A 72089-nucleotide genomic window follows, 5' to 3' on the forward strand; every position below is an offset into this window, starting at 1 on the left:
CCTTACACTAATAATCTGCCCCCAACACATCCCTCCTGTTTCTGTGGATGCCCCATAGCTCTTCAGGTTATGCAGATTCAAAATTTTATAACTCTCAAGTCTGCTCCATTCATTCTTCTTCCTTGCTCTTCTGGTGTCTCCTGTACCCTCTCCAATTCTTGGTTCCAGTGATTTACCAAGGCAGCTCCCTTTCTGATAGCTTTTGCGCCTATCGCTTCTGTTCTAAGCAATCAACCTCTTGGTTCTGTCAAATATGCCCTCATGATGCTCCTCCTCGCCATTCCTAGCAACTATGACTTGGCTAAGGCACTTAGCATCTTTTATTTGGATGCTGGCACAGCTTTGTATCCATATTTATCCCATTACAATTTATCCTACATGAGTTGCCATAGCAGTTTTCTTAAGTCACAACTTCTATCACTCCTCCTGTTCCAAAACTTTCTCCAGCAAAGAAGGTACTACCTTTCACTCTGGTTTTTGAGATCTCTGCAATCCTGCCAAACCTACCTTTCCAATCCTGTCTCCCTTTACTTTTCCTGTGCTCTGGCTACTAGATGATCCAGTGTCTCTCTCTCACACACACCCATCTTCCTTTCCTTTCCACATGTTTTTCTTCATCTAGAATGCCCTTTCTCCCTTATCACTTGTCAATGCATCTTCAAGATTCATTCCAATTTCTCCATTCTTTCCTGTTATAAGCCCTCATAGTACTTTATACCCATCACAAGACAACATATTCCACCTTTGATAGACAAATGGACAAGTACCTATGAACTTCATCTTACTGACCTTGGCTTCCTCTATAGAGCCTTTGTGCTTAGCATATAGAAGCATTTAATGACTGTTCATTGAACTGGATAGGTCTCCCTGCTTCCATTTCTTCTCCTTGCCATAAATTCATTTAAATTATCATCTGAAAATCATGGCACTTTTTTTTTTTTTTATACAACATTAAAGGTTGCAAAGCTCTTTCACATGTATTACTTCAACTGATTTTTTTTTATGAACAACCCTTCAAAGGCAGGCAGGATAGATATTAGCCTCACTTCGTAGTTAAGAAAACAGGCTCACTGAGGGGAAATAAGTAGTCCAAAGCTACAAGCAAGTAAGGAATGTAGCCAGTAATTGAACCCAGGGAAGTATCCTGATTTATGGTAGATGACCAAAGAAGAAATCCAGCAAAGTTGAAGCCCTCCCAAGTATCCCTTATTCCAACTCTATTGAGCATAATGAAGGTATTCTAAGCCATCCAGGAGCACCTCGTAAAGGGATACCAGTGAGGGAACTGGACAGGTGGGCACTGTGTGATTACATGATCATTTCAAATTTGTGTCTATTTTTCTTCCTCTTATGCCCTAGAGGCAGATATCATTATATGAACACCAGAAACCTTGGACTCCTCCTTCCCCTCCAAATTAAGCCACCATTCCAGGCCTCCTTTCAGTTTGAGCACTTAGTACATTCTTGCTACTCAGAGCTCATCAGGGAAACTCTTCTGGGGCTGTGCCTAGAACCACTCATGTGATGTCCTGGGACCTGGGCCTAATTTTCCACCTTCTATCACATTTGGAATTGATCCCTCATTTACCCACTCATTCATTCACTCAACTATCTGTCCATTCATCCATCCATCTATCCATCCATCTGTCTGTCCATCCATCTATTGATTCATTATCCAACAGACTTTCCTTCAGTACCAGATCCATACACTACCATGTATTCCACTTCCCTAGGACTATTTCTGGCTCCTCAGTTCCAAAGAATCCAAGGGAATATGAAGGCTTTAGGAAATAATGAAGGTTGAAGGTATTTTTGGATAAAAAGAGTCATTTCCAAACCGACCTCATATAGGACTCAGAGGGGGTGGTAATCTCCAATTTCCTATTCCCCAGAGGTACACCCTTCTTTTGTTGTTCAGTGCCACTGAAAGGAAACGTAGAGCTCACCTTCTAAGCCCCAAGATATTAGTGATGGTTGTGCTGCACAGGTTCTTTACAGACTTCCCTTACTAGAGCTCAGCTTGGATGCTCTGACCAGAGGTTGCCAAGGTTTAAAAGTAAGAGTTTGAGGTGAGCGGATGTGGCAGGAGGCATCCTTAGGTTTTGATTATACTTGGGCTTCTTAGATATTAAATTTGGAGGAATAAGGGAACTCAAGAACATAAATGTACATTTGGTCTCAGAAATGTTAGGAATATATGTCCCCATGCTCCCTCTTCCACCCTTACTTTCTGTGCCTTGAATGGATCCTGGCTAAGCTGCAGGGAGACATCTGAGATCCCTATTATCATGAAGCAATGGGGCCAGGACTTCCTAGCCATCCTTTCTCCATTCCTGGCAGGCTGAGTGAAATAAAGAGCCTGTTTGTTTATCTCAGAACCCCATAGAGCACCTTGCCGGGGGAGGGCAGACTGGTGGATGAGGAAGACTGTGTGGCACATAAAGACAAATAAGTTGCTCCTTGGGATCAAATTACATGAAGGCCTTTGCAAATAGTTCTTCCTTTTCACTTGGCAAATACAATCCCTGATATCAGTTACCTTTTTTATCTTTTAGGTGGCAAAATAGTTCCCTCCTCAAATTCTCCCTTTCCTCTTTTATTCTATTACTCTAAACTCCATGTGTATTCTTCTAGAAGTTTTGAAATGCCAGACATTTGAATCAATACCCTCATTTTGCTATTTTTCAATATGAATGAGTCAAATTGAGTGCTACAATATGCAATAAAGAATTCATTTATTTGTTCTCCCTCCCCCAAGTTTAGTAAAATAACTCAGATCCTGATTTTCTTTAACTTGCAAAAAAAAAAAAAATGTTATTTCCCAGAGTTGAGAGACCGTCAGAGATCTGATGCCAGCTTCAGTACAGATCCAGGTCATATGTGCTTCTGCCTAGAGTCAGCTGCTTGCCATAAGGCTGGCTCAGTGTGTGGTTATATCAACACGTACAGTTTGAATTTTCCCCTACTATATGGAAGTTTAATTGGAACAGAAGAATGAATGAGAATTGCTATAAACAATTAGAAAGTGATAGTAAATTCTCCCGGAGAAACCTTGATGTAGGGGATCATGTTATTGACTGTGGCCGATTGTAGCTCTTTCAGCAATTCAGTGATATACCTCAGAAACATGTGGTATTTTTGAATGGACAGGTCAATCAATCTTTTGGACTCAGTAATGAATTTTTCATAGTAATCAGAAAGTTGGTCTGAAAAATCCTGTAGTTTATATCTGAACTGCTGGTGGTAATCAGAAATGATTTCCTTCATTGCAATGGCCCAGCTTTTAATTATTTCCTGAGCATTGGTAGAAAGCTCTGCAATCTTCTTCCCTTTTCCATCTTCATCAGTAAGGATGCTAAGGTATTCCTGGATATCTTTCTGCACAAACTGCTCAATTTGACTTGAGACCTCGGAAACCAACATAGTAGTACTGACAGTGTAATTGGAGTGCAAGTCCTTAAGGACGTCCACTAGGTTCTTGAGCAAGCTGATGATCTTTTCTTCAAGTTCATAAAACCTTGCTGTCCAGCTGACCACATTTGGATCAACATATTCTTTGTGAAGATCCTTTATGATTTGATGGTACTGCTGTAACTGTTGAGAAGATTTCTGAAGTTGGTTTTCAACAAGTTCACTAAACTTGCCAATGTTAAGGTACAGGTATTGAAAAACATATGGAATATATTTGTTGAAGATTCTGTTGATCTTGTATTGAATATGATCAATGAAATAAGTAAATTTTACCTCCTTTAAGTATTGAATATCTTCTTCTAGCTCTTGGAAAGTTCTTTGTAAGTAGCTCCGAAGATCACTTAGCATTTCTGTAGTCTTGAGAGACTGAAGGGTGTTAAATATATCCTGTAGCTTTTGTGATAAAGGTATCAACAGTCTCCCAAACTCCGAGATTAGATCTATTAGTTTAAAGGTCTGTGAACCAAAAGGAATTTTAATCTCTAGGTCCTTGATTAATTCAGATTTCTCCATCAGGTCTTGGAAATAGGAAAACATTATTTCTAACCCACTATGGATTTTTGAATATACCTGGGACAGCACCTGCCCTACTTCCCTCATGACCACAGTGTAGACTTCATCTTTAGTGTATGTCCCGACTTTTCCTGGGAGCTGGAATCTGGTTAACTTCAGGAAATCAATCAACGAGTCAATCTGATGACTGACTATGACTTTGTATTCCCGAGTAACTCCTATTAATCTGTCAAACATCTCATTCTGGTGTCCCTGGAAATCAGCTTGGTCTCCCTTAGCCAATAACAGTTCCTGGTACAGATCCTGGGCCTTGTCCTTCCATTGCTGGTAGGTTTTAGTGGTGCTTCTGGCTACCTTCTGGAGCCCTATGTCTGCCTCATCAATCTGCCTCATGGCGCCTTGATAGGCCCACTCAGCGCTGTTCTGCAGACTTCTTCTCAGTTTTAAAGAAGCATCTCTCAGATCGAGTCCTGTGTGCTCCTGGTGGTACTTGTTAGCATAGTCATAAAGAGCCCTCGTGGCCTTGGGCACATTGTTTTTGAGAGAGCTTAGTAGTTCAGATGCTGCCTCCTCTTCCCAGCTGACTTTGATCTGACGTTTCTCACCAGATTCCTGGTACCTCCACTCAGTTTTGAATATGTTGAGTTTTTTATCTAGAGAAGACTAAAACAAGAACAACAAAAAAAACCAACAAAAAAAACCATGTTTTCAATTATCCTGATTACATAATATACTACACTAAAACTTCATTAACAGTTAAAAGTAAAGATCAGAGGATCTTTCATATTCTGAAGGGGATTTATCTTGCATATGTCAGTTCATGTGTTTGTCTTATGGTTAAACAAGTTCACTGTTGTTAATTCCTCTTTATCATATGTCCCAGGAAGTATAAAATTATGCATGGCATTTACACAGTAACACTTAACATTAAGGCCTTCTAAGGACTGAAGATTAGGAAAGGGAGAGGGAGATGGGGAGGGGAGGGGGAGGAGAAAGTGGAGAAAGAGACAGGAGAAGACTACTTCAGAGAAAAGAGAAGTAGCAAAAAGGAAAAAGTCCAGAGTCCATCTAGCAGAGACCTAGAATCCCAGTATCAGGAGCCATTCATTCTCTAAACCTGTGACAAACTTTAGCAGTAGAACTTGATTGCTTCTTCCTCTCTACTAATGGCATCTTTGATTTGGCCCTGGCAGAGCTTATAAAGTACATGAGAGAAATCTGTCATATCTCAGCTAACGCTTCTATTGTGGGGAAAAATTTTGAAGCCTCAGATACTCTGGAAACCCTTATCTGAAAAATGTACTCGGCAGAGTTTGCTCATGATTTAGGTGATGAGGCATAACCCTCATCATTCTAAATTTGCCATAAGGTAATAGAATAATAGTGGAAATAGGATGTCATGTGTGCCTGTAATAATTAAAATCAATAAAATCATTGTAGTACATTCTGGAGAGTAGTTTCTCAGAGAAAAAGTTCAAACTGCTCATTTCTTGGTTTCCTCTACTTTGGGAAAGCCTTGAGAGAATACTTTGCATTGAATTGAATAGATTTTCTCAAATTCTCTACCCGTTTTTGGGGTATGTAACCCATTATATGGGACTCACCTGAGGGCGATAGTACAGGTTCCATTTTAAGGTACTGTTATTGTCTTCCAAGTCCAAGGCTACAGTGCCTATGGCTGGGGAGGCCACAGAGGAGGAGAGGCTATTCTTACTTAGTTGGTGGTGCAAATGGACATCAGTGAATGTTGCGCTGGTGATGTCAAGGTGAATCTCTTTTTTCCAGTCCCTGAAAGCAGAAAAGCAGATGAGCCATCATGAAGGGTATGGAGATGGAAAAAAAAATCACAATGATTTGAAAAGAGATGAGATTTCCATAAAAGTTCCATACTGAAGTCCTTGATATTTGCTATCTTCTTTATATTCTGCACTGATGTCATGGTGTGCAAATGTTCCCTTCATCCTACAGGCTAACATGCCATCTTCAATTTTGTGTGTTCCCACAACTGTAGAGGAGAAATGTTATATTTCATTAGATTAATAACTGCAGGACATAAATATTTTCATTGTGAAAACCAGGAGAATTCTATCTTAACTACATGCTTTACATGTTTGAAACATGCTGTCCATGTTTAACAAAAATAGTTAGAAGGAGACATTATTAGTCCTAAGATCATCACAAAAAAATATATATATATACTTTCTTTGAATCTATTCCTCTTGAATGTTGTAGGTTTTCTACAGGGTGGTTTTTACACGTGGGGTATATATCCTTCTCTTTCTCTTTTTAAAATTTTGCTATGGAGAGTAATTTTACTTCCAGTCTTACAAAAATATGCAATTATTTATTCACAACTCTCATTGCAAATATAGAGCATATAGGAGTCAGGACATTTTCTTACCATTTAGATCATATTCCAGGAATTGAATGGTTGAATTGCACATGGAATTCAGGAATGTTTCAACGTATTCCACTTTGTTTTTCAAACCAGCACTCCAAGTAGCATTATACAGGGGAGAGGCCACCCCAAAATGTGCAGTCAGTCCTCCAAAGGATGGAATAAAAATTCCAGCAGGTACAGAGAACTTAAGGGAAGGAATCTCAATAGTCTGCTCAGGTATGGTAATGGCTGGCAACTCAAAGTCTGCAATCTTGCTGGCCACCTCATTTAGATACCCAATAGCACCGCCAGCTGAAATACTTTTTGGAAGGGTGAATTGGAACACAGTTAACTGAGATGCAGGCACAGTTATCTCAAAAAAGGGTACCGAGGAGTCTTCTGGTTCAGAATATTTTGTTAACACATCAACTTTGGGGAATTTCACTTTGGGTAGTGTTGGTATATTGAGGGCAAATGGCAAAGTGCTTAGCTTCTTGTAGATTTTTATTTCACTGAAATCAAATGTGTAGGATGGAACCTGAAGATCTGTAAATGGGATTTGGAATGTAGGTATGACAAAACTTGAATTTAGATCACTTAGTTTCAGTCTGGGAATGATGAATTTATCAGCCAATTCTTGCACAGGGACAGAGAAATGATAGCCATTGGGGTTTTTGGTGTACACAAGGGCAGTTGAAGCATGAAGATACTGTTTCCTATCAATGCTGGTGGTGACATCCAGCTTTAGGAGGTCCCATAAGCTCTTGTCATAAACTGGAAGGACAATATCTTTGAGGAACCATAGGGACAGTTTTAAGGAACTTGCAATGTCAAGGCGTGCCTCTTCTTGGTCATTGGAAAGCTGTATGTTGTTCTGGAAGAACTCAGAATGAACCTGGACCTCACTTTTCCAGCTGACCTTCTGGTTCTCAGTGTTAGCATTCAGGGACAACTCTTGGCCAAGGTAATTGATTTCAAGGAGGGAACTGGGCTGACTTGCATGGACCTGAACAAGGGCTGACATTTTCCATGGGGAGAGTTCCAGAGTGGCTTTGCTTGTATGCTCTCCAGATGATAAAAAGAAGCCCTCTAGCTGTAAATTGTTTTTTGTGTTGTGTTCCCAGATGGTATAGATGCGTTGCAGAGTGGCTTCTCCAGCAAAATTTTCTCTTACTTCAAGGTTCCAGATGCCATCAACTTTGGAAGCCCCTTGCAGCTTCACTGAAGACCGAGTACTCTTGGAATTCAAGTAAGTGCTGGCCTCACTGGCAATAGTTCCTGAATATTCCCTTGAAAGTACTGAACCCTTGATATCCCCTTTGGTAGATGACTCAATGGAAAAGTAAGAGGTGAGGCTCTCTAAGTTGAGTTTGTGGTTGACTGTCCCTGTGGCAGTAGAGTACAGTTCAGGGGAATTGAGATCGTATGTTAATTCAATGGATGAAGAGACAGTAGGCTTCGACTTGGTATTTCCATTAAGTTCTTGCTTGAAATTCATTCTCAAAATGGGAATTTGGACTTTTGCAGATGTTGTCACTGATGCCTCCATGTTTTTCCTGGTCAAACTAATAGTACTGTCATGATTGCCTTCCACGAATTTGTTAGTCAGAGACAAAGCTGTGGCTAGCTTCAAGCCTCTTTTCCTCGTCAAACTTGAGGTGCCCTCTAATTTGAACTGCAGTGCATCAGTAACAGAAGAAGAGGAAGTTAGGAAATGAGCAACAATATCTGACTGGTTATACAGTCCAACATTGGTATTCAGTGTGATGATGCCTGATTTAAAAGAAAAGTCATAGGTAACATTGCCCATGGCTGGAATGAAAATATCATTTGGGGTACTCAATACCTGGAAATCTTTTGCATAAAAAGGAATTGGGATGATATGCTTGTCTTTGTTTTTCTTATACTGGGCCTTTACACTTAAATCAAATGATTGCTTTGTTGTCTTCAAGAAATCCTTCAAGCCTGTTTTCTCCCACAAGGAGAAATCTTTCACCTGGGGAGTTGTGAGCATTGTGTAAGGTACAGTCATTTCAGGAATTGTCAAAGGAATGTTGAGGAAATCCAGGTTGGCTTCTCCATTTATTCCTACGTGGGCCTCAGTGCTGTTCTCATTGTTTCCAGCAGAGATACTCTGACGGTACTTATACTGATTGAACCTGGCACTTGCTTGCCAACTTGCTTGCTGGGCACTAGGACTCAAAAACAATGCATAGTTATTCAGGAAGTCTACCTTCCCTATCAATTTTAATGGAAAACTAACTTTCAAGTTCCCTTCATTGTTCGTGGATACAGTAATCTCAAATGGCTGTGCTGTAAAGAAAAGAGAATTTTTTAAAGTTCCAATAACTTTTCCATTTAAATGAGCATCATGGTTGCCATTTATCTCTGCCTTCCTTTCTCCAAGCAGTGCTGTGCCTTTAGCGGCTAGAACACTGCGCCCCACATGTTGGGATTCAACCTGTGACTGGATTTCAAATTTAGAAAAGTCGAGGAAGCCAGATTCATAAACGAAGTTTTGGCTTAATCTTAGGTGTTTGCTGTTGATCTTATTAGACAATCCAAAGGAAGCAATGGGTCCTTCTATAGTAAAGCTAGCTTGTGATTCATGTGCTCCTTCATCTGAGAATGTGTGGCAGGCCCATTTCCATGACCCTATTCCAGAAGAATTCCATGCTATGTGTCCAGCTTCCAACAGGGTCTTGATTTCATTACGCAGCTCAGCCTGGCTGGAAAAGTCCAGTTTGGGGATGTTCAATTTGTGGAAGTACTTTGTGTTGCTGTCCAAGGTAAGCTGATTGTTTATCCTGACGAGCACACCATGACTAAGCTCCAGTGTATTTTTTTCTGTGTGTAAACCTGCCACTGTGTTTGATTTTCCCTCAATAGTATTTCCAAAAAACAGCACTTCACTCTCGTGCTCTGTTTTCAGGTACTTGCTGGAGAGCCTCATGGATTGCTTCATAACCAGTGGATTAATCTCAGGGCCTGAAAGCTGCACGTTGGCTTGAAAATCAAAATTGAGAACTTCTAATTTGGACTCTCCTTTGGCGGTGACAGAAGCTGCGATCTCTGCCCTGTTCCCTGAAGTAGTTACATTCTGAATGTCAGTATTTGCATCTAATGTGAAAAGGGGAGACTGGATTTTCAAAATGCTATGAAGCTTGCCAAAAGTAGGGACTTCAACTGTGGGTGACATGCGGGGAAGCTGGAATTCTGGTATGTGAAGGTCAGGAACTTGATAATCTTTAAAATCGAGATTTGGGAGTATGAATTCTGGAATTTTGATTTCTGGCAAATGGAAGTCTGGCAGAGTGATGCTAGCAAGAATGGTGTCTACCTCCATCAGGTTCCTCAGGTCCACTTCCAGAACTGGCCACTGCAGCTCACTGTGCAGCATTTGGTCAATGGTTCTGATGATCTTTGCTTTTATTTCTACCAAGTCAATTGTAAAGGAAGGCACGTGGAAGGTATTAAGGACAGTAAATTCTGGTGTGGCAAACTTGGATGGCATCTCTATTTCTTTCAACCTTTTGAAATTGATCTGAACTGACGGAACCTTCAGATCTGTCAGGGGGACTATGAAGTCCGGAGTCTGAAATGTAGCTTCCTGAAGAGCACGGAGACTGACTTCAAAGGCAGGCATGGTTCCGAAGGTGGTCTGGATTTCAGGAACAGTGAACCCTTGTTCTACCAAGGCTTTCAGGTTCTCAGCCCAGTCTTGGATAGAATGCTGTTCTGCAAAGTCAGTGAGGTTCTTAGCGGTGAGACTCCACCAGTCAGAAATGTAAGTGACAAGTGTGCTGTAAACCTGGCTGACCAGGGACAGGTACCGTTGAACTTCCCACTGAATGTCCATTTGATACACCCGGTCTCGTATATCTTCTAGGGTCTCTTGGAATTTTTCTCTCATGTAGATTAAAGATGTTGAATTTAAAGTCTCCTGCAACCAATCGAAGAATAGGTTTATTTGGGTGCCCTTTAGGTGTTCCAGATGGATTGAGACCGTGCCCTTGATGTCCTCTACAAACAGTGTCAGTGCTTTAGCTTTCTGTGAAAGTTCCAGGGCCTGGATTTCACCATTGAGTCTCTGGGTCACCTCACGGATTTTGTTATTGGTTTCATCTACAAACTGGTGGTAATCAAATGACCTTAATCTCTCTACCAACATGTCAAGGAATCTGTTTACTTGTTCAATGATTTTTTTAAAAGACAATGCTTTAAGTTGCTTGACAGCATTATCAATAAATGTAACCAATTTCTCAAAGTGATCTTTTATCTTAACTTGTTGTAGGACATTGCTTAGCTTTTGAACAGTCTCCTTCAACTTATATTGGTGGGCCAACTGTACTGATTTATCCATTAAACCCTGGATGTGTTGGTCTATTTCATACATCTTAATTAACTGATGGGACATGGCTCCAAACGCACTGATTTTCTCAGCTACTTCAAAATCTTCCATAAGATTTATAATATAGTATTTGACATGCTCAATTGTAATTCTCAACCAATGTAAAAGAACTCTGACATCAGTAGCCTCGACCTGTTGTTTTAACTGTTCAGCAAGGTGCTGGATGTCTATATTCTGAATCTGTGTCTTGAGCTGTTGCAATTTCTCTTGTATCTGGATTTTGATTTTATACTTAGTGTCCACATTTTGAATCCAAAATGCAGTACTACTTCCAATTCTGTTAAAATCAGTCTTTTCAATAAACAAATACACATCATGGATTGTTTTTACTAAATTTACATGGATATGATAATGTTCATCAAGAATTTTCAGTTTTTCAATGATTTGATCAATAATCTTAGCAATAGCTATTTTAAAATCATGTAAATCATAATTATCATTAATATACTGATCAAATTGTATCACATATGTTTTTAGTTGAGACAGTTTATCATTAAGGGTGATTTTGGTATTGTCCAATGCGATTTGTAGATCATTTTCTGTAATTCTATAATTCTCTGTGAGAGCAGTTAGTTTCTCCTTGGCACTCAAAACTTGTCTCTCCCAGTTGAGTGCATTCAGATAACCATCGACTTGCTGTGGGAGCTTGTCCAAGGCTGTTCTGTATTTCTTCACAAACTGATCAACATTGATGAGTTTCAGTTCTCTCTGTATGGTTTCCAGTGCTGTTATAATCACCATTCGTTTCTCCTCAAAATATTCTGGCAGGATTTCAAAGAATGGGAGGTTGATGGTGTGGACATTTTGATTCTTATCATATTTTACAGAAGCAACAACACTGAATTCTTGGGGCTGGCCAATAGCATCCCTCATCCCTAAAGTGTCAATTATGTTGGTGTGTTCACTGAGTAAAAATGGCACTTGAATCGAGAAGTCTAGCATGGTGAGGTCAGCCAGGGCTTGTCCTCTAAGCTCCACACCAACTTTGTCTTTATTATTGTAAGCATCGAAGTCCTGGCTGTATTCATTTCTGTTCAGCTGGGTCTTGAGTTTCCAGGTGCCTGTCTGTTCAGCCGGAGTAAGCAGGACACTGACTTTGTGATCAAGAGCAGTACCGATACTGCTCTTCAATGGGAGATGGTGGCTTGTGGATCCCTTGTAATCATGAGAGAAGGTAAGGGCCAGAGGTTCTGCTTTCAACAGGAATTTGCTATACAGCTGCCCAGTATGCTCTCCCCAGAGACTCAGTTTCCCATTGCCATTTGTATGTGCATCGATGGTCATTGTAAATGGGGCCATGGCAGAGTGAACAACGTTGCTGAAATGGAGTGAGTCCGAGTTGTAGTTTGTAATGATGTCGATGGCTGAAGCCAGCCCGGCGATGTTTGTGTTAAGCCGATGGCTGAACTCTGTATCCTGCACTTTAGCTACGGTGTCTGCTTTATAACTTGCTGATAAGTCAGCGTAAGAAATGGTGTAGATGTGTTTTATTTCGTTGTTTTGGTAGACTCCTTTTATGTTCCCACCCACATTCAGCTTCAGGGGTTCTAGCCGTAATTTCCCACTGTTGGTCAGATCCAGAGCATTGAATTTCAGGTCATTGTTTATAGTAGTTACAAGAGAATAGGGTTGTAGCTGTACATTAACATTTTGTTTATAAAACTTGTCAGAGCTGTAAATGTTGTCAAGTTTTGAAGAGAAGTCCAGTGATAACCCTGCAATATTCAGGTTGTTCGTGTAGTCAAGCTTCATCTCAGCATAAGATCCCATCATGTCATTTGAAAGCTTCAGGCCCTCCCGACTGATTTTGAAGTTGAAAACGTTTTTGCTGTCGACGCCCAAAATCATGGCCTGATAAGCACTTCCCAATGATACTTCTGTGAGGGCAGCTTTTCCATCCAGACTGAATTTTGCATTGTGTTCCCTGAAGCGGCCATTCGCTGTTAATCTCAGAGATGCCCCCGAGAGGCCCAGCGCTGCATTCAGCTCATTCTCTAGCACCAGAGGGCTATACTTCAAGTTGGTAGTTGCACTGGTAGACATTCCATCTTGGCCAATCCTTAGTGTTGCTTTGTGAGCACCACTATTAATTTTGTCAGTGCCCAAAATATCAGCATTTAATTCAAGGCCATGGGAATTTAGTGACCCAGAAAGCAGGCTGAAGAATCTCAATGACTTGTAATCAGCCTGATACTCAGAACGCAGCAATGCATTTTGCTTAGAGAAGGTCATATCCACTTTGTTAGAAGTGGCAAAATCCTCATGCTTCCCATTGGTGTCCGATTTCAGGGTCAGCTCATAGTTCTCATATCTCAGGAAAGCAGTATTTTTAATGATGCCATCTTGCAGATCCGACGTGGAGGTTAAGGAGACAGTTCCATCCTCATATCTTCCTGTTATGTGGTTGGTGCCCTGGAGGTAGGAGGAGTTAAACCTCAGGTTGGACTCTCCACTTAACTGGCCAGTGGTAGAATCCCTCTGGTAAGACAGGCCATATGTGCCCTTAGCATAGAATGAAGAGACTCTAAACTGCCCGTCAATCTTGGCTTCCTTGACATACAAATGATGTTTCTTTTTTGAGTCCAAATGTGCTGAAGCAGATATCTGAGGTCCCCAGGCACTAGAAACGTCAAATGTTAGCAAACTTTTCGAGGCTGGATTATTTCTAATTTTTTCCACATGACTGAATTTCATATTTGAGTCCAGTAATTTGTGGCGTAGATACCCATCACATGATAATGTGAACATATTCCTGTGGTCATAGGTTGTTTCTCCAGATCCTGACATAAAAATTAAAACACATCAGTTAAATTAAATAAATTCCCAGAGCAATTTCTATGTTGGAAGTCTTTCAGTAATAAAGTATCCCCCCACCCCCCGCAAATAAATAAAGTCCCCCTGATCTGGGTTAGTTGTGCAAGAGGAACTTCCTCCATCCATGACACAAGTGTAAAATCTGACAGCAAAAGGCTTCCCTGACCACCACAGAGTTTGTTGGGTTCCCTTATCAAGTGCTTCTCTGTGCCTTATACTTTTCCATTATACCCTATCATAGCGCCTCCTATGCCGAATTTTCATTACCAGTTTAGCTGTCTGCTTTCTCTGTTGTTGCCCATGTAGAATGCTTGGTACATATTATACATTTAATAAATATTTCTATTAGTTGAATGAATGAATGAATGAATGAATGAATAGGCTTCTAAATAGCAAGGAAAATATCTGTAAGAAAGCCTGAGTCTTTTCCTTCCCAGAGGAGGCTATCCCATCAGAGCCTGCAATGAATCAGCCCTGTGTACCCTCTGCCCGACCACGGCTCACCTTGCACACTGTAGGACAGCAAGTCAACCACAGAGTCAGCCTTCATGTGGTACCGAGCCTGAAGCCTTAAGTGGTTGGTGCTGGTGTTGCCGCCAGTGTAGGAGGCGGACCAGTTGTACAAATTGCTGTAGATATTTGTAGAGAGGTCTAGAACACCCAAGAGAGGCACTCGCAGTTGATACAACTTGGGAATGGTAAAGGTGGGGATTTGGAATTCCCACGGCGGCAAGTGGAATCTTATGGACTTGAAGTTGAGGTCTGGTGTCCGAATAGTCTCTAACATCATTAGATCTTTGGAGGATTTTCCACCAAAAGGCAAAGGAATATCAATTTTCACAATGTTCTTGTTCAATGTGTATTTGACCCGGCCATCACTAAAATGAAGAGCAAAGACAACGTCCCCACAGTCAGAAATCAAGAACCCAAAGTTCCCTGCTCTCTGACCTTCCAAGCAGTGGCGCACGTACCCCATTCCCAAACCCACACTATGCTTTTCCTCATGCTGCTCCCTGTGTCCAGAATCGTGCTTTTCACCTTCATCCATCAAACACTCAAATCCATTCAAAACCCTTCCAAGAGCCAGTCCCTTGTGTCCATCTCAAAGAACACACTGCAATTCTGCTCACATAATTAGCTGCTTCACTCGTCAGTGCCTACATGCTCTTCCTGGGAGGAAGGATGACCCCTTACCTGGTTTTTATATTCTCACTGCACCTAGTGCAGCATTTTACACACATGTGACACTTGATACTTCCTATTTGCTAAACTGAAATGAGACAACTGGGTATGTGAAAAGAGTGTGGTGTGGGGAGCAGTAATCTTAGGCTGTAGTTTTAGCTTCCACTGAGTGGTGATGCTCTGTGTCTATGCCTCTCTGAGTCTCAGTGATGTTATCTGTATAGTGAGGATAATGGTACCCTTTCTGCTGATCTCACAGAGCTGGCCTCGGATACCTAAAAGCCCTTTGTAATCTTTTCAATACTATGCACATATAGCGGACTATTACGATAGTTCACTTATGATGGAGGAAAACTAGATGGCTTTCAAATTCAGGTTGCAGTGCACAAAACCTCTTTGTGTGAATGTACCAGAATCCTCCAATTACTTTCTTAGGTTCTTTCTGACTCGATTGGTGTTCACGTTCAGACCCCATGTCCAATAATGCAAAAATGCCATTGTGTTTCTGTGAGAGTTATCAATCTCCTTAAGATGCTTCAATTATTTCTCTTAAAAAGGTAAATTTAAAAAGAGTCTAAATTATGCTAAGTAAAACTTGCCATTTACTTTTTATGGTTCAAGAAATTTTTCTGTGTTCTTTTGTGTGTGTGTGTGTGTGTGTGTGTGTGTTTTACCTTTTCAAGAAGAGGTTTTGTGGGATGTGGAAGTCTGGCAATCCTATTTTCTGGAGGTACAATTCTTTTAGGCCACTGAGGTTATCTTGCAAATTCTGGGCAAAAGGAAGACTCTTAGATGCCTTCTGAAGCCAGGTATTTGTTGCCTACAAAATAAAAGAAGCTTTTAGAGCAATGGGTATGGAGGGGCCTCAAAGTACAATTAACATCAGGTGATAATCTATATTTGACAGATCAATCATTAAGTAGAATGATGCACTGAAAGTTAAAAAGAAATCACAGAAAATTATGAATTTTGGGTGCTAGTCATTGATCTCTTCCTGTGTTTTATAAAAAGAATATATAACATAGTCAAACTCCTAGCCAGGGTCTTGAAGCTTCCTTTGATATTATAGGCACAGTAAACTTTTCTGCTTAGTAGTATTTATACGGTATTTATCACATAGGGCCTTGTGTAACTGGGTAACTAACCATGCACGAATATTTATTTGCTCCCCAAGAATTCCCTGAGGTAGGAAGCGTACCTTATCCATCTTTGGATACTCTCCTTCACCTAACTCAGGGTTGAGTATGTAATTAGTCCTTATAACCATGTATTTATTGACTGACTGATTTATACTTACAACTATTAATTTGGAACCCATGTGTCGGAAAGTCATGTCTGTTTGAGGAACTCTGTGATCCAAGAGACTATTGGCATACGTATGCAAGCTTTTAGGATAATCAGAGAAGTCCACGGGGAAATTAGAAGCCGCTTTTTTGGTATCCACGTTGGTGCCTGTGTTCCATTCAAATTCAATCTTCTCTTCATCTGAAAGTGCACATGTGAAATAGTCATCCATAGTACCAGGTCAGCCCTTAACCCATGGCTCTCAACAACACACTCATGTCCACAGTGCCTTTGGAAGCACTCATGGGGAGAGGAGGTACATACCATAAAGCCATACCAGCTTCTTGGAAACTGTTGAGCCATAAGCCGTAGCGGATGAGTCCATTAGGAGGAGTAGTTTTGTGGGAAACCACTGGGTAAGGATTTCACTTCTGACTTCTGCTTGCAGACGGGGTATGGAAATAACACCTTTGATTTTGCCTTCTTCCCTTCTGTCATAGCTATTGAAAAGAAAATCATTTGACCTCCATGACTATCCATCCCAAGGAGATATGTAGGATTAAACAGAAGCGTCATTGGTGGCGACAAAAATGAGGTACACGAACGGTTCCGAAAATGAGCTCATTAACTTCTGAAGCCGACTTTGGCACAAATTCAGGACTTTCCAGGGTGATATGGGAGAAACAAATGATTTTCAAAAACTGTTTGAATCCCTCTGTACCATTTACTAGCTCTACTGCTTTGGCCAAGTTATTTAACCCCTCTGAGCTACCATTTTCTTATCTACAAAACAGGGAAACTCGTATCTATGTTGCAGTTTATTATGAAAACTGAGATAATTCCTTTAGAGCACCCAGCACAGTACCTGATGAATAGTAAGTATCCAGTGAATGGTAGGAAGATCCAACTGGACATGTGCAGAGGGTCAGAATATTGAGGGCTCTATCTGCCTCTTGGACCACAGACTGGGGATGCCCCTAGTTTGCTCAGTTTTTTCCCCCAATTTTTAAAAAAGATTTATTTATTTAAGAGAGAGAGAGAGCATAAGCAGGGGGAGTGGCAGGCAGAGGTAGAGGGAGAAGCAGGCTCTCCGCTGAGCAGGGAGCCTGATATGGGGCTCAATCCCAGGACCCTGGGATCATGATCTGAGCCAAAGGCAGATGCTTAACTGACTGAGCCACCCAGGCGCCCTGGTTTGGTCAGTTTTGGGCCTGCAGTTCAGGTCAGATCACCCCAAGCCTTCCATACCTTATGTGGCCAGTGAGAGTGACCTCAGTGATTTTCTTGTTCTGAATGTCCACAGTGAGCTTGTAAGACTTTTTTTCCATAGTAGATTCATCACTAACTCTGAGGATTGTCCCAAGGTCAACGTCAAAATCTGGAATTTGGATTTCACTGGACAAAGCCCTACGCTGATGGTTATATTTGAACATCATAGTAGCTTCAGTGTGCTTCGCACCTGAAAAGGTGTGTACAAGAGAATCAAGGAACAGAAGCTATGTTTAGGAAGGAAGGAGAGGAAAAGGCAGAGAAATCCTCAGCATTCAATGGCTCAAATGAGCACACAGTTTAGGATTTTACCTTAAATTTCTAACTTACACATTTGTTCACTCTGCAAATATTTATTGATTGCCTGTCGTGTGTTTGGCACTGCTCTTGGCACTAGGGAGTCCTTGCCCTCGTGGAGCTTACATTCTAGTGGGGGGGGTATACAGACAATAAACAAGCACGTCAGATGATACTAGATTTCATGAAGAAAAGTAAAACTGAAGAAGACAAGAAAGAGAGGGATACAGAGGTGCTATTTCCTGTGTGGTGGTCAGAGTTCTCTCTGATAAGGCAATGTATGGGCAGAGACCCGAATGAAGAGAGGGTCTGAGCCATGCCATGTTCTGGGGGGAGAGCATTCCAGACACTGGGACCTGGAATGCAAAGGTCTGACATGGGAAACACTTGGCGTAGTCAGGGAACAACAAAGGCTCGAAGTTCTTCTGTGCCAGGCAGACATGACATCTCTACGTGACTCTCTACCTGGGACACGCTTCCTGGTTCCTAGCCCTGGCTTCCCCTCTTCCAGACTTCTCTTTCCTTTGTCACGAGATTCCTAGGCTTTCTCCAATTCACAGGTGTGCCCATTTTACACCTTTGGAAAGTTGTTATGTGACCTTTTTTTCAGCACGTACCCCCTTTCCTGTGGGTTTTGTTTTTCTCATTTAATTTTGTGACATACTATTCCTACATTAAAAGATCTTCCAAAGTGAATGTCTAAGTTTGCCCCATCCCCTAAAACCTGCTTCTCCACCAGCCTTTTTGTATCTGGGTAAATGGCAACTCCACTCTTCAGTTGCTCAGGCCAAAAAACTTAGGGCCATCCTGATTCCATTTTCTCTCTTACATTCAATACCCACCTTATCAGCAAATCCTGAGAAGCCTAAACTTCAAAATATGTCCAGAATCCAACTACTTCTTAGATCTCTTTTGCCACTGCTCTAATCCAAAGCGCCCATATCTCTGGTCTGGATCACTGTAATAGCCCATATACTAGTTTCTTTGAGCTGAAGACTTTAGGGGGACAGGGACAGATCATGAAAACTCTCCAGTGACTTCCTAGTTCACTCACAGTAAAAGCCAATGTCCTTGCCACGGCCTACAAGCCCATCCTTCCCCTACTTCCCCCTATCTCTGTGACCTCATCTTCTACCATATTCCTCCCTGATCTCTCCTCTTCAGTCATATTAGCTTCCTTCCTTTTCTTCCAACCTGGCGGCCATATACCTGCCTCAGGGCCTTTGCACCTATGAGCCCCTCAGCCTGTAACACTCTTTCCATGTGGCTTATGCCCTTGTCTCCTTCAAGTCCCTTTTTAATGTTCTTTTACCAGTGACATTTTCCCTTATCATGTCAAATGGCACTGTCTTCCTCCACCCTTTCTCCTTTATGCTCTATTTTTCTCCCCAGCACCAATCTGGCATTCTGAATATTTACTTGTTTGGCTGTTGGCTGTAAACAGTATGTGGGCAGAGTTTATCACCACTGTTTATTGTTCTAGCCTCAGTTCTTAGAAGTGGCCTGGCACCTTTCAGGCATTCAATAAATTTGTTAAATACATTAAATTAATCAGGCCTCCTTGTGAGTCCTGGACCTGAGACTGAGGCAGAGATGGAGGAGCCCTTTCTAGATACTTGCCTTCTGTCTGAGTTACAAAGGTTAGTATGTCCACCAGGTCTCCGGCCTCTCGCTGCAGTTCGTGGGTTATACTGGCAGAATACTGGTCTACTTCTCCCGTGGGCTTCAGTTCCAGTTCAAATCTAAAGATATCACAGTGTAATGTGGTGCACAATGTTAGAGCTTTCAGTGACAATGTTAACCACCCCCAAAACAACCCAGCCTCCATGGCAACCAAAATATGGTCCTTATTTTAATATCGTCTCTTGTCCCTAACTGATCCCTTTCAGTCCCTCCAAGAGCCCAAGGCCAGGGGAGACCCCAAGGTGTTTGGACAAACTGAGTGGGAGTTGGCTGATTGTATCAGCAAAGCTGAGAAGAAAGAGTGGAAGCGGAGAGAGTTGAGGACAAAGAGCCCCCAAGCATGGCTGACGCTTCGAACACATCAGGGGGCTCCAGGAAAAGTCCAGCTAATGTGTCTGGAGGCTCAGAAACCTGGACACTGAATTAGGAGCAAATTGGAATCTGTGCTGTGATTCCACTCTCTAATGCATACGGGAGAAAAGAGGGACACCATCTATAAAGAGATGCTTTCAAAGGAATATTTCTCATGGGCAATGGCTTTAGCTCCCTGGAGGGAGTGTGCTAGAATCACCTTGGTTGTTTATTTTTTGAGCTAAGACCTCCTTTAGGAGTCATGATTTACCTTCCCCCCCCCCCCCCCCCCTATGGAGAAACTCAGTCCTACTCAAAGTTTAGGTAGGAATGTAAGTACCCTTCAGGTGCGCTGGACAGAGGTAATTTTAAGTAATCAAAGGATGGTGCAAACGCCTAAGGCTGGTGGCACAGGCCTCTTAGAACACACAGCAGATTTCCCTTTGCCCTGCCAAGTGGCCATAATGTAGAAGATGAGCAGATGCGGGGTGGGACACTGAGCAACTCTCACCTGGTGTCCCTGGTCAGCGGATAGTAGGAGGCAGATTCTGGGGAGGTGGTGGTGGAGTAAGCGCCCGATGTACAGTAGTCCAGGCCAGTAAAGAGAGGCTTGCAAGCCGACCAGGACTGCCTGTTCTCGTTGAGAGGTGGAGCCACTTCGGTCTTGGTGGTGGAGAGGAAATGCAATGTGTTACTGGTGAAGAAAGAAAAAAACCTGAGTTACCTTCAAGTTACCAGTTGACTTGAACATCACTGATGGTTGCATGTCGCAGTGCCAACATTTGCCCCCTTAACCTGCTCTCTATCTCCCCTCTGTCCACACCCACCTCAGATTATCTGATTTACTCAGAAACAGCGAACAGTACAAACATCAACAAGGCTAACAAACACCGTGACTCTTCTGTTTCAGACATTGCACTGAGTTGTTTACTTTTGTTCGCTGTGATCCCCACAACAGCAGGCATTAGGAGGCTCCTTGTTTTACAGGGGAAACAGAGATTCAGATGTTAAATAAAGATCACTGGGCCCTGAACTCTGGTGTGCCCCTTCCCCCCCGTGAAGGGAAGCCTAGGGGTAACTCTGACTTTACTGGCTTCTTTCCACTTCTTTCCCACATTGAATAAGTCCAAGTCACCTCTCCCCTTGCACGCCTCCCCTATCTCACACCTCCCCCATCACACAGCTCCCCCATCACACAGCTCCCCCATCGCACACCTCCCCCATCGCACACCTCCCCCATCGCACACCTCCCCATCACACACCTCCCCATCACACACCTCCCCCATCACACACCTCCCCATCGTAAGCCTCTCCCTTTGCATGCCTCTCCCATTACACGCCTCTCCCACTGCACGCCTCCCCCATCACACACCCCTCCCATCGCATGCCTCTCCCATCATGCATACCTCTCCATTGCACACCTCTCCCATTGCATGTGTGCATATGTGCACACATGCACTCACACACATACATTTTCTTTCCCTGCTTGCCCCTCTTGTCTCCCTCACAATCAAGAAACTTGGCGGCCTCATGGTCTCCACTCTTTCAACAAGCTTCTCATGAACTTCTCATGAACTGTGATCTGATGCCACACCATCATGCTTCTGGGACTGCTGCCATCAGCATCTCCAATCACCTTCTTGCTCCTAACTCCAAAGGACCTTCTTAGGTGTTATCTTCCTTGATCTCCCAGAAGCATTAGGGAGAGCTGCTCACTTATGGCCAGATTAAGACTTTAGAGTCCCTAACCTCTGAAAGGATTTTAGAATCCTCCTCCCAAGTATGTACTTAAAAAAATTAGTAAGTGCAACAAAGTTTAGCAATGTCCTGATTTCATCCAAGGATGCCTTTTTTTTTTTTTTTGAAATATCATGTTCTTTTCTCTGTATTATTTCCTCGTTTTAGGGGTGCCCTAAAAGCTAGCTTTGCTGGTGGGCTGGAACCCTAAGTGCCAGTTTTAGCTGCCTATGGAGCAATCCACCCTGGTGGCCTCTCTTGGGCTTCTGTGAGTCTTTACAGCCTGGGCTCTTCTTCCACCTCTCGGACCACTCCTCCTCACTCTTTGCTGCTTCTCCTCTTCCGCGTCACACATTCACATTTTCCCCATTTCTGTCCTAGTTCATCACGTCTTACCCTACACCAATTGCTGCTTGACTTCAACAACCTTTATCTGCAGATGATGCCCAAACCCGTATTTGTAGCTCCAGCCTGTTTATTGAGCTCAGACCCATTGATCCCGCTGCCAGCTATTCGAACGGGTGGTCTCACAGGACTTCAAATGTGGTATATCCCAAACTGAGTTTGTCAGCTTCCTCCAAACCAGCCACTTTCCCTGTTTCAGTGAGAGACACCCCCACTGCTCTTCCTCTTCTTCCTTGCCTCGCATCTGGTCAATTACCAAGTGCTCATGTTTCCACCCCCTAAGAATTTCTGGAGTAGGCTCGCTCCTCCCCGCACCCTCCCTGGCCCTCGCCTGTTTCAGGCTGTGAGCATCTCTCACCCACAGGTGGGTGTGACAGACTCCAACCAGTCATCCTGTCTCCAGTCATGCTCCTTGTCCATCCGTGCCCCACTCTGGAGTCAGAGCATGTCCTCTAAAACACCAGGCTTGCTTTATTTATGCTCCCACTTCAAACTCCTCTGCTTTCAGAAGAGTCCAACATCCTTCAGATGGTTCAGAAGGCCAGCCTCTGTCACCTCCCTCCATGACCCCTGTGCACTTCACCACACTGAGTTTTGACTTTCTTGCAGCTCCTGAACTATTCTTTTTCCTTCAAGCCATTCTCTTCTCTTAGCCTGGGAACACTCATTCCTTTCTCCTTGGTCTGCATAACTCTGACAGCCTTCAGGTATCAGCTCAACCATCACTTTCTTCAGAAAACTTTCCCCGAGTGCCACAGGCTACATTTTACAGAACTTCATGTCCTCCAGTGTTTCCTCTCAGCCTGCACTTGATACTTAATGGCTTGCTTCATTGTACGTCCTTCCTGTGAACTAAGTGCTAGAAGGTCAGGTGTATCTCATTCCGCGTGCTTCATATATATTAGGCACTTAAATACTATTTTTACTCTTTTTGAATCAACAAATTAATGTGTCCAAGATACAGAAACTAAGGTAAATCAATGTTTAAGGATATCATTGAAAATGGAGCTCTCATATATGCTGCATCCCATAATCTTAAGATTAGGACCTTCATGCTCTATCCACTGAGCTAGCTACCACAGATTAGTATGTCCTCTGGTATTTTTCCTGTGGAAAATATGTTCATTTCCCAAGGACGATTTCTCTGGAGTTCGTGTTTCTTCATTCTCAAAACAAACAAACAACAACAAAAAATAACCTAATAACAAGTGATTAATCAGTAAGTCCTAAATATCAATTTGGTAAAACCTGGACAGTCGAGGAAATTGTAATTGTTTGGTGAGTCTAAGCTAGGTTAAAAGTAGGTAATTCACTACCTTCTCTCCCCCCACACCCCCTGGTTCATAGGGCCCTGAATTATCTCAGGCAGTCAAGTCCTACGGATCCAGTTTCAACTCTCCCTCTAACACTGGTAGTCAGATCTGGCAGATGGAATTACCTGCCACTGAGCAGCTTGACTGGCCTTTTTGGAGAAGGAATGATGAACTTCAGCTGCTTAGTTTTCAAGGCAGCTTGCATCTCCAGGCCTGTCTCATGGAAGAAGTTGGTGTTCATTTGGATCCCAGTCCTTGAAAAGTCTGGGATGATGATGCCCATGTTTGTCACAAACTCCACGGACACAGAGGGCTTTGTCACCAGCTCTGCCTGCAACTGTAAGTCAGAAAATGACCTGTTCAGCTTCATTAAATATCTCAGTCCCTGTGCAGTCAGATCAACTGCCCTTCCCCATCCCTGGGCAAACATCTCTGGATCACTCACACCTCAGGAAACATTACTGTGATTCCTTTGGAGAAAGAAAAGCCACGTTCTCAGTTCCCCAGAGCCAGACTACACTGATACCCAACACTGGGAAGTGCCCGAGTTAACTGCTTAAAGTTAACATAACAGGATGGAAAGAGGACAGGAATCCTCATTTATTGAGAATAGCTGTCTCCTTACTGCTCAGAGCTAGCAAGGTGGAGCCTCCTAGTGGAATCCTAAAGTTTTTCATAAAAATGAATAAGGCAATGACAACGATGATATACTTCATCTTGAACGACACACATTTAAAAATTGTACAAGAAACCAATCGTGGAGGAAATGAACAACCTAAGGAATGAAAAAGTGAAGAGGGTCTTACATTGGCTATTGCAAGCTTCATTCCGGCCTTGAATCCAGGAGTGATGACTCCAGTGGAGGAGACTTGCAGTTGGAACCCAAGTCCAGTGGGGAGTTCAAAGGCGTTGTCCATGAAGATGTAGTGAAGAAACAAGTCATTCATTGAGCCTTTCCTGATGGCCTCTCCAATCTGTAGATCCAACAGGGGCAGTAACTACAAGTAAGCCTCATTAGAGTGGGATTTGTGAAATGCAACCTCCCACATGTCAGACAGTAACTGTTCTTCTTTAACCAGAAAGAAACAGACTAGTATATTTTGATTAGCTGACTATTGATAAAATGCATGATTATTGGTTTCAACAGATTGGAATATAAGAAATTGCCCTAGACAGATACCATGTCATTTTGATCTAGTGGTTCAGTCACTTAAGAATACTGCTGTGCCTCAGAGCTTTATGAGCTTTAAGTAGCCTTGGATGGCATAGATTAATTCTGGTTATTTGGAGTCTAAATGGAAATGAGGGTCTACTTAAGTATAATCTATTATGATAAAACCACTTTTTTAAAAGATTGATTTATTTATTTTAGAGCGGGGGGAGGGGTAGAGGGATAGGGACAAGCAGACTCCCTGCTGAGTGCAGAGCCTGACTCAGGGCTTGATCCCAGGACCCTGAGATCATGACCTGGGCTGAAACCAAGAGTCAGTTGCTTACGTGACTGAGCCACCCCGGCACCCCAAAACCATTTTTTTAAAACTAAAGAGCTATTGAGATGATGGACATATTAGTATGCATCGTTTTTTTTTTTAAATAAAATTTTTAGAAAATAACTTGAAATCTGGTTTCTTAAAGCCAACATTATTATTTATCAAATATTGGGGAACAATATTTGGATATTTTCTCCCTTATTAATAAATTAATAATGATGGAAACTATAACTCGTATTTAGATAGTGGATTACAGTTTGTCAAATGCATCCTTTCATAATCATTGTAGCATAAATATAGGGAGATACACTTAATATTGTTTTCCAGATGAACAAATGGATGCCCTTGAAAGATACACCTAATATTACCAAAGGCCTAATTTCTAAATGTTACCAATTCCTTGCAACCCAAGAATCTTCCTCCTGAAATTCAAGGCAAACCTGCTTCTTTGAAGGAAGTACAAGTACTTTCTCTGGTTTGCGGGACAGGATCTTAAGGAGTCTGGGGGATCTAAAAAGGGCATGGGCTAATCTCACTGCCCGTGATGGTGCCTGGCCCACTTACCATCTGGGGGATACCGGGAAGAGTGCGAACACCATTCAGCAGCAGCCTTCCCAGGGCCTGGAGGTCTTGGAGCCTGACAAGGCCAAGCTCCTCTCCCAGGATGCGGAGGTAGGCTCTGGCTTCTGGGAATTCTCTGGATTTCAAATCTTTGATCAGCTTCTCAACATTGAGCATAATTCCATTGACCATGTCCTGGGATTTTAACGACAAAATGTCTAATGAGGGGTCAGCATTGTCAAATGCCTTCAGGTTCCTGATGTGGGGCCCACATGCTGCAGCCACGATGGGCTAAATATAAGCACACAGGTGGGGATATAGGGAAGCCACTGAAATCACTCCTGCCTTTTACAGAAAGATAGATAGCTCCTCCAAATTGAGATGGAAAGAGAAACTGAGGTCTTATCAGGGATAGTGGGTGCTTCCATGCTGTTCTTAACTTGAATGTAGGCATAGTAAGAGGGACCTCTGTTCTCCAGGATGCCAGGATTCCTAGGCTCACCAAGAGCAGAAGATTGTCTGTCCCTCACGTCTCCCCTGATTACCCCTTTCTCCTTTGATGAGGGATGAATACTAGGGGTTTCTTGAGAAAATGTAGCTGCTATATAAATTGGCCAAAAGCTTGAAAAACACCCTATCCTAGACAAGTTCTTTTTAGAGATTAGAAGAACTCCATAGACTGATGCTTAAACATGTGAAAGAGTGATTGACAGACCCAAACAGAGCAAAGACCCTCAGCCTCAGGTGGAGGTGAGTAAATTAGAAGGTGGAGGTGGGGCCATCTGTGAGCATCTAGGAGTAAATTATTGCCCTGCTTTTCAAACTGAAATGCACATACAGGTCATCTAGGGAATGTCATTAAGATATAGATTCTGATGCAGTATATCCCAGTGGGGCCTCAGAATCTGCATTTCTAACAAACTCTGATGTGAGCCAATGACTGAATCACACTTGGAGTAGCAAAAAATTAAAGAACAAGAAGCTCCAGATTATACAATCTATTTTCTACTCCTTAAGTGGGGGCTTATGCTAGCTTCAAAGTAGATTTTGCTCCCACTATATGAGTAAGAGCCAAAGAAAGCAGTTAATAATGAAAATATGAATTTAAAAATTAAAATAATGTCTGCTTATTGAACAATCAGTACCAGTCATGCACTCTGATTAGCATTTTACATACTTTATTTCATTTAGTCTTTAAATAACCCAGTGAGTTATGGACTATTAGCACTCTGGGGATGTAGAAACAGAGTATCAAGCAGCTTTCCCAGGTGTGCACATTTTGAAGACAGTAAGGTCAGAATTCAAACCCATGCCCCAGAGTCTACACTGTTAATCATTATGGGAGAATGCCTCTAATAAGTCTGGCTCCTGGGCACACTGAATCTCCAGGAGGCTTATAACTGCAGATGACCCTAGTCTTTACCCCCACAGGACTGGTAAATAATAGACATAATTATCATTTCAGCTAGACAGCTCCTTGACTTCTAGGCTTGGAGAAAAATATTTTTGCACTGAGATCCAAAGCTTTTCTTAATAAAGACATACCTGCTCACGTTTATCATCTTTGGTGTAGCCGAAGTGGTCCACCAAGATCTTGGAGACATGATCAGGAGCTTGGTCATCAACCCAGTACAAAGCCTTGTTGACACTGTCTGGGAAAAATCCTTGCTTTCCAAAGAGAGCTTCCAATGTTGGCTCAAAACCCTTCCCTTCCAAACCAATCTGAGAAAGAAAATCAGGCAAGAAAATGCCATCAGGTTGCTTTGTTGTATGTCAGCCTCCAATTCCTCTCTTTATGTCCATTTAATTAAATAAGTATTTAATGAATACTATGGGGTAGGAGCTGAGCTCAGCCACCACAGGAGTTGTTTTATTTAAATCTTACTGGAATCTTGAAAGGCAGAACTTATTACTTGTCCTTTTCCAGAAGACGCTAAGGTCAGAGAGGATAAACAATTAAACAAGAGATTCAGATTGGGAATGAATTTGGGGTTTGAACCAAATCAGTCTGATCGCATAGCCCATGTGTTTTGTTGGATTTGGTTCTAAGGGCTTCCCTGAGACATCTACATTTCCCTTAATACTACAGAGTCATGCTTCAGGTGACCTTTAGCTAGAAGGCAGGAGGGCAAGGGAGGAGGGAAAGAAGAAGCCCTCAAACTGATGGTAGGAATGAGCTGCCTGATTGTAGCTCCTCCCCAGGCTGGCTCATGACTCCCTTGACTTTCTATTTATGGTGTTGTACAGAACAGGAGAGAGGACGGAAGCCTCTTCTTAGTCTCACACATACCTCAAAGAGGTCCGCTGGAGCAAATCCAAAGACACTGAGGGTTGTTTTCAGCATGCTTTCTTTAGGAAGGTAATTATTTGGATCAAATATAAGATCTCCCTCGATTTTGACTGAAACAGGGTCAAGTGATGGAAGGGAAACAGATTTGGAAAATTGATAGTTCCGGGAAAATTTTGAGAAGTCCATGATGGTTGGGAGTTGAGATCCTTTCAGAGCTTCTTCCACTAACTTTTTCAAGCTAGATGGAAAGAATGAGTGTAGTTTTAGCTTACACATCATGTTAAGAATCCATTGTCTCTCTCACCCCAAGGAAATATGGATTGCTGAATGCTACCAAACTATCTGGATTTCATTTGCCCAAGAGCTTGGCTCAGGTCTGCTTCTGCTGCATTTTTGCGTGCATGTTGCCCAGAAGAAAGAACACTCCATAAAGGGCAGGCAGTGGCCTTTAGGAATGGGTGGGGGTGGGGTGGGATGGTGGATTACTCTTTGCCCTTTGTGGCAGATGGGGGAAAATTACTCTTACTTACTTTTTGATATACAATTCTTCTGAGTTTAAGATGTTGGCGATGTGGGAAGCCACAAAGTTCTTTACTTGTTCATTCTGTTCCCGTGGAAGAAGCTGGATGATTTCATTAATATCTGACTGGGAAGGGTCCCTCATCAGCATGAGATAGGCAGCCAGTCGCTTATCCCCTGAAGAGGCATCATTGAGGAAAACCTGAAGAAGAACTTCCCTGACCTGTAGCCAAAAAAAGAGACTGTTACCACTATCATTTGGTCAGAACACAGAACATGCCTGGCAAACACTGGTGTGGTCTGCTGGTGGTTTACTACATGCAAGTCAAATTTCTTTCTGATAATTTTTCAAATGCTGGTATGGTATCTTCTCACTAGCGTCCCTCAGAACAACCAGCTCAAGGAAGGGTCTCAGAAGACTCCTATTAAATGCATGTTACATTCAACTGCATTAACATACTCAAGTTGTGACTTGAGGAAGATCTGCTACTATAAGTGAAAATAAACTTGTTTTAACATAAATTATTTCAATGTGGGAATGAAGGTGGGAAGGGATAGTGAGAGTTTGGGGTGAATAAATAAGGCATTTTCCAAAGCTCTGGAGTCATTTGCACCCAAGACAGGGCCAGGGGGAAATCAAGCATGTTTTCCTGAGATGAGAGTGATGGTTGATCTGGTAGGGGGACAGCATGTAGCTAAAATCTCATATTCGAGGCTAGAGTGGCAGCACGGTCTAATATTTCTTTCTTCTCCACATACTGCTAGGCAGTCAACAGGCTTGTTGAAATGGCAATTAGAAAGCAGTAGAATGATGAGATTTAGAATCTCATTCCAAGTCCTTGTTAATCTGAATAAAGTTTTTACATTCAGACTTCCTCTGTGAACTTCACCTCATCTTTAAGTTCCATTTTCCGCAGTGCCTGGATGGCAGCCTTCTGAATCAGCAGCGATGGCTCTGTACTTTTGATACATTTCAGGATCGAAGACGTAAGTTTTGGGGTTACTGTCTCCATGGTTCTTCCAATATTTCCAATGACCTGCATTGAAAAGAAACAAGGGCAAATCAAGTGCAGAAGGAAAAGTAGGGGGTGTCCAGGAAAATGCTTCTGAAACAATGCATATCATACAAAAGACTGAAAGTACCCTCAGAATCAAGTAGGTGTGATCTTTGTTCCCAGTGCAGTCATCGCGAATCTGTTCCAACAGGTAATCAGCAATATCCAGCAGGTCCTGGGTCACCACAGGGTTTGCCTTATGATAGCTACAGAGTAAGAGTTAGGACTTAGCAAGCATAGCTAAGTTTACTTTAAAATACAAACTTGTGTGTGAAGATTTCTTATTGCAAGTCTTTGCTCTCAAAATGTCTAGTGGAAAAAACAAGAGTATGCAAGAGAGTCTGAAAGTGGAGGGTGGGGTATAATCTTAGTACAGAGATGTGGGGGCTTCCTCAGCTCCTAGGAGGAGAACCAGTGTGAAACTCACTTGTTGACCACGTGACTCAGAGCATATAAAGTGGCCCAGCTCTGCTGCTCCTTTGCTGTGCTGAAGATCTCCTGCAGCCTCTCGGCTGAGGGCTCTGGCATCAGGGCCACCAGGTAAGTCACAGCATCTATCAGGAGGGGGTTGGCCTTCTCACTTCTCAGCCACTGGAGGATGTGAGTGTAACACTGGGGCTGTCCACACTGAATCAAGGCTTGTAAGGTGATGGGGCTGAGAAGGAAAGAGCAGAGAAGGTTACACAGATAGCCTTCAGGCAGCTCCAATATCCTTGGCCCATTATGCTCCCTCTGACAGGAGTGCCCTGATTTCTTTTCTATTCACTCTCCAAATCCAACCATCTTCCAAAATCCAACTCAGATCCCAGGAAGCCTTCCCTACAAGCACTGTCCACTGGAGAAGCACCACGGAGGAAAGTCTGAAGAAGGACCCCAGATTAATCACCAAAAGAGGACTGTTAATCACAGTCCTTCCTTCAGAACATAGACTGTGCCAGGAAAACATTGGCATGGCCTAATTTTGGTCCTTAGTCCCTCCTCTGACCTTCCCAGCACTTAGAGCCAATGCCTCGAAGTATAGAGAAATCAGAGTATCACTTTGTTTGCCTAGTTCTCTCTCCACTAGCCCAGGCTTCCAGAGGACACAGACTTCTTTTTCTCTAAACTTTTCCAAGGTACTCATAATAGAATGAGGAATTAGAAGATACCCATCAAAATGTGGGAAATATTTCTCTTCCATTTTGACACACAAATACATATCTGCCTTGAACAGAGCGTGTCTGTGTGTGTGTGTGTGTGTGTGTGTGTGTGTGTGTGGCCCATGGAACTCTAAGCACGCTAGTTGATATTTCTCTATCCAGCAAACATTAACTGATTGACTAGTGGAATAACTGGATTGATATTTCAATGGCCTCTGAGATTTTCTGCTTGGCCATGGTTTGAAAGTTCAGCCACTTATCATAGGTCATACAAAAGATATAGCTGCAACCATTAAAGAAATACCTGGACACCTCGGTCAGCTTTGGCAAGAGGGATGTGAATGCCTCATTGTTAAGACTTCTCAGCTCAGTAACCAGTTTATTGAAGAGGTTAGCTCTCTGGGCATTCTTCTCAGAGACATGCAATGTTTGCAGCTCCTGGATAGTCTTCACAATGGCCTCAGCCTGCTTTGGAGGTAATGTGGATTTGGTGCTCTCAAAGGCAAGACCCACCTCCTCGGCACCTGGAAGGGTGAAAGTGTCAAAGGGATTCTTGCTTACCTCCACATTTCAACCACCTCTTGGTCTACTGAAAACTGGAAATTAGGGAGGTATCCGCAAAAAAGAAAAGAAAACTATCCTATACTCAATGCCTGTTATGTATCTGGCTCTGTGCTAGGTGTTTGACTTCAGTGTTTTTACTGACTCATCACAGTATCCTTATGGGTTTGCTATTACTCCTCAATCTAAAGACAGGGGAACTGAGACCCAGAGATGAGCAGCTCACCTTGCCTAAGACCTCTGTGAGTGTAAGAGGCAGAGCTGAAATTGAATCCAGGCTTGTCTGAATTTGATATCAGATAACCTCTTTGCTGGAAGGAACTGGAGGTAGCGCTGCCACTGACATGGCTGCGGCTGAGGCAAGACCCATCGATGCTCACCTGTCATTTTTTCCAATGGGATCTATAAGCAGCTTATGGCGGGGGGAGACCCTTCTGTGTCTCCTCCATCACCCTGAACAGGACGAGGGTTAATGTGGGAAATGTGGGGGAATAATGGGGGAAATGTGGTACAATGGAAAGAGTCCTGACTTAAATTAGACCCAAGGTCTGACCTTGCACTACTTCCAATATCCAGAGACCATCGATACATCACAAGCCTCTCTAGTATCATTTCCCCCTCTGTAGAATGGGTATAAAAGCACACATGGCTACCACCTGACATCAGAGGTTGCTGAGAACAGTGAGGGAATGCATACGGCAGATTTTTTTTTTTTTATAAACGTCTTTTTTTTTTTTTTAGATTTTATTTATTTATTTATTTGACACACAGAGACAGCTAGAGAGGGAATACAAGCAGGGGGAGCGAGAGAGGGAGAAGCAGGCTCCTGGCTGAGCAGGGAGCCTGATGCGGGGCTCAATCCCAGGACCCTGGGATCATGACCTGAGCCGAAGGCAGACGCTTAATGACTGAGCCACCCAGGCACCCCATGGCAGATTTAAATATAAGACAAATGCAGGGTTAGGGTTGGACTAGAGATCGTTAAGGTTTTATCCTGCTCTAAAGACTGATTCCTGACCCCAAAGGCCCTCTCCCACTTGCCCCACCTAGTCCAGGTCCCAGGCCTATTATAGGGTGTATAAGGTTGTCAGATCTACCAAAGGTAGACTTAGGAGGCCAATTTCCCATTTACAAAAACCCAGGTAGCTTGGGGATACTTCTCCTTTTCCTTTATCCCACTGGCACTTGACATTTTGAAAGGGACATGCTTTCTCACTGGAGCAGCCCATAGCCAGAATGTCAAAGCCCACTTGACTCATCAATCAGCAGACATTTCTTAGCCATGGTACATGGTGTGTCTTGGGCAGATTTCCCAGCCCTGGCAACTATGTGCATATAAAACCTTACCTTCATCAAAGAAGCGGCTGTTGATCTTAGGTGTGTCTTCAAGTTTCAAAGTCTGTGTAACTTGTGTCATCATCCCATACTTATTCCTGGTAATGAAGGAAGCACATCATGTCATGGATGGCCAGTTCCCTAGAGTGTACTATTCTTTTCATGTTGAATGTTTCCCTCTCTACTTCTACCCAAATCCTGCCTACCTTTCAAACCATTAAATCCAGCCTCCTTGAACTCCTTCCCTGCCAGTGAATAGCCTCCACCTCCTCCTGGTCATGCTAGCTGTCCTTGTATCAGAGGGACATCTGTACTTTATACCTTTCACCAATCTGGAGTGTCCAGAGGGTAGGGACTAACACTGTGCCTTGAAATTCCTGTGTTATCTCCCTCAGCACAATGCCAAGAATAGAGCAATTAATCAGTAAACACTAGTTGATGGATCAGGTTTCAAAATAGATTGGGTATACAAGTCTCTGGTCCCAATCCCAAATCTTCCATAAAGCCTTTTTAACCAGGGCAGCCTGCAATGATCCCTGGGTTTCCTGATCCATAACCCTTAAAGTCTGGGTCTCAGATATCTTTGGTTGGTCTCAAATTGTTTTGTATACCTAAGATTTTCCTGCTAAATTGTCTGTTAGCTTGAAGTGGAGACAGGGATGGGCTCTGCTTTGTACCTCCTCATAGCCTCCTCCAGGCACAGCCTTGCCTAGAACAGGGCATTGAGAAGCATTCATCTCACATCAACTCCATAAACGATCAATCAGGGTGCAGAAGGTGACCTACTTGGAGGAGAAAGGCAGGAACAGGTGTTGCTCCTTGCAGATGGCTTCTGACACATGCTTCTTCTTTGGGTCCAGAGTGTACAGGCAGGACTGATTACTGCTAATCAGAGCTGACAAGGGGCGGAGCTGTAAATGAGATTGGAAAAAAACATTTTGATCAGTTCCTGGGACTTGAACCTGATTCTTCTGCCATGGGCATTTACCTTCAAGGAAGATGGGAGATGGGAGTTCTGCACCACTAGATAAACTCAGTTAAAGAAGGTAACTTGGTACTTGACATTTAAACAAAGGGATACAATCACTCAGCATACCCAAAGCTGAGTCAACCTGTAGACTCTTCTTATTCCACCCCACTGGACCTCTCATCTTGCACAAAGTGAATATAACCTGGCATTGTACATATACCCACCCCCTACACATTAACACTTCACATTGCTTCTTAAGTTTTCTTTACCTAGAAGCCTGTCCTTATGTCTCTCTTCCACTCTCACATTCTTTGTATCTTTCAGGTTCATGGTCCACATCCTCCATAAATCTTTGAGGCTAGATTGATGGATGCTCACCCACCATTCCGTCTAATCAGATCTACCACCAGCTTTGTCAAATGAACTACATGAGTAGTGCTTTCTCCTAGGTCAGGCCTAGGATTACTTGTCTGCACTGCTCAGTTTATAACTTTATCAAGTATGCCATTTATTGTCCTTTACTGACATGTGTAGGAACCTTGTTCCTGGGTTAGACTGTAGGTACAAAAGAAGGTCCATGGTTCATCTGCCACTGCCCCTGACCCTCAGTGCTCCCCAGAGTAGGGCTAAGCTCACAACAAGTGCTCAGAAAAGAGACATAAGCCAGTGCCTTGGCCTCTTCTGATTATGACCCTGTGGCTGTCAGACATCATATTTTCAGCCTCAAGGACAGTGACCAGGAACATTGCCAAGCATGGCAGTAATTGCTCAAGTCCTTCCTGTTTATTGAGAAAAGCTGTGATTCATGTACCAGAAGATTACAAGGCATTAGGCAAGCTCTGGTAATATGGTGCCACATGACCCCTGTTGAGGTGCAGGAGGGAAGGCTAATACTAAGGGGCTGGCCTAGGCAGGAGGCAGAGAGGCCAGGCATCGATCAGGGTCGTACATAGGATGAAAGGACAGGACACTGGAATTGCTCTTGGTAATGTCACTTCATGGGAGTGAGGGAGAGGAGAGCAGATCACAGGTCTTGGGCCTTCCTCAGAGGTTGGATGCCTGGAGCTGGGGACATCCAGCCCTCTTACAGGAAACAGCAAGCCCTAGAACCTTTTCAGGGATAGACAGTCATTATTCTCCAGGGATGGTGGAAGGTTTGCTTCCAGTGACAGAAGGACAGCAAGAAGGACAGAGCTCTGGACTGGGGAATCAGGAACCTGATTCTCGTCTTGGCTCAATTAATAACAGGCCATGTGGCCTTGGGCAGTCCTTTCCTGGTCTGGTCCTCAGTTTCCTGCTATAGTCTAGATGAAGATGAGGCTGTGTTGATTCTTCCCTAAAATCCCTACCAGCTCTAACATCCCAGAATTTTAATAACCAAGAGGACAGTGCTCAGTGCAAGGAGCAATGTGGATGTGAAACTTACCATGCCTTTGATCAAAGCAAGTGGGCTAACTCCTGTGCTAATGGGCTTGAAGTGATCACACTTCTCCAGATTCCTTTCAATGGCTATTCCTGTTGCCACATTTGCCTTCTTTGTTTTAACAGTTAAGTCACTGGAACAGTTTCCATACACAGTATCCTATGGGAGTAGGAGATAGAACAGGTATGTTCAACGTGGAAAAACAGCCTTGGGTGCTTTAGAGGGGCTGGGAAAGGAGCCTGGGAGAAAAGGCAGAAGCAGCTTGGATTGGGAAGGGACTTTCTTCTTCCTAGGCAGAGGGTGGGCATTGCTGGCTGGCCAGAGGTGAAGTGAGAAGGCCAGTGAAAGGTGGTTCTGGACCCTCCTAGGACCCAGCCGACTCTGACTTTGTATTCCGTGCTCTCAGAGGCTTTTCTCTATTGCTCATTTACGGCACATATTCCAGTCTGTCCTGTGTTCAGTGTGTCTTGGTTCTCTCCCCCAGATCCCGAGAACTCCCTGAGGAAAGTTCTCTGCAGGACGCGTCTCTGTCTTCTCCAAGTGTAGTATAGTATAAAACTTAGAACACAGTAAGGGCTCAAAAATGTTCACGGGACTCAAATAAATTGAATTCTCTCTCAGGTCGAAACTTGAAATTCTTGAGAGAGGCTGGCAACAGATTCAATTATTTTCTGTGTTTAAAATACACACCAGCTTTACTGTGTTATACCTCGTGGGGACACAAAAAAGCAAACAAAAGAGTAGGGTGGTCAGGACTCCTCAAATACTGCTTTAAAATTAGGCTAACCTGCTCCACCTGCTCAGGAGGATCCATCTGTGGGCCCAGGGGACAGGGAGAGCCTTGGGTACCGGCCCTTCCTACCAGCACAGGGCCTCTTGTGTGTAGCTAGCCATGTAGCTAAATCAATAATCCACTTTATATACACAGTGGGACCCGGCTCAAATATGTGAAGATGAGTTCAAAGGGCCACTGTTATCAACCTTCTGAGTTCTCACCAGAAACAACTCTTGTTTATCCGCTTCTGTCTCCAGGGGAACCAGGAGGGCAGAAATGATGCCCCTCTTGATGTTCAGGATATGTTTAGGCTCTTCTTTCTCTGGGTAAAGTAAAACTTGCTTCTCTTCAGGGATGGCCAGCCTGAGCTCGTACCTATTCCAGAGAGAGTGAGGTCACAGAAATGTCCTTTCTCTGCTGAGAGCCTATTGGACGTAAGCTAGGTAGCTTTGCAGCTTCCCTTCTACTCACTGTTGTTGTTGTTTTTTTATCTCTTTATAAATGTACATTTTCCGAAAAAGTATACAAATATGTGTATGTTTTTGGCATTCTTGTACTTCTTTACTTGTTTTGCTTGCCTCATGCATCCCCACTCTGTTTTCTACCCACACCAGTCTCTGCTGTCATGCTCCTCACAGAACAACCCACTGGGTTTTCCATTTCTATCTCCACACTCAGGCAATCCCATTTAGAGGTGTGGGGGTGGAAACATTTGCACATAAAGATTTTTTCATTGCTTGTTTTATACAGATGACATTGTATTTTCCACATTTTTTTCTATCTTGCTTTTCTCAATTATACTCCACAGAAGTCCTTTGACTCATTTGGTATAACTCTAACAGATTTTTTTTTTTAAAGCTATAGAACTTTCTCATTTTATGGTTATACATAATTGATTCAGACATTTCCCTATTTGATGGGATTCACTTTCTTTCCGGATTTTTCCCCCCACATGAACAACACTGAAACAAACACCCTTATGCATATTATCTTCACACATTACTGCTTTTCTTTTCATGGGCTAGAGTCCCAGCATTTTGAAATTGCTGTGTCAAAGGCAGTTAAGTTTTTGATTATAATAGATATTGACTATTGGCTCTCATTTCCACCAGCAATGCTATAGGTACCCTTCGCCTCAGAGGTCACCAGCAACAGGCGCTTGGCCGTTTTACATTTTTGTAATCTTATGGGCACAATGTGATAAGTATATTGTTGTTACATTAATTACAATTCCTGATTACTAGTGAATTTGAACTTCTTTTCATACATTTGTTGGGTAGTCGCTCTTTAATATGGTATGAGACCATGTCTGAAGCCCATATCAACTATGGTCTTAGGGACTTCCCTTTGGGGACTTCCTTTTGGAAATTCAGGGCTGTACCTGCTCTAGTTAAGTCAGAAGGAGGAGAAGGAGACCAGGCACATCTCCTACAGATCTACATCCTCGCAGAAAGTTCCAGACACTGCAATGTAGGCTTGGAAAGCCTGTGGTAGTCAAGAGCAGGAGTCCCTTTTGTTTGGAGAAAGGTAAAGCCCAAAAAGTAACTACCAGTCCCTCCTGTCACTGCATCCCTGTCCCTCATACACATTTAGGTCTTGGATAAAATTTCGGCGAGAGACAGAAGCATCAAGGCTGACTCTGCAGAGAAAGGACTGGCTTTCATGTCTAATGTTTAACAAATCGAAAGACGGGCGGGGAGTTTCTGATGCTCCCAGATCAACAAACCTATCACTGTCTGTATTTGCACACACTTAGGACACTACCAACTGTGATTTGGACTTGAGGCAGGGGCGATGTTCAAAATATTTACAACAGGTGCAATACAGACACGGATCAGTCAGAAGCCAGGCCAGCTGCAAACACCAGGATGTGGTCCTGGATCCGTCACTATGCGGGCAGAACGCCGGCCCTGGGGAGGGGGGGGAACTTGGCATTCCCTGCACTCCCTGAGGCTGGGCCTTGCCGCCCCTGTGGAACAGACCCTGTACCACACCAAGTCCTGCTGGACCCTCCCTGAAGACCATGGGCTACCGGTCTTGTTTAATTCTTTAAACAAGAATTCACTTGTTTAAATAAACCATCTCACCTTTATTGTCTCAAGGAGTTTTAAAGCATGGAAGTTTTTAGAAACACATTTAAATGATAATTAGGGGCACTTCACTAGGGAAGGGTAAATAATGCTTCCCTCTTTTTGATTTTTGTGACAACTTAGCAATTCCCTGATCCATGGTGAATACAGAATAAAATACTTATCCTCACACACATGCCTCATATAAACGCATGCATTCTTCCCTCCCTGGATACACACACACAGACACACACATGCACGCACGCACACGCACACACACACACACGTATGTACAACACATCCAGTGAATCCCAGAGCTCAGAAGTTCAGACAGGCCCACGCCTTACTTGGACATGGCAGCAGCAAACTCCTCAGAGTTCTTGGTCTTATGCAGTGAGGGCCTGCCCTTAGGGTTGAAGCCATACCCCTCCTTCAGGGTGCACTGGCTTGTCCTGAGGATGAAGCTGCAGAGTTGGGGGACCTCCAGCTCAACCTGAGAAGAGAGTAGCAAGCAGCACGTGAAGACTCTCCATCAAGAACATGAGACCCTTCACAGCCCAGGGCTTACCCTCTAATCAGGACACCAGGGCGCCTGGGTGGCTCAGTTGGTTAAGCAACTGCCTTCGGCTCAGGTCATGATCCTGGAGTCCCGGGATCGAGTTCCGCATCGGGCTCCCTGCTGAACAGGGAGCCTGCTTCTCCCTCTGACCCTCCCCCCTCTCATGCTCTCTCTATCTCATTCTCTCTCTCAAATAAATAAATAAAATCTTTAAAAAAAAAAAAATCAGGACACCAAGGGAAATACTGTTGGGGACCCACTGTCTAGAGGGAATGCAGTCTAAGAGCTAGAAGAAGGACAACAGGGGGCAGGAAGAAGGCCATCGTTGGTTTCAACAGCAAATGTTTCCTTAATGTCACCCAAAAAACCAAGCAACCCAACTGTTTGTATCTCTTGGGGCCCATTCAGAGCTTTATGTATTGTTGGAGTTTGCAGAGGTCCCTAACAGTCATCTAGCACTGTTCAAGAACTTTCTGCAGTGATTGAAATGTTCTACATTTACCGTGTCTGACAGAGATCTGCTGGCCATGGACACTTGAAATGTGGCTGGTATGACTAAGAAGTTTAAGTTTTACTCAATTTAAACAGCCACGTGTGGCCAATGGCTACCTTATTTGACAACACAGATTATGGGGCCCTAGAAAGAAGAGGTCAGTTTTCCAGCTTGACTACTCTTTCCCACATGGCCCCTAATAGTGGCCCTTAGATCTGTTCCATATGAACACTGACATGAATACAATCATCTCAGCAATAAAGTTTTGAAAACAAACTACATATTTAAATTTTTCTTTTCTTTTTTTATTTTTCTGTTTGTCTTAAGCAAAGATTCTGTTTGGCTCAGAGTATAAAAACTGCACTCCAGAAAGCTTTCCTGAGATGCCCACCTGCCTTGGCTTACCCACTGGGCTTCTTTCATGTTAAATCTACCGTCCTGCAATGCTGATATTCTAGATCATGTATTCCAGTTACACCTTAGAAACTAATGGAATAATAAATCTGGTTGGCAAAATTTTTTTTTGTGGCAGAAAACTCAGCAGAATGGCTGACTTTCAAACCCAGGGACAGTCCCTCACTTTGTGATTACGGCAGTCCTGGCATGAGCTGGGTCTGCAAGGACGGGAGCCCTGGGTCCCTCCAGTGGCTCTTCCTGTCCCCTCATACCTTGCAGTTGATCCTGGTGGCACTTCTTGAATCAGGGGTCTCAGGGACCCCAGTGGAACTCTCAGCCTCATAGTTGTATACATACTTCCTGAGGTGCTTGAATCGAGTTGCACCTTCTAAAATAGGGAGAAATAGGTCAGCTACATAGGACATAACTCCCCCAAGGGTAGTCTATTCTGAGAAGAGAGAGGTAGTGGCAAAGATCACAAAAAAAATGGTAATTAAACTCAAATTATTTTTAATTGACTTTGCATTATACTTAATTTCCCTTTACATATTTAACTTCCCCACTATGTTTTGTTGAGGACAATGTTCACATTTGCCAGTATTTTTTGAATGTATTATCTGAGGTGCAAGGAGGGGAGTGTTAAACAATGGGGCTCAGAAGGTCTATAGGAGAGACTGGCAAATTAAGAGCTGGCAACATAAAGCAAATACCTCTGATGCCTTTTCAGCTTGAAAATAACACAATCCTGTGGCTCTTTTTTTGGTTCTCTCAAATCCCTGAGGCAAAGTTCATTAAGTATTATGGCTATCTGACTGTCTTAAGAAAAACCCAAGAAGGAATTCTGGAGTTTTCCACCGTGCTTGAGAGGAATTTGCCGAACAATGTGAGAAAAAGAGCACAGGTGCAGTGATGCCAGATGGCCACAAGATGGCAGTGCTGCCCCATCAGAGCCCAGCCTCCCGCTCTGCGGCGTCCCCGGGGTACCACCGCGAGGTCAGCTCCTTTGACCCCTGGAGGTCAGGTAAATATGAAGGAGTCGGGGGTGGGGGCGTCCGGATTTCTCCACAAAGGTTAAAGTCAGCATTTCCTCACCCTCATGTGCTTCGAATCAATGATTAGCCACTGATAAACAGATGGTGATGAGATATCTCTTTAATGTGTCCATGGGTCGACAGAGTGACAGTCCCTACCCCCCCTCCCCCCAGGCCAAGCTCTTGAGACAGAATAGAAACGCAGGTAGAAGGAACGAGAGCCCTTGGAGGTGGGCAGAGTCTCAAGGAACTGGCTTCTTGGGGCTCAGAGCAGAGCACATCCATCATAGCGTCCCAGCATCTTAGTGAGCTGAGGTGCAGAAGGAGGGGCTAGGGGTTGGGGGCGCCCTTCCGCGCCCAGTGGGGAAACGCCTTACTTGGGCAGCTGGGGCTGACATTCTCCAGCACCTCGTCTTCTGTAAGAAAAGGAGAGAGACAGCGGTTGCTTTCTCCCGTCTTCCCATGCGGCCCAGGGTCTCCCGGGGAGGGGCACCGTTGCGCCTTCAGAGGAGAAGCAGGCTCTGGAGAAACCCCTCCCCAGCCTGTGCTGCCCCGCCCCCACCGTGCTGTGCGTGGACCCGCCACCGCTGGCCCGGGTCCCCGCCCCCCCGGACCCCGCGGCCAGCTGCCCCACTCACCAGCCCAGGCGCCGACGACCCCCAGCAGCAGCAGCAACAGCAGCAGCGCGGGCCTCGGAGGGCCCATGCCGACGGGGCGGGCGGCTCCCTTGCTGCGCCTCGTGTGGCCTGGCCGAAGGGCTGGCTGGCTGGCTCCTCAGGGACCGGCACCCGCAGGCGGCCGCCCCGCACCCTATTTTTCCCGAGGAGGGAATGCGCGGCCCGCGTCCGCGCCCTATTTATACCAGGCCGCCCGCCCAGGCCGCAGCGTCTGGGCTTAGAGAGCGCGCCCGGCGGGTTGCAAAAGGTCCAAAGGGCAGCGGGGCCTGTTTGCTTTTGCACACCTGGCTCCTGTAGCCTCTGAGCTCGAGGCGGGGCTGGCGAGGGCGCTGAGCCCAGACCCAGCCAGGGCCTCAGGCCTGTATAGAATGGGGCCCTGGAGTGAGGGGGGGGGGCTTGGTACCTGCCCCGACCCGGCGGTGCCTTCAGGAGATGACCAGGCGCCTGGACAAAACCCACCCCTGCTCCCCGCTCTGACTTTGTAGCCATTTCCAGAACCAGTCCGTAACAGGGTCTTGGTTGAGACATTTTCTGTTCTGTTCCGTTTTGGTGGACTTTGGGGTGGCAGGGTCCCCTAATCTTGATCAGTACCTGTGGCTATGGGTCACCTGTCTGGGATTCAGCCCACCAGGAGGGAGCAGAGGGAAAGAGGAAGGAGGCCTGGTGAGTGACTGGGTGTCCTGACGGACCTAGTCCCAGTCCCAGCAGGAGTCCAAGCGTCCCAATCTTCAAGAAACCCCAGTGAGGTGCCCTTCCCCATATTCTTGGGAAATTGGGGAGAGGAGGCTTTTCCCTGCATGCACCAGCTCCTGGGTTTCCTCCAGGGATGGGGAGGCCAGTGAGGAGAAGCCCAGCGGTGGATGGACACAGCCCAGAGCCTCCTCCACAAATCCTTCCCTTCTCCCCACAGGAGACATCTGACAAGGCACACTCCTCTCCCAGCTGTAGGGAATCCCGCACAGCATCGATATTTCAGCTGCCCCAGCCGCGGACCTCGAGTGTGATAGATGGGATGGACCGACATCCGAGACCAGCCTGTCCCCAAGGCACCTCCAGTCTGCTGGGTGACACAGATGCGTAGACAGGATACTGCTGGTGATCCCTGAAGGTAGGCTGTCAGGAGCGTTAAAGTGGGTGCGGTGTAAGGGCTGGAGGAGTGCAGGGCAGGGGTGGGGGCAAGGAGCCTCGAGCAATGACAAGGGGACAGGGGACTACCAGATACACAATTGCCTGTTGCACGGGCCAGTGCTTACTTGTCACAAGTCGGTGCTTCTGTGTGCAGATGGAATAAACTACCTGTGAAGTGTTTCAGTCTTCTGGTGGTGAGAAGGATGGTTCCAGAAGGGTTCCTTCCGTGCTCTCAGTGGAGACGCACACTACCACGTTTGCTTTGTTCCTGGCACTCATTTCCACATTTCTCCTCACTCGTGTATGGTCGTCTTTGGCCAGGAACTCCTTGGGCAGCTGAACTCCCTGCTGTGATCAGCTGCTTGGCATCCACACTGTATTAGTGTTGTTACTGGGCTGGCCGTACCTGAGCCACTGAACTGTGGAAGGTCTGGGAAAAGTATCCTCCTGCAAACCCCATTTCTCTGAGCATTTTATTAAAACGATTTTATGACTGACTTTCCGTAGGAGGAGCTGCTGTTCGTATTTCGGGAAACCCATATTCACTTTAAAGAGAATGGTGAAAAATTTAGGTAGGAAGAACCAAACAGAGATGATGAATGAAGTGTCTCTGTACCATTGTCCATGCCAACAGAGAACGTAATTTTTGTGATTGGGGAATCAAAAATGAATCTGATAACTCGGATGTAGGGAAAGCTTGTGGGATGTTTGGATGCTTCTGAGCTGTCACCATCTCTAAAGGAGAAAGTGCAAGACTTGGAAACATGCGGGTCAGCTTCTCTGTTTCCCTCATTTCCTCTGGAGAGTCACCTGTGCTGGGCTCCATCCTCTGACAGGGCCCGGACAACAAGCACCACAGAGCAAATGTTGAATCATTGAGTTGACCTGAGTGCGCTCACAGCAGTACTGTGAGGATTAATACATAGACTTTTCTAAAATTACAAATCCACTTAGACCTGTTGTCAAAAGCTATTTGAAAACATAGCATTATTTGTGACCACAGGTATGACCCCTCATCCCTTTCCTTTGAGTAAAACATTCCTCAGTTCCCGCCCCTCAACAATTTCTAAGTTTCAAAGGATATTAACTAGTTTCCATAGAGACATCAATAGAATTAAGATTCAGGAAATCTTATGATATAAGCTACTCATTGAACAGAAAACGTACTGGTCCAGAGAGGTCAGCTGATGTAAAGGAAACCAGTGTGAGTATTAGACTCAGGAAGACCAGAGATTGAGTTCTGGCTTTCTTGGGAAGTTTGTAACCTTGAGCGAGTGACTCTACCCTCCTAAGCCTCTGTGTAGTCATCCCTAAAACAGGATTAAAAATATCTACCTTCCTCCTAGCTATTTTTGTGAGAATTAAATGAAACAATTATGTAAATAATTACACTGATAGCATGATACCTGGCCAAAAAAGAAAGAAAGAAAGAGAAATAACTTACTTGTTATGTGTGTATCAGAGCGGAAGTATCTTTGTAACATACCCATTGAACTAGTTAACCCTGCTGTATACAGAAGCAAAGATTAATGGAACAAAAATAGGAAATCAGGGCTGAGGAAAAGCAGAAGCAGAACAGGGCATCCAGGAGGGCTATGCATAGCTGTCCGTTTGTCTCTCTCTCTTTTTTTATTATGTTCAGTTAGCCAACATGTAGTACATCATTAGTTTTGGATGTAGTGTTCAGCGATTCATTAGTTGCGTATAACACCCAGTTCTAATCACATCACGTGCCCTCCTTAATACCCATCACCCAGTTACCCCATCCCCCCACCCCCTCCCTTCTGTAACCCTCAGTTTGGTTCCCGGAGTCCAGAGTATCCATTTGTCCCTTGATGATTCCTTGCATTTCTGAGTGTTTGAAATCACTGCCCTTTCTGAGGCAAATGGGGGCCTTCCTACAGCAGGTGGACTAGTGACTCTAGCAGAGATGCATTCTGGTGTCGTGAAGAATAATCCCAGCCAGTGGCTGCGATTCACCAGCTCCTGGATGCAAAGTCCCATTGGGTGAACCACGAGTCTGTTGTAAACACAGAGCTCTGGGTCCCCATTAGAAAGCCACCTGACCAGTAGAATTTCAAGGAATTAGATAATGTTGAATATTCCAGTTGCAGTCTCTAGAAGCGAAACTCTGCATTGTGTTTATCTGCAGGTGACCAGAAGGGTCCTGGCCAAGTTCAGGGAACTATGGAAATTATTAAAGGCCCCTCAGAAGCCTGATATTTTGAATTCAGTGCAGTTCACATACTGATATAGATGTTCCATACATAATTTGCTGCATACTAATGGATGAATCTGTGCCATTCATTTATACCCCATTGCTTCCAGGATATTTATGTACAGTGACCATGATGCCAAATAAATCTTCTCAGTGACATAAAACAAGGAAATACAATCTGATACAAATTATTCCCAGCTATGCTGTTCAAAAAACTCATCAGGCAAATAGGGACCAGTACTGACAATGACTAATTAGCCTATCTCTTTTCTGCCTCTGACTGCATTGTAATTGCAAATGATGCCCAGAAGCTGGAAAGGAAACCTCAAGAATTGTAGATGGAACCATGCAGGCCCAGTGTGGTCGGTACATGTTTGCCTGCACACACATTGCACACACACATACACCCACGCACACACACATACACAAATGAGAAATGTCAGGAAATGTCAAAAAATGGGGCATGCATTTAGGTGGATGGTATAGGTGGAAGGTAGTGGGTAGGGCCATTGTCGACCAAGTGAAGGCATTATTGTTGGATGATTAAACTCCTGTGAGGAAGCAAAAGAGAAATTTTCTTACTCCCTCATTCTGCTATCCAAGAGATAAGGTCCGAATGTGGAACAGCAGTTCTTACAAGGGGAGGGACCTCAGAAGTCAGCGCTGTTCTACGTGCAGTGAGGTTCTATGTGTGTTAAGTACCACTTCTTGGATTATGCACATCTCATCCATTTACCTTCCAGGGCAAGCTGCGGCCCCACCTACTTTAAGGAACCTTTCTCTGGGTCCAGCCCAGCTGGACCTCAAGGCTTCTGACCCTGGTCTCTTCTCAGTTTCGTTTTAGAACAACCGGCTCTGAAGAACGTTCATACAAATCTTCTACTATTGCCCTGAATTTATATTTTCTCTGGTAATATGATTTAATTTTTCATGTGTTTACATATTACCTTGCCAACCAGAGAGATAAGTGAGGAGGGCAGGAATTGTGCCTGGTTTTCACCTTTGTATCCCTTGTCCCTCTTGCTCACCAATACCTCCTATTAGGCTGGGCAGATAGTAAGTAGCAAGAGTATACGTCCTGTGATTATAATGTGAGATGGTACTTGTGACGCAGGTATTTTTTATACACGTACTTCATTTTTTACTCCTGGGTGCTCTCTGCATGTGTCTATATCTTTTTAAAAAATTTTTATTATATTTAAATTCAGTTAATTAACATACAGTGTATCATTAGTTTCAGAGGTAGAGTTCAGTTATTCATCTGTTGCATGTAACACCCAGTGCTCATTACGTCATGTGCCCTCCTTAATACTCATCACCCAGTTACCCCATACTCCCACCCCTCTCCCCTCCAGCAACCCTCAGCCTTAATTTAGAATGTGTGGTGCGTTTGAATCTGTATGAGAGAGAGTTGCTGCTATGAAGCAGGGTCATGGGACAGTCTCCAAAACTCTGAGTGTCCGTCCCTCACCTGTGTAATAAGTGGACAGGACTAGGTGACCTCTAATGCCCACCACAGCTCTGACTAATTTGATTCTATGAAGACTTTGCAACTTAAAAAAACAATTTATAAGTCACACTGGGCTCCAGCCTCATGATGGTTAGGGGCTGGGGCTGAGGATTCAGAATCATTGAGAAGGAAGGGTTTTCTGGGAGGCTGCCTACCTCCATAAAGACTTGCATTCTTGCATCTAGGAAATAGAACACTCCACTCATTTTAAACGGATTTCCAGATAAGGAGAGGGCATGCCTTCCTGGGGGTACTGGGGAACTCTCAGGGAGTTCTTCCTCGTGTCTAACTTTAGTCTTTGTCTTTGCCTTAACTTCAGATAAGCTTTCTTAGATATACCTTAGCTATTCTTTGAAAGGCTTTTTGCTGACTTTTGTCAGCTGCTCTTTACTGACTTTTTTTTCCCCTTAAGTTTTCTTTATGTTCTCATAGGACTAAGGACTGGAATATACTACCCTCAAAAGGCTGAGACCAGGGCTGATGGTAAACAGATGGCTGGCTTGCTAACAAGCCTCGCCATTCCCATGCAACAATTGATTCTCAAGTATTTAGGGAGGTCATAAGCACTCTGTGCTTGAGAGCTTACAGATGAAGAGAAGGGCATGAGTACACATCACAGCTGATAGCCAGTGTACATAAAGTGCCCCGTGTGGGGTCTGTGCAGACTGCACCGGTCCAACGTGGGTCTCAGAGGTCCTGACTTGAGCCGCGTCTTGGACGTTGGGGTGGATTTGGGTAACTGTACCGGGTGGCATCACTGAAATAGAAGGTGGCAGGAAGCTGAGACTATGACGTGCTCGAGAGTCCATAACCCAGCCAGCCAGGTGAGTCCATGGAGAAGGCTGGGGAGAAAGTGGGCCGGGGAATTGGGAGGGAGTAGCTTGTTGTGACCCAGGCAAGGACTGAGCTTTCTGTCATTGATTTAAGTGAGAGTTACCGTATAAACTGCACAGTATATATCTGGCATTAAACATAGTGCATATGCCACTGACACCCTAGGTTGTGTAGGAGGCCATGAGAATAGGGCTGAATTCTCCCGTGTGCAGAGCTGTAAAGGGGGATGGAAGAGCAGGGATTCATAGAGGGTTAGATGCAGAGATCTTAAGAGACTGACTCTAGATACATAGAGAGACTGAGGCCTAGACAGCCTGTGGTTGTGGTTGTAGGGTCCAAGACAAGGGCAGAGGCAGGGCAAGAACTTGGGTCTCCTCGATGATAATCTAGATTATTCGTTCTTCTCTAATTGCACTAAATCTATGTTGACTACATAAAATTGATTGGAGACTGTTTTATGAAGATGACTCCATGATATCGATGTGTTTCCTTGTAAGCTACTGCTCATTAAAAGTGAAAAACTTAATTTTTTGTGGATTCATATTCAGAGTAAATATTGCTATGTAACTAATTATATAGAATCAGAGACTCAGGGTCTCAAAGGGCCATTAAGGCCACTGAATCCTATTTGTCTCCCAATATAGGTGTCTCATCAGTCTGAGAATTACTGGTCACGCATTAGCACACCGCCTAACTGGTGCAATTTTGTGAAATTAGATAATGCTCCAGTCAGCATAGCAATTGAGAGTCCCTAAAAAGGGAGCTTTCTAGCCCACTTATCTACAGATGGACAGATGGTCCTGTGCATGGATGGCAATGCTTTGTGGCCATATCTAAGGTCTCTCTTTTCTTTCTTCTAAAGATTTCATTTATTTATTTTAGAAAGAGTGAGCAAGGGAGAGAGAGAGAGAGAGAGAGAGAGTGGGGGGAGGAGCAAAGGGAGAGGGAGAAGCAGACTCACCACCCTGAGATCATGACCTGAGCTGAAATCAAGAGTCAGACGTTTAACCGACTGAGCCACCCGGGGGGGCCCCATCATGTCTCTTCTGTTTCTGCCCCCTGTCCAGGTCCCAGACCAGCCACTTCAGGGAAAGCTGAGAAAGGTGCCAATCTGGGAATGGAAGTTTCTCTGACAGGTCTTACCGATATTCTGAAGTCAAAACCAAGTAATAACCAGATTGCCTGATGGTTTCACCTTATCTCCTTCCTCTCTATTAGCACAGGAGGTGGGGTTAGGCCAGCCCCACAACCCAGGTTACTTTGATTTCTTGGTCTCTGAAACAGAAAGTGGGTAGAAACATGTATCTGGGGTCCCTTGTCTTTTTTTTTTTTAATGGTGGCACTCAGCCTTAATAACATTACTTTGAAAAATATTGGCCACCTTCAGTGTTCTGAGATCTGCCCTCGAAAGGGACTTCTTTAACAGCTTTATTAATACACACTCATTTAAAGTGTACAGCTCAATCATTTTTAGTATATTCACAGAATTGTACAACCTTTACCACAATACATTTTTAGGCATTTTTATCACCTCAAAAAGAAATTCTGCACCAGTTAACCAACACCCCCTAAATTCTGCACTCCCCCAGCCCTGGGCAATCACAGATCTATTTCCTATCTCTATAGCTTTGCCCGTTCTGGACATTTCATATAAATGGGATCATACAATGTGTGGTCTTTTGTGACTGGTGTCTTCTCACTTGACATAAGGTTTCCAAGGGTCATCCATGTTGTAGCATTTCATTCCTTTTTATTGCCGAATAATATTCTATTGTGTGGATATACCGTGGTTAATTTATCTATTCATCAGTTGATGGACATGTGCTGTTTCCACTTAGTGGCCATTATGAATAATGCTGCTATGAACATTTGTGTATCAGTTTTGCATGACATATTTTTTTTTATCTCCCTCGGGTAAGAGTGGAATTGCTGGGTCATATGGTAACTCTATGTTTAATCATTTGGGGAACATCCAGACTTCAGACTTTTCCAAAGTGGCTGCACCATTTTACATTCCCATCACTGGTGTATGGATGTTCCAACTTCTCTGCATCTTTGCCAACACTTATTTTTATCTGTCTCTTTGATTACAGTCATCCTATTGGGTGTGAAGAGGTATCTCATTGGGGTTTCAACTGGTATTTCCATGACAGCTAATGATGTTGGGCCTTTTTTCATGTTCTTATGGGCAATTTGAGAAATGTCCTTTAGAGGAATGTCTATTCAAATCCTTTGGGTTTTGAACTTTTTTTTAAGTATTTTTTTAAATAATTCTTTTTTTATTTATTATGTTCAATTAGCCAATATATAGAACATCATTAGTTTTTGATGTAGTGTTCAACAATGCATTAGTTGTGCATAACACCCAGTGCTCATCACATCGTGTGCCCTCCTTAATACCCATCACCTGGTTACTCCATCCCCCCACCCCCCTCCCCTCTGTAGCCCTCAGTTTGTTTCCCAGAGTCCAGAGTCTCTCATGGTTTTGAACTTTTTAATTAAGTTGTTTTGACTTTTTGTTATTAGGTTGCATGGGTTCTTTTTTTTTTTTAATTTTTTATTGTTATGTTAATCACCATACATTACATCATTAGTTTTAGATGTAGTGTTCCATGATTCATTGTTTGTGCATAACACCCAGTGCTCCATGCAGAACATGCCCTCTTTAATACCCATCACCAGGCTAACCCATCCTCCCACCCCCCTCCCCTCTAGAACCCTCAGTTTGTTTTTCAGAGTCCATTGTCTCTCATGGTTCGTCTCCCCCTCCGATTTCCCCCCTTCATTCTTCCCCTCCTGCTATCTTCTTCTTTTTTTTTTTTCTTAACATACATTGCATTATTTGTTTTAGAGGTACAGATCTGTGATTCAACAGTCTTGCACAATTCACAGCGCTTACCAGAGCACATACCCTCCCCAGTGTCTATCACCCAGCCACCCCATCCCTCCCACCCCACCCCCCACTCCAGCAACCCTCAGTTTGTTTCCTAAGATTAAGAATTCCTCATATCAGTGAGGTCGTATGATACATGTCTTTCTCTGTTTGACTTATTTCGCTCAGCATAATACCCTCCAGTTCCATCCACGTCGTTGCAAATGGCAAGATCTCATTCCTTTTGATGGCTGCATAATATTCCATTGTATATATATATACCACATCTTTATCCATTCATCTGTCGATGGACATCTTGGCTCTTTCCACAGTTTGGCTATTGTGGACATTGCTGCTATAAACATTGGGGTGCACATACCCCTTCGGATCCCTACGTTTGTATCTTTGGGGTAAATACCCAGTAGTGCAATTGCTGGATCGTATGGTAGCTCTATTTGCAACTTTTTGAGGAACCTCCACACTGTTTTCCAGAGTGGCAGGTTGCATGGGTTCTTTATATATTCTGGATATGAATCTCTTATCAGATACAGGATTTGCAAATATTTTCTCTCATTCTGTGGATTCTTTTCACTTTTTTGATAGTGTTTTTTGAAGTACAAAAGTTTTAAATTCTTCTGAAGTCTTATTTTTTCTTTTGTTGCTTGTCTTTTGGCATCATACCTAAAAAAATGTTTAAAACTAGGTCAAAGAAATTAACTTTTATATTTTCTCTTAAAAGGTTTATAGCTTTAGATTTTGTATTTGTGTCCATGATCCATTTAGAGCTATTATTGTGTATGGAAGATTCCTTTTGAGCCTTATTTTTAGAAATGTCTAAGTTTTATAAGTCTGTACATGGCCCTGAGTAACCTCTCCTCCCTCCCGCTAATAGGGCATGACCTGTTCCCCACGAGGATGACATCAGTCCTATTGCTCAAGGAGAAGGATCAGTCCCTTATCAGGGTGCTGCTCCTCCCTGGTGCTTTCCAAGCAGTGACTAGTCGCCTGGGACTGAGAGTCACAATCCCTGAGGGGAGAGGCCCTGAGCCCTTATCTTTTCAGAAAGAAAAAAGATGTTTTTGGTCTCTCAAGCTGAATTCCAAAGCTCCAGGTATAGTCCAAAATGCCATAATGCTGTGAGAGCCGTTCTTCCTTTTTCTCCAGAAAGGATTCAGAGGTTAGAGAATTAGAGAAATGAAGTTTTTGTTGTTGTTGTTTGCACCCAAAACAGTTCAACATGTTTAACAAGGAAACATACAAAACTAGTAAAAAATAAATAAATGAACTGACATCAAAAACCTTAGAATGGTACTTTGGGGTGAGGAGGAGAAGAACAGGAGTTGAGAGTGGGGGTAGGGAGTTAGAATGGGGAATATACAAACTAAGCCAACAGGCCAATGATAACAGTATGCCAGACACTGAGAAGGGAGAATGTCCATCTTTCTGCCCCCTAGTGGCAACAGAACAATAGTCGTATCATTATAAATAGTTTAAAAACCCTAATATATATATTTTAAAGATTTCATTTATTTGCGAGAGAGCGAGCGAGTGAGAGAGAGCACAAGCAGGGAAGAGGTGCAGAGAGAGAAGCAGGCCCCCTGCTGAGCAGGGAGCCTGACATGGGGCTTGATCCCGGGACTCCAGGATCATGACCTAAGCCAAAGGCAGACGCTTAACCGACTGAGCCACCCAGGTGCCCCTAAAACCCTAATATTTATCAAGCACCAAAAATGTACCAATCCTTGTGATAGTTAACTCATAAGTGGTCTCATTTAATATTCAAAAGAAAAAAATCTGCAAAGTGGATACTTGAACCACCAATCTTACAAATAAGGAAGCCAGAGCTAAATTCTATATAACTCACCAGATTCTACTGTCTGCATTATGTTTAAGCACAAATACCTACAAGGGCCGGTTATGAATGTGTCAGAGGATCAAGTAAGCAGCATGAGGTTGTATCTCAGTGACTAGTGACTCCGTTCATACACACGTTGCCTTCTATCTGAGGAAGTAAGCTAGTGTCTTACTAAGAAGAACTGCAACTCCACATTGCTTTGAGGTTTGTTAAGGGCTTTGGTATTCATTATTTCTTTTAATTCTTCTAATAACCCTGTGTGTTTTCTGTTATATATCACAGGTGAGGCATTTGAGGATCCCTGGAGTTAAATGACTTTCCAGATTGCCTAGCTTGTAACTAGCTGAGCTAAAACTCGAACTCAGGTGTTCCGACTTCATATCCCAAGTAGTTTGTACTCCGTCATCTTTTTATTATTATTTTTTTATTTTTATTAAAGATTTTTATTTATTTATTTGACAGAGAGATAGAGAGCACAAGTAGGCAGAGAAGCAGGCAGAGGGAGAGGGAGAAGCAGACTCCCCACTGAGCAGGGAGCCCGACATGGGGCTCGATCCCAGGGCCCTGGGATCATGACCTGAGCCGAAGGCAGCCGCTTAACTGACTGAGCCACCCAGGTGCCCTGTACTCTGTCATCTTGAGTCCAATGAGAAGATCAGGAAATCCTGAACTCTTTATGGCATTTGTTAAGGAGTTAAGGTATGGGGTTTTTAGATTCTGCTGGCTCCCAATGAGGACACTCAGGGAAGCAACATGAAAATATCCTAGCACTGGGGCGCCTGGGTGGCTCAGTTGGTTAAGCATCTGCCTTTGGCTCGGGTCATGATCCCAGGGTCCTGGGATCGAGCCCCACATTGGGCTCCTGGCTCAGCAGGGCGCTTGCTTCTCCCTCTCCCTCTGCCTCTCTCCCTGCTCATGCTCTCTCTCTCTCTCTCTCTCTGTATCTCTGTGTCTCAAATGAATAAATAAAATCTTAAAAAAAAAAAAAAGAAAAGAAAATATCCTAGCACTCCCGACTAAAGAAGGAGATGGGGCTGAGTGGCATTTCCTAAGGTAGGCCTTTGATAACATTCAGATTTCTGATGCAGTGTGCTTGGGGGGACGCACAGGTATGCTGGAACACTGGTGGTCACTGCTGTTCGGATGAGGTCTTCATGTAAATGCTGTTGATTGCAGTTTCCCCTTCCACATGCCTTCATGCATTTTCCCCAAGTAGATTCATAAGAAGCTGGCTCAGATACCTCAGTTCTTTTTCCATACTTGTTCTGTACATAATAGCCTTTGCATGGCTCATCCTACTGGATTCACGCTTTAGAATGTGAGACACTGCATCATACCCAGAAAATACCTCTGAGAATGACTCAGTATGAAATAATATGTCTGTCCTCTCCTTCCAGACCAGGTCTTGGGACTGGAGTCCCTTGGTGCAACACTGCTGATAACGTTCTCTATCACTGGCTGACCCATGAGCACAGCTAAAGGTCATCTTTGTAAATTACTTTGGACAAGTCCAATATAAAATGGTAAATTGAGTCAATTAATTCAAATCAATCTATTCCTCTTGACTCTTACACCTTTTTTTACCTGAACATTTTTGTTGAAAATGGGGATGGATGTCTGAATTATCCAGATAATTACTTTGTTCTCACTTCATTAATAATAGTGCTGTGTCTCCTTGTTAGAGGGCAGATGAACTATTTACTCCCTTACTGCTCAGAGAAGCTAGAACCTTCCTGAGGGGAGCGGGGTAGACAGATGGGAGAGTCACAAAGCTAGAGCAGCTTCTGAGTTCATCCCTCTGATGACTGGACCCACATCTGTTGCTCTCAGCTGGCTCCTGTGCTTCATTCCCTCGTGTCCCCCTGCCTTACCATTCTTCCATGAGTGGAGAAGGGGTGCTCCTGTGTGTGACTCCTCCCCATGCCCTGACCTCACTTGGGTCCCATTCAGTGCACTCACTCCCTTGCCCTGGTCACCAAGTCTCAGCCCTTATCACCACTTTATTAAGGTGTCTGTCCTATTCCTCCTCCTTCACATTTTCTTTATCATACCCACCATTCTGGTACGCCATTATCTCTGAAGTAATTATTGTTTTGAGTGACTTTATGGACTGTGATGCTGGCACATGTGGAATATACCACAATGGCTCCCCCAAGAGTATTAGTTTTCCTAGGACTTCAGTAACAAAGTACCACAGACTGGGTGGCTTAAGCCACAGAAATTTATTTTCTCATAACTCTGGAGGCTAGAAGTCCAAGGTCAAGGTGTTGGCAGGGTTGGTTTCTTTTGAGGCCTGTCTCCTTGGCTTGTACATGGTTGCCTTCTCTTCCCTGTGTCCTCACATGGTCTTCCCTCTCTGTCTGTTTCCTAATCTCCTCTTCTTATAAAGACACCACTCATATTGGATTAGGGCTCACCCTAATGACTTCATTTCCCTTCATTACCTCCTTAAAGGCTCTTTCTCCAATATAGTCATGCTCTGAGGTACTGGGCGTTGGGACTTCAACATATGTCTTAGTCTGCTTGGACTCCCATAACAAAATACTGGGTGCTTAAACAACAGAAATTTGTTTCCTTACAGTCTGGAAGCTGGAAGTCTGAGATCAGGACGCCAGCATGGTTGAGTTCTGGTGAGACCTCTCTTCCTGGCTTGCAGGAAGCCTGTGTCCTCATATGGCAGGGGGAGTAGGGGTGGGGTGGAGAGAGGAGAGGGAGAGAAAGAGACTGAGAGGAGAGAAGTGCTGTGAATATTGTCACATTGGAGATGAGGGCTTCAACATATGAATTTTGGGGCAACACAATTCAGTCCACAGCAACATGTGAATTTTGGGGGTGGTGGTGGACACCCTTGAGCCCATAATAGTCTGAACAGGGACCACAAACAGAAGTACATGATCTCCTTATAGTAGGCTGTGATATAGACCCATACTTTCTGTGTTTCCTGAGAAGGGAGTTTTTGTTTTTGTTTTGTTTTTTTTCCTGAGAAGGGTTTGGTTCAAGGAGATCCTGATAGCTGATTACCTGACTGTGGACTATGATCCAAATGGTCTTGTATCTGCCTCACAGACCTCAGTATGGCTTCCTTAGTGTCCAAGTGCTTCCCAAGATGGGTTTTGGCCACGGTGCTTGCTGCAGTGGAAGGCTATTGTTAGAAAGTGCATCTAGGGCATACTGCTGGGCAGCATTGTTACTGCACTCTGGGGGCCATACAGCCATGAAATCCTGGGGTATTTATTCCAAGGGTAAGACAAATCCAGAAAGCAACTGCCCTGGGACATTAAGACAGCCTGTCAACAATAGCAAAATAACCCAGGAAGAAGGATGATAAAGCTTGTTGACTTTTGCTCTCCAGGGGCTAATTTTCTTCTAGCAGAGTAAACTCCTCTCTAGGGGATTAAAGATAGGCTCCCAGAGAGCAATGGACTCCCTTCTACCTCCAGGCCAGCAATTCACTTAGCTCCAGAGACAATGCAGCCAGCGACCTTGGCCTAATCTGGAAGGGCAGATTAAGGCTTGACACTGTGGAAGCTTTGGGTAGAGAACAGAGAAATAAAGGTGTCTCTGGCAAGAAAAGATTAAGTGCAAAAATTATGAATTAAAAAAGAATCATTTATGTGAGATATCAGGCTTCAAGGAAGTGCTGGAAGAAATATTTTTGGCTATTTAGGAGATTTAAAAAGTGACACTTGATATCAGTCGGAAGAAAAGTATGGCAATATTTTATTTCATAAAAATGATATCAAAATAAAGCAAAAATAGCATAATGTTGCTTGGCTGAGTAGCTTGACTGAACTCAACCATAATTTGATCCATTATGGTCAGAGAATTTATGCTGTGTGATTTCAATTATTTTAAATTTGTTCGGGTTTATTTATGACCCAGAGTATGGTCTATATTGTTGAATATTTCATGATTGCTTAAAAAAAAAAACTATTTTACTGAGTTGGCTGTAGTTTTCTATAAATGTCAATTAGATCGTGTTGGTTGATGGTTCTGTTGAGTTTTTTCACAGCTTTGCTTATTTTGTGTATTGGTTCGATGAATTGCTAACAGTGGGATGTTGAAGTACCTGACTATAAATGAAGCTGGGGCTCAAAAAATAAAAGATTAATAGGCTTCCTCTCATCAATCAGTCAATTAATCAATTAGTAAAAAGCATTTTGAGATACAGGTCCAGTTTAGAGAACTGGATGTTTTCATTATGTGTGAAATCAGCCTGTGTAGGCTGATGCTCATATGCTGAAGTATTTGTAACTTCCCTTTCTAAAGATTTTATATGTGTTCGATTAATTCATCTGGTTAGCTAGACTTGGTTCAAGGTAACCTATGGACTAAGGAGGACAAACTGATCACAGGCAGACCCAGAAACCCACCATTTTTTTCAGAGCTGGGTACTGGGGCTTCCTTTGCTCACGTATCTTTTCTTTTTAGGAAGTGGACCAGCAGAGGGGTTAAGAGCACACACTCCCGAAGCCGGAGGCCTGGGCTTACACTGCAGCTGTTACTTTTTGGCTATGTGATAGGGGTCATATTTAGTCTCCTGTCCCTTTTGTTTCTCTATCTGTAAAAAGGGTATCATAATAGATGTTCCTGCCTGATGAGGTTTTGTGATTATTAAATGGGTTAATGCAGATAAAGTACTTGGCTCAACTCTGGCACATGGCAAATAGCCTGTCAATACATCCTTTCAATTTAGCTCCCTTTCTTCTTCCAAATGTCTGTGATCTTCTGATGTGCACACATGTGTCTACCTCAGACATTTCCCCAAGGTGAATCAAAAGGGCTACTTTTCTGCTAGTTTACACTCTTAGAGAAGAAGTAGTAAGAGCTGGAAGAACAGCCAAACTATAAGACCTACTATAATTGCCTTAGGAGGGATGCTTCTTAGGAGGGATGCAGCAATTGCTGGGGTCACATGAGGTGGGGGAGGGAGGTTAACTGCTGTGATGAAAGCCCCAATCCTATGAGGAATTTTGCAAATAGTTCCTTTGGATGCCAGCTGAATGGCCAGTTGACATTTTTTTGTGATACTTGTGTTTTATTAAATATGTCCATGATATTTTCTTTACTAGGTAGATTTTCTTTTTTGAAGTAGAAACACTAACTTCTCAGTTTTATAAAAATCTATTTGAGCTTCTTATCTGGTATCTTTATGTTTTCAATGGAGTTTCTGCAGAAATCTGAAAACTCTTAAATTATTTTTCAGGGAAGCTGTCCTTTCTTTTAATATTTATGAAAACCAATTTTTTTCCTATGCAATTTATAAAATTATCATACGTATCATTATAGAGTTTTCAATGCAATTAAAGTCTTCATGGTTGGGCTGAAAGTTGGGTTGCCTTAGAACCTCCTGGACACCGTGGGTGGGAGTAAACAGGGCTCCCTACGTCTCTAGTCTCCAGTCAGGGGTGGGAAGTGAACCCTCACAGTTAAGTCCTTTGAAGAATATTCTTATGTTAAAGAATTTAGAATTGGAATTCATGGTTTTATTATTATTATTTTTTTTTGGTAAAATAATCAATGTAGAATTACAGAGGGTAAGAAGAGAAAAATAAGGAATCATAGAATTTTGGATTATTTAGTCATTCCCTAGACTTTGGAGTGAGATAAAAAGATCTTTAGAAACTAAGAGACTTACCCAAGGTCTAAAAGTTCTTTTTCTTTCTTTTTTAAATGGCTGTATCTGGGAGAATCACAGCTTTAAGGAGCTTTGGAACAACTGACAAGATTAGGAGAAAACTAGATGCATTTGTCATCAATGATTATTTACTCTTTCATTGAAATCCCCTACATAACAAGTCACAAAACCATGAATTCTAATTATGAATTATTTAACCTTAGAATACTCTTTAATAGATTTAACTGTGAGAGTTCTAAGGAGGACAGAAATTACTCCAACTTGGAATGGTTTGGCTGATATTTTACCCTCATATTATAGTTATAACATAAGACATAGATCACCACCTGATAGTTCTTGCACTTCATATGCCTCATCAGGGTCCCTATCTTTGAAATTCTAATGATAATTTGTCCAAGTGACACTTGTCAACTTCCAGTTTAACATTAAAACATTTATGTATCTTGGGACTACTTCCTAGGCACACAGTAATGACTATTACAAAAAGCTATTCTTTCCACACCAACAGAAATATGGCAAAGCATATAAACAGTTCACAGGAAAGGATATCATTCTTAAACATATAAGAAGATGCTCTTTATTTCTTATAATAAGAAAAATATAATCATAATTACACTAAGATTCATGTTTTCTCCTGTCAGGCTAGCAAAGATAAAATAATTTTGAAAACACACTCTGCTGTTATTGATGGGAGAGCTGTAAATCCATCCAAGTTCTGTGGAGGACAATATGGCAAGACCAAACAAAATGTAAGATGTACATAGCTTGAGTCCCAGAAATTCTACCTGTAAGCACTTGTTTTAGATTCAATAATGTATCTGTAGGTGTATGTAATATACCTACATCTATAAAACGACTTGTGTACAAAGATATTCTCACAACATTGTTTGTAATAGCAAAGTTGAGAAACATATTAAATGTCCATCCATAGGAGACTAATTCAATAAATTACTGAACAGAGGCACCTGGTGGCTCAGTCGGTTAAGCATCTGACTCTTGATTTTGGCTCAGGTCATGTCTCAGGGCCGTGAGATCAAGCCCCATGTTGGGCGCTGTACTCAGCACGGAGTCTGTCCCTTTCCCTCTGCTCCTTCACTTCATGTTCTCTCTCTCTCTCTTTCTCTCACACACACACCCACAAATGGGTAAATAAATAAAATCTCAAAAAGAAATTACTAAACAAATATACAATGGGAAACTATGCAATTCTACATGTGCACAAATATAGAACAGTCTCCAAGATAGACTGTTAGGTGAAAAGCAGATGAAAAGAATGGTTATAGTGTGTTATCTGTGCGAAACTATGTACACGTGTACAAGGTAGCTACAACATACAAATGTATGCTTGCATATGCATATGACCTTTTTATTAGTCAGAGTTCTTCAGAGAAATTGAACCTATAGGAACCTATATATGTGTAGGTATATATATACATAGGTATATTTATGTATATATATAGTATTATATATAGTAAATGTATTTTACATCAGGTTTAAGTATTATCATTAATAAATAAATAAAATACAGTTTGAAGAGTGATGATGGGTAAGATGGTGATGGCGTGGCTTGTAAGGTGGAGAGGAGAGTGTAAACCTTGTCCAGAATTTACTCTTATGTAGGGAGACAAGGAGTAGACACCAATTGTGTCAAGCGAGCCTCATTGTAATCAAGCACCCAGAAGCATATATGTTATAGTGTGTATCTTATATTTATTTTTTGACGCAAGAAGGCATGAACGGTTTTAGAAAAAGTTTGTGGACCTATGAGTCACACAAAATACCTGGAACATAGCAAATGTTCAACAAATTTTTATTGACTGAAAAAACACAAAGGTGGACCCCTCTGCCCAGTTATAGCTGATAAAGCTCTTTAGAGCTTTGATGAAACTGTAAGGTGAAATAAATAAACTTTCCTGGAGACCTTAAGGGCTCTGGGAAATCCCCTTGGCATCTGTGCATTTTGCAACCATCTCAAATATGATGTGTTTGTTCAATGAATGAATAAATGAATGAATTTGTTGAACAAATCTCTTCCTTCTTCTGTATCTTGAGTATGGGAAGGAGCTATCTCTATATTTGGTGGCCAATATCCAATCACATGTCTTGATTGATGGAGATTCATAACTTATTATTTCTCATCTATCATTCACAATTTGTCTTCTTTCCAAGTCTCAGTTGCCTATGAGATGTGACAAACAAGACGGTTTTTCCTCCAAGGTAGTTTTCATTGTTCCGTGGAAAGATCATCTTTTGAATTAAGCACAATGTTAATAGGAATGCTTCTGGAGGCTCAATTGGATTTGAAAAGGACATTGGACATTTTAAGAAAGTAGGCATGCATTTTAAGAGATCAGTAAGGAAGGGTGCCTGCTTGCCTCAGTCTGTTAAGCATCTGACTCTTAACTTCAGCTCAGGTCATGATCTCAAGGTGGTGAGATGGAGCCCCTCATTGGACTCCACACTCAGTGTGGAGTCTGCTTGAGATTCTTTCCTTCCCTCTCTCTCTGCCCCTCTCCTCATTTGTGCTTTCTCTCTCTCTCTCTCTCAAATAAATAAATAAATCTTTAAAAAAAATAAAAGATCAACAAAGATAATTTCTATTGCAGAATTGTTTGCAGTTCACTTTTTAGAGGTTCTCTTTGCACACACAGACACACACACACACACACTTCATTCACAACTCTCAAAAAAATTACTGAATAAAGAAGGAAAAAAATCCATACTACTTTGCTGCAGTAGATGGTTTTTAGTCATTTCTACTATCTGTCTGGTCAGACTTGACATGGAGAATGTTCTTCCTTTGTGCTATGTGGAATTCCTTCTGGCTATACACTTAATAAAGTATTGTTCTACCTTGAGCAAAAACAGAGTCCACATTTTAATTCATTCTTATGATTTCAGTAATGAGATATAATTTTCATTCTAGTAAAATTCTTCAGAATTTTGGAAAAAAGAGTAGTTTAGAATTGGAAATATAAACACCCTAGTACATGGACTACGGCTCACTTCTTTAGCAAAAGAACTTATCAATTTATACCTATGAAACATAAAGCAGTGAAGGGGAGAATATATTTCTCATTTCTCAGCTATCTGAAAAATGTCACTGGGTCAACTTTAATCAGCTTTCCCATTATCATCTAAGTGTATATTTGAGATGCAGCATCATAAACTAAGTGGATATTTTTACATTATCATGTTAGATTTTCACTGGTTATAAAGCTGCCTGATATTATTTTCTATTATTTTAGCAGCCAGCCAGAACTTATTTTATATAACTTTTATCCAGCTCTCCAAAATCAATTTTATATAACTGAAGTGTCATAGTGTAGTAACAGTTAACTTTTCCTACTCTTTATTATTCTATCAGTAATGACCCAATTATGGTAGAGATAGTTATTGATTTAGAATATTGGAAAAAATAGAGGACAACTTATGTTTTTTTCAGCCTAAATTTTTCACTTATTGTCAGACCAATGCTTTAAAAAGAGAATGAATTAATTTTGCTAGTATTAATTATCTGTAAGAAACTTATTACTCTAAATAATTAGGTATTTTCCTACAAAGAGAAAGAAGCATCCCAATTTAGGTATGGAATTAACCTTCTTTGAACTCAAGAAAGCTACAGCTGTGAAATTAGGCCACAGTTAATCTTCTGATTAAAACACCTGGATTTAGCTTATACAACTGTGTAAAAGTTCTTTAGTAATTTAAAGGACATTACCTACAGGTAAACTTTCCCCTCAGATCCTCAGCAATGAAGAAAAAAAAAATGAAGGAAAAAAAATGCCTCTCCCACAACAAAAGCAAAAAGAAATATCCACTTTTGAAGAATAAATTTTAGATTTGCTTAGATTCAAATTCTTAAAAATCAGATTGTATATACACAACGCTGTCAAATAACAGTCAAATGGGACTCTGAATTGCAAGAAGCAAACTCAAAAAGAAGTGTCATGGCCCCACTTGATATGACACAGCCCACCTAGTCCTTTGTCTCCATATTTTCCAACAACAGCAATCTTAGTGACAGAGTCCACCATGGGGCAGTCCACACTCTTCACAATGATGACAGAAATAGTGGGATTGGCTACATTGCACAACAAATTGATTGCCTTCAAGTTTACTTGTTCTGAACATGCTTGCTCCAGTAGGAGACAGACTGGAATGCTTGCATAAATGTCACAGGGACTAGTGACATGTGATATTTTCTACAGAAAATGAGGGTCAGCCCTTAGGTTTGGTCAGAGCACTTCTAATTAATCTTCCACAGGATACATATTTCCATGGAGGCAGTGATACCCTATCGCTAGAGTCTGATAACTGACCAACTTACAAGTAGATATTGGAACAGTAAGCCAGATAGAGGCCAACTCCTGTTACTCAAAAGCACCCTCCCCTGCTTTTTGTCCAGGGTTACAGGACTACTGCTATTAATATAAGAATATGTAACAACTACAGTTGAGAAAACTAATCATTTAAAAAATTTGGGGGGACACAGAGCCCTTTGCTGATAAGAGCTAGTATCTTCTTACTGTGAAAACCTAGATATGTTCAGCAAATTTTGCACATAACTGAAACCCCTGAAACCCATCCACAGACTCCCAACAACTCCTTAGTTACGATACTTACCATGACAACTAGAGGATCAGGTTCATACTCATCTCTGTACCTTTAAACTTTTTAGTTCAGTGACTGGCCTGGAGTAGATTTTCAGATACTTTGGGAATAAATAATTTACTAGGGGTTGGGGTTGGTGCTCTCACCACAGGGAGCTCCAGAGCACCAGTAGAAAACCTCCTGGAAACTCAGTGCTCTCGTGTCTGAGGTCTAGTGCTCTCCCACCACTGTCTCTTGTCTGTCTGTTCAGGGGAGAAGGATTCCAAGAAGACTGGGAAGGCTGGGTAGCAGTGTGAGTGCTGGTGTGGGTGAAAATCAAATGCAAAGCACCCCCAACTTGACCAACTGGGCAAGTCATGAGTAAGGTCACTGCTATCAGGCTGATCCTGTTTTTGGCTCTTTGCCGATGATGTTAGATTATTAGAATATCACTGTCCTCCAATAAATAGTACAGTTAACTGTTCCTGTATCACCAAGAATCTCTGAAATGAGTCAGAGAAGCAGTGCACTGAGGCACAGGTCCAGAACCAATCCTCTTGACAGGGAATTTGTACTGTAGAAAGAATACAGGAAATGGCTTCAAATTTATTCCATGCTCCAGCTTTAGAATCAGGTCCTTTTCAGGGTGAGGAGAGGATTATGACTGCTTCGTGTGTGTGTGTGTGTGTGTGTGTGTGTGTGTGAGAGAGAGAGAGAGAGAGAGAGAGAGAGATGGGGGACAGAGACCCAAAGCTATGGACTCAAACCATACTTTGAGAGATATTTCGAGGTTAGACTTTCCTTTAGAAAAGGAAAGGACCCGTGACATGACTTTTTCTGATCCAGAGCCTTTAGCGTTGTCCCAAAGACCCACCAATGCCTTGATAGTCCTTAGGCACGGAGCCCACACCAAGCTATGAAGGCAGGAGGCGTCACTGATAGTTCCTCAGTGCAGAGATCAGGTTTCTGTGAGAATGCCCTAGTAGCAAAGGTTCAATCACAGTATATCACCAACCAGATGTGGCAAGTCTGCAACTATAGATTGTTGTACTGCCTGTTTCTTACTCTGTCCTGGCTTATAGTTACTCTGTGTAGTGACTGGCCAGGTTTGGAGCTGAGGGACGGTGATCCAAGGGAGATAAGATCCAGGCCATGCTTGTTGAGAGCTGGTAGTTGGGGTCAGCGAGGCAAACAAAGACTCAAGAGGGGGAGAATGGCTCTACACGGTAGCTCAGGCAGACTGTTTAGACAGACTGTGCTCTCCCTGACTTGTCTCAGGCTCTGTCCTCTACTCTTTTGTTGTTCCTTTTCTTTTGTTATTCTGTGAGCCAAATCTTATTTTTTCTCTAGGGTTTGCTTTCAATGGACCTTTAGAAATCTCCCCTAATATCTCAGCTCCACTCCTCTTTTGTGACCTCCTGTTACTGAAGAGGAATTGTTACCCATGTGGCATATAAATATTCTCAATAGTCTCCAGTTGTTTCTGGTCATTCTCCTTCCCTAGTTAGATCCTTGAGCACAGGATGTCTGGTCATTCTCCTTCCCTAGTTAGATCCTTGAGCACAGGATGTCTCCACGGGCCTGAGCAAGTACAGAAATCAAGAATGACTGGATTGAGTGAGTTAGAAATCCAACTATTGGTTATTAGAGAGGTAACAAGGCTGAATCCAAATAGTTTTATGAAAATTGGTGTGGAGAGGGCATGCGGTCTTCTCAGCATTTTGCAAACTTTTTGAAAGTGATCCATACTAAGAAATTCTTTTCTCATCACAATACAGTAAACACAAATATATGTAAAGTGACCTGAAACAAAACTTACCCTTACTACATCATGTGGTACACTCTGATATTTTCTTTTCTGTTCCATTTCATTAAAAAAAAATGCTGGTCACCACCCACTGAACTGATTTCATGATCCACCAATGGGTGGCTACTTTTTGTTTGCAAAACACTGGCTTACCTCGTGGGATTGTAGTAAACTTGACAAGGAGCACTACCCTGCTTTGCATTCTTCTCTAAAAACCATAAAAATATTCTCTCTTCATACATAGTTTATATGACATCCAAAGCAAATACTTATAACAGTTCTGGAGTAGGTTTAACTGTATTTCACAGCTAACAAATGGTGAAGTTAAAAGCCATATCCAGACTTAAGATTCCAAATCAGGGGCTGTTTCCACTTTATCACGCTGCGTCTATTATCTGATTTGTGTCTGTCTAGCCTTTCCAACTTAGTTGTTAGTGCCCAATGGACCAGGAATGCACCTAACATCAGGCTGGATGCTCAGGAGGTGCTCCATGAATACCTGATAAAAAGAAGAGTATAATAAGGTTGGTCAAAAGCCATATCTTTTATAAGGTATGATTATACTTCATGTATAATCTCATGTCTATGATAGTCTATGAGCCATCGGTCGATGGGGTGGCACTGGAAATGTTTCCCAAGCTTGTAGGGCTTCTTCAGTGAACAGATAAAAGGTACTGACAGAGGGACACTGTTTGGTTCTTCCCTGTACTTGAGCTTTTCCCAGAGCTCCAAAAGAAAGTTCCAGAAAGACATTAAAAGCACCAGACAGGAAGATCTTTACTTCTGCTAGTTTTCCCAAACAGCTGTTTTTTCAAGGCTGTAATTTGTAGACTTGGCTTCTGCCAAACCCTGAATCTATGATCAGTGGTAAACTATTGAGAATATGCCCCAATTTCTGCTACCTTGGGCCTCTCCAGCTATATCCAGTGTCCTTGGGGAAACACATACATCTGTCCTAAGATATATACACATGCGTATGAGGAGGTAGGATAAGAGAGTTAAGACTGAGCAGGTACTGAATCATCATCTGTTGAATGCATGCATGAATGATTATATGGATGAAAAAACTCAAAGTGTAAGTATATGCTATCCATATGTAGATATTCAGGGTTTTTTGTACGCACCTATATGAGGCTCTTTTCCTCAATGCCCTAGGAGGGGAAAATGTGACAATAACACAGTCCTCTGGGTACTTGGAAAGAAAAAGACAGGTGGGGAGATGAATTGAGGGGAGAAAAGGGAAGGACTGGAAAGAGGAATGAAGGGGAAGTATGTGGTTGGAATAACAGGAAAAAGGCCCAGCAACACTGAATGTTGACTTTAATCTTTGTTAGTTCTAGAGTTACCTTTATCTTACCTGTTACTCTGTATACTTTGTTGGATTCAAAGTACATGTTTCATATGACGGAAAGTTCCTGTTTACTTATTCTTCCAGACCCCGTTTAAAAAGGCTGTTTAAGCATCTCAGTAAGTCTCTTGTGGCTGAAATACTTCTGAGCTGAGCCGAGGGATGGGAGGAAATGGTGTCATTGTAGCTTCCTAAGTCCAGTTCCTGTGGAAGAACTGATAGAGGAAGCCTTCTCTGACATTGAATCAAACAGAACTCTCTCAGCAGGAGGAAGATAGATGATGTTGCAATGAAAGGACTCACCTTTCAACCTCGTGTTTGATATGGTTTTGGGAAAAGAATGGCATTCTGTCCAAAAGTCAGGTCAAAAGCCTCTCCACAAGTTGATTTCCCAATCGAGGACCGGTAATATCAAATAAAACAAAGGCTCTTGGCCCAAATGAGGGCATTAGTAAATATGTCTTTCCTCTCCTGGGAATGGTGTTCCCTCACAGCATCATTCTGAATGATCACTTTCCATAAAGGCAAGAGTTTAGTCTTTCAAATGAACTATATGGCGATGGAAGAGGCCATTGGTTCCAAGGGCAGAAGACTGGTGCTACCCTTGGGCATGGGAGAAACATTAGGATCAAGAGCACAGCTACCGGCGCCAGACTGCCTGGATCTGAAGTTAATTCTGCTACCAGCTATGTAAGTCACATAACCGTTCTGTGCTTCACATGTGAAAGAGGGATAAAATAGTTTTATCTCATAGGAATAAATAAGTTAATACAGGTGATGCAGTTAAAACAGTGCGTGAATATAGCAGGCATTTAATAAGTCCTAGCTATTAGAGGATATAAGAAGAGATATTCATTTTCTATATTCAGAGTTTATTTTGGAATTTTTTTTCATTTTAATAAGGACCAGTGGCTTCAAGAATCTTGGAATGATAGAACTGAAAGGAATGTTTATTTTACAGATCTGCAAAAAAGCCCAGAGTTGAGCTCTCCAAGGCCCCATAGCCACCGAATGGCACATTCAGCTCTAGAAACCAGACTTCCAGACTTTAGACCATTCCCCACTGTACCACACTCCTTCCCTGGAGGCGGATGTCCGGGACCAAGAAAGTTCTATCGGAGCAATAATAATCAGAACTGCAGTACCTCCCTCCAAGGACTCCCTTGTCACTCCAAAGACAGTCTTATGCTGATTCATTCATTCATTTATCCATGCACTTACTCACTCATCACTGTGTTAGCCTACCCATAGAAGGTACAGAAAAGTAAAACACAGATGTTGTCCTTAACGGATTTCAACTAAAATTGGGGCAATAAGGTAGGCAGAGATTAAAATGATATGATAATACAGTTATTTATATAATGTGAAAAGTATTAGAGAGGTTAGGCATGTTTTGCCATGTAACCAATCACATGTTCAATAAAAGAGTTTATGATAGGCTGAGTAAATTTATGAATGACTAAAATAAATGAAGCCAAGTAGGTCTACTGTGAGTTGGGCTGTGTTTAATGTTTGCTGTAGCTGTAGGTGCCAGAGGCTTCAAATTTCTGTAGTGTCTTTGTTTTTGTGTCCCCGGTTGTCCTGGGATTCCTCTTCCTTAGAGTCTGTGTTTGTGGTGGTGAGGTTTTGGAAAGGAGTAGCATTCTGTAATTGTATGGTTAAACCTCAGTGTTTTAGTGTGCCTGGGTCCCTGGGATGTGACCCTCACAAGTGTTTCTTAGACTCCCCCCACCCCTTAAGTAAGACAGGAAAGGTAGAGGGAACTAGAATCAAGGCAGTGTACTTCTCCCAGGTAGAATAAGACTCTGGTAAAATCTTTCCCCTGGACAGTAGGACTTTGTTATGGAAGAAATTCTGGCTTTACTAAAAAAAAAAAAGAAAATTTCTTCATCACATGTCAGAGCTATGAGATTACCTTTCTTGGCTCTTCACCTGGTGGGGTTCTGAGAAGTAAAGCCCATGAAAGCGAGAGAGACCCCCTAAGAGCACAGACTCCAGGAGTCTCTTTCTCTCATAGTAGTCCACACTCAGCTCCAGCAATTTGTTGAAATTACCACAAAGTGTTCCTATCAATGCATGGCTTCAGTGCTCCAAGTAAGCAGATCTCAGTGACTCTCTGGATTCCATTATTTTATTATTATTTTTTTAAGTAGGCCCCATGCCCAGCATGGAGCCCAATCCAGGGCTTGAACCCATGACCCTGAGATCAAGACCTGGGCTGAGATCAAGAGTGGGATACTTAACTGACTGAGCCACGGAGGTGTCCCTGGATTCCATTCTTTGTCCAGATTTTGGGGTGGCTAGCCCCCCAACCTCAGCTCACTTATGAGTCCAAGAAAAGTCATTAATTTTTAGTTTGTTCAGTTTTTCATATAAGATTGGGACTGATGACTTCCAAGCTGTCTATAAGTAGGGCTGAAACCTGAAGTTTCAACTTCATTTTTTTTGCATTTGCATATGCAGTTATATCAGCGCCATTTATTGAAAAGATGATTCTTTCCCATTGAATCTCTTTGCATCCTTGTCAAAAGTCATTTGACCATAAATGTGAGAGTTTATTTCTGGACTTTCAATTCTACTCTCTATCTATATGTCTACTCTTATGCCAGTACAACACTGTTTTTTTTTTTTTTTTTTTGAGAGAGAGAGAATGAGAAACAGAGAGCATGAGAGGGAGGAGGGTCAGAGGGAGAAGCAGACTCCCTGCCGAGCAGGGAGCCCGATGCGGGACTCGATCCTGGGACTCCAGGATCATGACCTGAGCCGAAGGCAGTCGCTTAACCAACTGAGCCACCCAGGCGCCCAACACTGTTTTGTTTACAGTAGCTTTGTAGTAAGTTTTGAAATTGGGAAATGTAAGTCCTTCAAACCCACTATTCTTTTTTAAGTTTAGTTTGTTTATTCTGCTTTCCTTGCATTTCCATATAAATTTTAGGGTCATCTTGTCGTTTTTTGAAAGAAGCCAGCTGGGGTTTTGAAATGGACTGCATTGAATCTTTAGATAAATTTGGGGAGTTTTGCTATCTTAATGATACTATCTTCCAGGGCACCTGGGTGGCTCAGTCATTAAGTGTCTGACTTTGGCTCAGGTCATGATCCCAGGGTCCTGGGATTGAGTCCCACATGAGGCTCCCTGCTCTGCAGGAAGCCTGCTTCTCCCTCTCCCACTCCCCCTGCTTGTGTTCCCTCTCTCGCTGTCTCTCTCTCTGTCAAATAAGTAAATAAAATCTTTAAAAAAATTAATACTGTCTTCCAATTCTTAAATATCAGATGTCTTTCCATTTACTTAAGTCTTCTTTAATTTCTTTCAATGATGTTTTCTTATTTTAAGTTTACGAATATTATACTTCTTTTGTTAAATTTATTCCTAAATATTTATACTCTAAGTGGGACTGTTTTCTAAATTTCATTTTTGGATTGTGCATTGCTCCTGTATAGAAATAAAATAATTATTTTTTATTTCAATTGTTTTATTTGAGTATAGTTGATACACGATGTTACATTAGTTTCAGGTGTGCAACATAGTGATTCAACATCTCTAAACATTATGCTGTGCTCACCACAAGTGTAGCTACCGTCTATCACCATACAATGCTATTATAATATCACTGACTATATTTCCTGTGCTGTGCCTTTTATTTCCATGACTTATTAATTCCATAACTGGAAGTCAGTATTTCCCAGTCCCCTCACCCATTTTGCCCATCCTCCCACCCCTCCTTCTCTCTGGGGACCATCAGTTCTCTGTATTTATAGGTCTGATTCTGCCTTTTTGTCTATTCATTTGTTTTGTTTTTTAGATTCCACATATGAGTGAAATAATATGGTATTTGTCTTTGTCTGAATTATTTCACTTAGCATAATATCCTCTAGGTCAATCTATGTTGTCTCAAATGGCAAGATATCATCCTTTTTTTATGGATGTGTAATAGTCCATTGTATATGTGTATATATGTATATGTGTGTGTGCACCACATCTTCTTTATCTGTTTATCTATTGATGGACACTTAGGTTGCTTCCATATCTTGGCTATTATAAATAATGCTACAATAAAATAGGGGTGCATATATCTTTTCAAATTAGTGTTTTCATTTTCTTTGGGTAAGTATTCTGTAATTGGATCATATGGTATTTTTAAAAAAAATTTTTGAGGAACATCCACACTGTTTTCCACAGTGGCTGTACCAATTTACATTCCTATCAACAGTGCACAAGAGTTCCTTTTTCTCCACATCCTCACAAACACTTACTTCTTGTCTTTTGATTTTAGCCATTGTGACAGGTGTAAGGTGATATCTCTAAACTAATTGATTTTTGTATGTTGACCTTGTGTCCTGTAAGCTTGCTAACCTTGTTTATTAGCTCTTATGATTTTGGAGTGTTTATTTTAGGATGGTCAGTTAATGTTTCTCTATGGTCCATTTAAATTGGGGTTTAAAATACCCACAAGATTTACCAATTAGAGCCATTGTTATACTAAGCAAATACAATCTTAATAAGATGGTGATGATAAGATAAACAGTAGCTAGACCAAATCCTGGGGTTCAGATGACTTGTTTTTATTATGGGCCTGACATGAGCATGTTTATAGGCCAAAGAGAAGGAACAAGTGAGAAGAAAGAGATTGATATTTGAACAAAAAGAAGATGATTGATAAAGTGCCAAAGGAGTCAGAAGGGGGTGAGTTAAGTTTAGGCACTGACTTTGTGATACCTTAAGGTTTACCTTATGTTCTTAGACTTTGGGAAAGGAGCCAAGGGTATAGATATGAATGAGAATGTGAGCTAGAAAATACATTAAAACTGCTGACTAAAAGCAAGAAGCAAATGGAGAGTAAGCTTGATGATTTCAATTTCTCCATGACATAGGAGCCTAGGTGATCTTGCTGAGGGTTTTGAGGAGATTGGCAGATGTTTGGAATAACTGTTCAGGAGGTTGGAGAGCAGTCTGACCAAAAGCAAGTAAAAGGGTCAACAGGTGTTGCTAAGAGACGTGTGCGCACAAGAATAAGGAGATATATAAGCAGTAATGTTGCATCGATCTTGGGATGGAGATTAACTGTACCGTTGCTGTAGCAGGGAAAGTATATTAACAAAATGTGTCAAAGATACTGGCAAAGAATAATTGAGACAACCAATCATGTTATTACAGATTAGGTCGGCAAGGAAGCTTTAGAAGTTCCTCATAGACTGGGAAAAAATTGTGGGGTTAAAGAACTGGAGGTCTATGCAGTCAAAAAGTAGGTTTAATGGGAATGAAGGCACAAGAGAAGTAGAAGGATGAGATGTTCAGGCCCATAGTGGAATAATGGAATTCAGAATTTCTGATCTGGTGCAGCTCCAGATGATAGTAAGATTCCAAGCATGGCTTAGCCATGTAGAGTAGAGGTGACGGCTACTGGAATAATGGAGGTCCAAGTCTGTGTTTCTGGATGGCTCATTTACATGAACCTTGATATCATCCAGAATTACGATAGTAACTGGGGTAGAGAGAAGGATGCAGGTCCTATCATTGTCAATTAATGAAGAGGAGTACCTGAGAAGTTGGTAGATGGCAGTAAGAAAGGGAGGCAGAGGTTGGTCTGCCTGAATGACCCAACCTCATAGAATCAAGGACTTTCACGAAACATCTCTGAGGGGGGTACAACATTCCCATTAATAAGAGTGGCACACTCTGGAATGGTTCTTAAAGTGGGGGGAACATCATAAGAGAATCTTTGGGGGTGAAGTAGGGAGATAGCCCATATCTACACTAGAAAAACAGCCTGGTAACTCCAATATATCCCATTAAAAAGTGTTAATTTCCACTGTCCCTCCCTTCCCAGCGAGAACTGCAATTTTACGGATGGCTACAGAAATGCAGGAGAATTCCTGAGGAACATATGTCTTCTATCCCATCCATACTCCTGTTTGCTACTGAAGACTATATAAAAACATGAATCTAGATTTCTGACAGATCTTTCCAAGGAAAAATGCACATAATTTTCATAATTACATTCCACTTGATACAAAAGAGCCTACATTCATATATTCACTTTTTATAACTGAGGTGTTATTTACAGTGAAATGAGCAGATCTTAAGTGCAGTTTGGTGAGTTTTGACAAATGTGTAAGCCCTCAAGCTATAGAATATTTCCATTACTCCAGAAAGTTCCCTGGTGACCCTTCTAACTCAATTCCTGCCCTTCTTGAGGCAACTACAGTCCTGATTTCTAGCATCAAAGATTAGTTTTGCCTGTTTTAGAACTTCATATTAATGGAAACACAGCAGGTACCTTTTGTGTCTGGCTTTTTTTGCTTAGCCTAGCAAGGTTTAAAGTTAGAATTTGGGCATTAAAGTAAGTCATTCTAATGGAAAATTCTCATTATTACTAGGTGACTGAATTCAGATCAGAATAAAGGCAGGTGTGTGCAAGATCTCTGGTATGTGTCCACCTCCTGAATAGTTTGCCAAGGAAGCCTAAGATAAATTTTAGTTAAGCATTATAGGAACTATCCTGTGGCCAAAGCCCACTACGCTTTGTGGCCCCATCCCTGAACTTCTTCTTGTCTCTGAAATGGATCAGAGGAAATAGTTCCTTCCCATACCTTCTGAGAGAGATAATAAGCCTGCTATATGCTTGGTAGGATGATACTGTTCCTGCCTCAGGGCATAAAAAGAAAACCCTAGAATATATTTTCCAACTTAAAAATGAAATCCCAGCTTAAACCTGATATCCTGGAATAAATTTCTTAACATCTGTTTTAATAGAAACCAAAGTCTAAGCAAGTATCTTTCTCTTTCTTAAAATTCTCCTTCCACAGGTGGTGATGCTATGGATGAAATGTTTGTGTCGCCTCCGAATTCATTTGTTGAAGTCTTAACCCCCAAAGGGATGATATTTAAAGGTGGGGACTTGGGGCGCCTGGTTGGCTCAGTGGGTTAAGCGGCTGCCTTCGGCTCAGGTCCTGATCCCAGGGTCCTGGGATCGAGCCCCACATTGGACTCCTTGTTCAGCCGGGAGCCTACTTCTCCCTCTCCCTCTGCCTGCCTGCTGCTCCCCCTGCTTGTGCTCTCTCTCTCTCACTATCTCTCTCTGTCAAATAAATAAATAAAATCTTAAAAAAAAATAAAGGTGGGGTCTTTTGGAGGTAATTAGGGTTGGATGAGATATTGAGGGTGGGGTCCTCATGATGAGACTAGTGCTCTTATAAAAAGAGACACCAGTGAGTAGTCTCTTTCCCCCTTCTCCCCCTCCATCTCTCCCTCCCTCTCTCTCTCAGTCTACACCCCCTAACACCCCCGCCATCTTCCGTCCTCCCTTCTTCCTAAGAGAAGAAGTCTTAGAATGAATTATCTTCCTGGCACCTTGATCTTGGACTTCAGCCTCCAGAACTGTGAGAAATACATTTCTGTTCTTTAAGCTGCCCAGTGTTTGGTATTGTGTTATGGCAGCCCAAGTTGATTAAGGTAGGAAGTAATACTTGTTAAGTACAAACTATGTATAAGACCCTCTATCACATTTAATCTTTGAAACAAAACTAGGAGGTAGGTATTAGAGCTCCATTTTGCCAGGAAGGAAAATAAAGCTCAGCATCACACAGCTGGTAAACGATGACAGATATCAAATTGCCCTGCACTCCAAGGAATTTGCACCAGTTTATTTTCTCACTAAGCACCAGTTTATTTTCTCACTAACAATCCTCATACACTTACTAACTTTTTAAGTAACTCCCAACCCTTTTAAAGATTCCTATGTTACTATAAGGTCTTGCTTTCTCAGGAAAGTAGTGGCATCAGCCTAAGGCAGTAGGATAATGTCATGACTCTAAAGGCTGTCTTGGATGGGTACC

At 42.6% G+C, this 72089-nt stretch overlaps 1 protein-coding gene across 1 annotated transcript; it reads right to left on the bottom strand.

Annotated features, from left to right (window-relative positions):
* Window positions 1–2707: 2707 nt before the first annotated feature.
* Window positions 2708–40481, bottom strand: APOB (apolipoprotein B). The gene is made up of 29 exons (XM_032391593.1): window positions 40415–40481; window positions 40154–40192; window positions 39018–39133; window positions 37645–37790; window positions 35450–35603; window positions 34457–34612; window positions 32847–32971; window positions 32073–32158; window positions 30469–30688; window positions 29453–29680; window positions 29114–29231; window positions 28861–29007; window positions 27982–28193; window positions 27452–27689; window positions 26707–26883; window positions 25165–25356; window positions 23917–24084; window positions 23236–23447; window positions 20167–20349; window positions 19242–19363; window positions 17304–17514; window positions 16380–16555; window positions 16069–16256; window positions 15446–15591; window positions 14094–14467; window positions 6386–13555; window positions 5875–5989; window positions 5589–5772; window positions 2708–4647 (listed from the first exon to the last, which is right to left on the bottom strand). Exons 1-29 carry the CDS (start codon window positions 40479–40481, stop codon window positions 3019–3021), a joined length of 13299 nt encoding a protein of 4432 aa, XP_032247484.1. The 3' UTR covers window positions 2708–3018.
* Between the last annotated feature and the right edge of the window lie 31608 nt (window positions 40482–72089).

The sequence above is a fragment of the Phoca vitulina genome, unplaced genomic scaffold (genome assembly GCF_004348235.1).
Source record: "Phoca vitulina isolate PV1807 unplaced genomic scaffold, GSC_HSeal_1.0 scaffold63, whole genome shotgun sequence".
Lineage (NCBI taxonomy): Eukaryota > Metazoa > Chordata > Mammalia > Carnivora > Phocidae > Phoca > Phoca vitulina.

Excerpts from the sequence above, each read along its gene's own strand:
- APOB (XM_032391593.1), bottom strand. The coding sequence starts at position 40,481 with ATGGGCCCTCCGAGGCCCGCGCTGCTGCTGTTGCTGCTGCTGCTGGGG. Across the intron at positions 29,232-29,452 it reads CTGAGTCACGTGGTCAACAA|CTATCATAAGGCAAACCCTG; the intron begins GTGAGTTTCACA and ends CTTACTCTGTAG. Across the intron at positions 25,357-26,706 it reads AAGATGATAAACGTGAGCAG|GACATGGTCAATGGAATTAT; the intron begins GTATGTCTTTAT and ends TTAAAATCCCAG.